The sequence below is a fragment of the Doryrhamphus excisus genome, linkage group LG20 (assembly GCF_037039965.1).
Source record: "Doryrhamphus excisus strain RoL-2023G ecotype Guam linkage group LG20, RoL_Dexc_Guam_v1.1, whole genome shotgun sequence".
NCBI lineage: Eukaryota > Metazoa > Chordata > Actinopteri > Syngnathiformes > Syngnathidae > Doryrhamphus > Doryrhamphus excisus.
This window is the reverse complement of record NC_136376.1, coordinates 8,180,977-8,236,394: the sequence shown is the minus strand read 5'-3', so window position 1 is coordinate 8,236,394 and position 55,418 is coordinate 8,180,977. Positions and strand designations below refer to the sequence as shown.

Sequence of the window (55,418 nt, the reverse complement as noted above, 5' to 3'; positions counted from 1 at the left end):
AAAAAAAACCTCTAACAGCATTTTTATCATTTGATATGAATGCTGTGATCATGCAAGAGCAGGTACATTGATGATGTAATGTAATACTTACAGAATATTGCAGTATTTTGATGATTTAAAATATCGGTACATTGATTTCACATCGAGTATTTAGCTTATGTTACTTTAATCAATAACAGCTCCAGCATTTTGTTCAGTCTTCATATCAAAATTGAATGATGTTGACACAAACAGCTAGCGAGGTTTTGTGTTAGTTCACCAGATAAATATAGTTTTTCATGCTAGGTACTACAATAACAATATTGCTGTACTTTGGTTAATACAGAAGTCTGTTATTATAAATTGACCATTGTTGGCAGTTTTTGAGGCAAATTTATGTCAAAATCGGTATTTTCCATTACTTCCCATTGTTAGCTAGCTCATATTAACTCGTTTTGTTGTGCTAGAATGCACCGAAAAGGGAATTGAATATGTGTTTGTGTGTATATAGATTGTGAATGATGGGCAAAATTCCCCAAAAAGTGCAATTCCCATTTAACATCCTTAAAGCACCTTCATGTGACTTTCAAAATCCTATTTTTTGGATTAATAAGGAAGAAAAAAAAACATGCAAAATTTTGTTATTCAAATCAGAAATTTCAAATCTGTTTTTACAGCAGATTATTAAAATCTGTCAACTCCTAACAAACAGCAAGTTGTTGATGAGAATCACAAGTCAGCTTCTAATTGGAGGTTGACAAGTGATGGACTCAACATGCGGCCCAGACTGAAAACGTAAATCACTACACGCCGTCGCAGCATAACACCAAGCATATCATCTGTTTATACATACTAGCATAATAGAACGTTCAAGAGCATTCACTTGTTACAAGCAAAACACATCAAAACACAGAAAAACTGTCAGAAAGCAGGAGTGTGATATGCAAATGAGGAGGTTAAAGGTGACTGACCTGACAAGTAGCAAATGTGTGCAGTCTCGGACGTCTAAGTGAAGGAGTGTGTCTGCTAAAATCTCTCCACAGTCAATCCTGCCTTCTTCCCTCCTTCTACCATATATCTCCTCCCTGCCTCCCTCTCTCACTCCTCCCCCCCCCCCTCCTGCTGTTTTTGGAGGTCTCTTAAGCAAAGAGGTGTGAGAAGAAACTACTGACGAGACAATGCAGTAAGAGTGTGTACTTTCTATGAATACAACGCTCCATCTGAGGAGTGTTTGGGTCTTTGTGGATAAGTGTAATTGTAGGTGAGGGCTGATGATATAACCGGCATCCTTGTTGAGTACCCGTGAGTCAGTGAATTTCAACTCGAAAACTGAAAACTCGCAAGCTGAGCGAGTGAATCGTTCGTCTGCAATGGTAGTGGTAGAAAATGAATGAATGAATGAATTATTGTTGACATTAAAATACAATTATTATCAAATTGAGTGGCATTTATGCCTCAAAGTTCATTGTTAGGCTCCAGCACCAACCACAACCCTCGTGATAGTGGTGGAAGTGGTAGAAAATGAATGAATGAATTATTGTTGACATTAAAACACAATTATTATCAAATTGAGTGGCATTCATGTCCTAAAGTTCATTGGGTTTTTTTAACGTCCAATTTACTCTTAGTGGTACAAAATGCTAAGACAACTGGGATAGGCTCCAGCACCAACCACAACCCTTGTGATAGTGGTAGAAAATGAATGAATGAATGAATTATTGTTGACATTAAAACACAATTATTATCAAATTAAGTGGCATTTATGTCCTAAAGTTCATTGGGTTTTTTTAACGTCCAATTTACTCTTAGTGGTACAAAATGCTAAGACAACTGGGATAGGCTCCAGCACCAACCACGACCCTCGTGATAGTGGTGGAAGTGGTAGAAAATGAATGAATTAATTATTGTTGACATTAAAACACAATTATTATCAAATTGAGTGGCATTCATGTCCTAAAGTTCATTGGGTTTTTTTAACGTCCAATTTACTCTTAGTGGTACAAAATGCTAAGACAACTGGGATAGGCTCCAGCACCAACCACAACCCTTGTGATAGTGGTAGAAAATGAATGAATGAATGAATTATTGTTGACATTAAAACACAATTATTATCAAATTAAGTGGCATTTATGTCCTAAAGTTCATTGGGTTTTTTTAACGTCCAATTTACTCTTAGTGGTACAAAATGCTAAGACAACTGGGATAGGCTCCAGCACCAACCACGACCCTCGTGATAGTGGTGGAAGTGGTAGAAAATGAATGAATTAATTATTGTTGACATTAAAACACAATTATTATCAAATTGAGTGGCATTCATGTCCTAAAGTTCATTGGGTTTTTTTAACGTCCAATTTACTCTTAGTGGTACAAAATGCTAAGACAACTGGGATAGGCTCCAGCACCAACCACGACCCTTGTGATAGTGGTAGAAAATGAATGAATGAATTATTGTTGACATTAAAACACAATTATTATCAAATTGAGTGGCATTTATGCCCCAAAGTTCATTGTTTTTTTTTAACATCCAATTTACTCTTAGTAGTACAAAATGCTAAGACAACTGGGATAGGCTCCAGCACCAACCACAACCCTCGTGATAGTGGTGGAAGTGGTAGAAAATGAATGAATGAATTATTGTTGACATTAAAACACAATTATTAACAATTATTAACAAATAGACAACTGGGATAGGCTCCAGCACCCCCGCGACCCCCATAGTAGTAAAAAAAACATATTTTTTATCTTTGGTTCATGTTACTGGATGACTTCCAAGTTGAAAACAAATTTTCTGTACAGATACGGTCACCTCGTGGCGTTCTATGGTTATCATTACACTTATAAAAATCACCCCCGAAAAAAGTAAACACTATTTTTCAAGACGTAAATATTCCCGTAACATTCAATTGCGTAAGCACATATTGCACGCCTGCTCTCTGATTGGCCGCCCATACCTTTTACACAACCGTGTTGCACAAGAGCAAAAAGGGGGTGAACTCAAGTGTAAGCCAACAGGAAGTTCCTCGCTTCCAGAATAGATTGAAACTTCCAGAGTTCCAAGCGTCTTAAAGAAGCTCCCTATACCACAGGGTAGATATTTCCTTGTTGAAGGCACCACAAACCACCAAGTTTAAAATAAACCCCCCCGGCCTCAGATGTCGCCACGGTAAACGTGACTGATGAGAGAAGGACATACCTCCCCGACCCAAGAGTATGTTACTATTGTCAAACGTATCATCATGGTATAGGAAGCAGCGAGACTGGACTCATCAAAAAAAAAAAAAAACATGGAAAGTTGTTACTGTTTAATGGTTTTCCGAGAAGGGGTCACTCCAGTGCCCCAGACCCGAACACGTTTTCATACATGTTTGTTTGTTTTTTGGTATAAAATTAGCTGCATGGTGAAGTTTTAGCCATGGGGCGTTGTGTTGATGAGCTATTTCAGGTTTCAAGTAAACCTCGGCAGCAACCTTAAATCTTTTTAAGGCGGCACGGTTTACTCATAGATATGCAGCTCTACGATCATGTGGATTTCTTCTTATTTTCCCATAATTCCTTAAAGGTGTTGTAGGGGCACACCACTCTCAGAATGGTCCACCATTTTCTTCCATGCTTGTTGGTTGTGTGCTATTTGCTGAGACTCGGTCTATTCGGCGATGTTCCTTCCGCTTCCTTTTTTCTTCCTTGGCTTCCTCTTTCCTTACAGTATGGGTTTCATGAATCCATCAAATATTGTTATGTGCCTGTACCATTTAAATGTTTGTTTCTATCATCACATTCTCCTATGTGATAATATCCCATAACTTCTATTTGTTGTAAATTCTCTTTTTGGGGGGAAATTTGCAGATTTATTATATTAAATTCATTACTTTATTCCTCAAATCTCAGATTTTTTTTTTTTACGTGGCCCTAAAACTCAGTTGTAAACAGGTGACTGACTATAGGGGTGTTATTTCATGTCTAGAGATCTCATATCTTCTATTTGTTGTAAATTCTCTTTTGGGGGGTGAAATTTGCAAATCAATTATCTTAAATTCATTACTTTATTCTCGAAATCTGTGATTTATTTTTTTAATGTGGCCCTAAAACTCAGTCGTAAACAGGTAACTGACTATAGGGTTGTTATTTCATGTCTAGAGATCCCATATCTTCCATTTGTTGTAAATTGTCTTTTTGGGGTGAAATTTGCAAATTTATTATCTTAAATTCATGACTTTATTCTGGAAATCTCTGATTTATTTTTTTTTATGTGGCCCGAATACTCCGTCATAAACAAGTGACTTACTATAGGGGTGTTATTTCATGTCTGGAGGGCTCTAATAATGCTAAAAAATTGTATTTAGAAGGACGTAAACATGCTTTTATGCAAGTTGGACTGATTATTATTGAGTCCAACTTAGATGAAATTCACTTGCCATGGTCTTGAGTCTTGAACCAATTAACCGCAATATTTTAATAATAATGAAATATAATAAATAATAATTGAACGAGAAATTACTGTGCACCTATTATACATCACATGACACTTATTAATTACAGCATCACCTCCAAAATGCCACCAGAAGCAAACACCTTCCTCTTCATTATACAGTGGCTAACTTCTTTTTACACTTACATGACTGTTAATAATAATAATTCTTACTTTAAAATGTGCCTGTATAGTAAATAAATGTTTCACGATGCTCTCAAACACACAAAATTCAAATATAGAATCAAAGCATTCACATACAGCTCCTTTTTGTGCTCACATGTAAAAGACTGTAATTGGTGTGTGTGTGTATGTGCACGTGACTGTGTGCCAGGCTGGTGGTCCCACCCTGTACAGGAAAAGCAGACCCCCTATTAGCGAGACCAAATCAGAGGGATCTCCGAAAAGAGGAACGAAAATAAAGCACAAAAAAAAGGAAAAGGAGAGTTTGAAAATAGTAGTGCTTTGTGTATGCGTCTTCTGTTGTATGGCTGCATTGACATCTAAGAGATGAGGCAGGTGTTTTGACCCCCTACAGGAGGGGTCTCAAACTCAATTTACTTGGGGGGCCACTGGAGCTAGGGTCTGGGTGAGACTGGGCTGCATCAGGTTTTCAAAAAAAAAAAAAAAAAAAAAACGCATTTATTAAAAACGGAAAAATTCATAAACTTCGCTTTGGTTCCAATTTTCTACAAGAAAAATTCTGATAAAACATTCCGCTGTTCTCAAATATCTTAATTTTTTATTTTTCTACACAAAATAAGATGAAAAATAAATAAACAAATCAAGAATAAAGAAAATCAATCAATCAGTAATAAATAAATAAATATAATAATAATAATAAAACGGCAAATAATAAAAACTTAATAAACCACATATAGTTGGTGGGTAGACAAATTATTTTTTCAGATTAAAATGAACAAAGCATTATTAGAGCCCGGTAGACATGACAAAACACGACTATCGTCACATTTATACTCTTTTTATTTACAACATATTGCGCAACTGCAGGGTCTTGAGACACATGCTAACTCGCAAACTAGAGAGCTAGCGACCTAAACGGTAGCCTTCAAGTTATTTCCTTTAAACTTAAATAGCCAAAAACTTACCACTTCCACACGGATAGGGAGGATAACTATTAACAGTTATTTAACCTTTAACATGAACATTAATCAAACGTAATAAATTTTTTCTGGGTACATGATACCATACAGCATCCATATCAAACATTAAACTTTCATATCAAGGCGGGGGCCTCAAACTAGTGTCCTGCGGGCCACATTTGGCCCGCGGGCCGCGTGTTTGAGACCCCTGCCCTACGGAAATATTCCATTTACAAATAAGGAACCCTACTTCGTGGAAATACACTTTTCACAGTCAGGTCTGGAAGTAATTAACCATAATTAACAAAGGATTACTGTATATTGCACAAAACAGCAACAGAAGCAACGTTGTAATAGAAATAAGCACCAAACAAGTTTTACACACACGCTTCACACCAAGACGGCCACCCCACAGAGTCTGGCCTCTGTTTGAGGTTTCTTCCCTCGAGGGAGTTTTTTCCTCGCCTCCGTCGCCAAGTGGTTCTCTTTCATGTATGAGTTAGCATAGTCCTAGACCTGGTCCTTGTGTAAAGTTCAGTGAAGGACAACTTCTGATGTGAAATGGCAATAAAATTGACTCCGATTTGCCCAACAGCTTGAGTGGCACAACCTGCATTTGAAAGGACATGCAGAGGTAGATAAAGCCGCTTTTTACTGTATGCCACTTAGATGCAGCTATTGCCATCTTGTGGCGTGAATCTAAAACACATACAGGAGGTTGCACTTTATGTGATGAGACTCCCCTCTCAGGCACAATTGGTAATGTCCATACATTTATACCTTACAGCAGGGGTCTCAAACACGTGGCCCGCAGGCCAGATGTGGCCTGCAGCACACTAGTTTGAGGCCCCCGCCTTGATATATAAGTTTAATGTTAGTGCGGCCCGCGCAAGTTTGATATGGATGCTGTATGGTATCATGTACCCAGAAAAAATTATTACGTTTGATTAATGTTCATGTTAAAGGTTAAATAACTGTTAATAGTTATCCTCCCTATCCGTGTGGAAGTGGTAAGTTTTTGGCTATTTAAGTTTCAAGGAAATAACATGAAGACTACCGTTTCGGTCGCTAGCTCTCTAGTTTGCGAGTTAGCATGTGTCTCAAGACCCTGCAGTTGCGCAATATGTTGTAAATAAAAAGAGTATAAATGTGACGATAGTCGTGTTTTGTCATGTCTACAGGGCTCTAATAATGCTTTGCTAATTTTAATCTAAAAAAAATAATTTGTCTACCCACCAACTATATGTGGTTTCTTAAGTTTTTATTATTTGCAGTTTTATTATTATTATTGTATTTATTTATTTATTTATTACTGATTGATTTTCTTTATTCTTGATTTGTTTATTTATTTTTCATCTTATTTTGTGTAGAAAAATAAAAAGTAAGATATTTGAGAACAGTGGAATGTTTTATCAGAGCTTTTCTTGTAGAAAATGGGAATTTTTGGGGGGCATTTTTCTGTTTTTAATAAATGCGTTTTGTTTTTTTTTGTTGTTTTTTGAAAACTTGATGCGGCCCTGCCTCGCCCCTGCCTTACAGTATACAGCAGTTAACTTAGTTTTACATTTGAACGACAATTAAAAATTGCTTGTAGAGTTAATAAAGTTTTATATTGGCAAAAGATGATAATGATGTTGATATTTACAAATGTATAATTGTCTCTGTATCTGTCATTTTTAGGCTATAGAACTACAACGTTTTCCCATCAGAGCGACTGAGAGTACCAGGAACCACTGATCTCAGAGAGGAGAAAATACATTCATTTGTCTGGGTGAGTTTAAGAACACGTGTAATACTGCCACCTTGTGGAAGGATGTGGAAGGACAGTTCATATACCGAAGAAGACGTAAAGGTAGTTGGAAAACAAACATTTATTAAATACAAAAACACTCTTTATTGCAGTGCAGTGATGAAAATACAAAATATTTGATACATAGACAACTATATGCAATGCTCTGGTTACTAATGTGCTGCATTGGAATTCTATGTTTGTTTTATTTTAAAAGCCTTCTCCTGAAATAACACTTGGGACACAAACAAAGTAAAAACACAGCAAAACAATCTGACAATAAAGCCAGGAAATGTCAAAATTTTGAAAAGTGTGCAGCTGGTATTAAAAGTATTTGAGTCCCTCAAGTGCAGCCTCATAGGTTAATGTCCAATTCCTTTTTGTTCTTTTATTGTAGCCACACAAAGCAGAAGTGCCACATACCTTGTTAGCTTAATCATGCTTGCAAATGTTAAAAAGTGATTTGCACTCAACATATTAGTTCTAAAGATGCTACCTAACGTGACAGCACACGGAATAACAAAAACAAGGAGATGAATGGGTATAAATAGAAAAATAAATACTGTCACTATTACTTAAGGATGTAGTGTTGACGTAAGCCATTTGAGTTATGTTCCCCTTGCATGGCGCCCATTTTAACAGCACTAGCGTTGATGCTACTCAATTAACAAGGCTGTTTTTAGTGCACCGGATTCTTTGGTTCCATGAAATACTGACATATCACAAACATCGTTTTTCAACATTTCTTTGAGGGCAGCGCCAAAAAAAAAAAAAAGCATCCCCGCATCCGACATTACAGCAGCAACGTTCCTGTTAAGTGTGCATGCTTTCTTTTGCATAGACGCTACAATGCTATTGAAAAAGCACCAATCTAAAGTTATGATAAGGATGTCATCCCCACTGAACAATGCTGGGTGGGGTCCTTAAAAGGAAAAAAAAGGCTACAAGTCAAGAGATGAGGCACTGAAAGGTCCACTGAGAGTTTGTGTAAGATGATGACAGGCTGAAAGGCTTGTGGATCAGTAAGAATATAAAGTACTACTCAACTTGTCGGTCCTGTTGTTCCACTTCAATACAAAGGACTGTTAAGGCCACACTGAAAAGAAAAAATATCAACGTATTGGAATTATTATAGAATTTTGATGTAATTATTCATTCAGTTTCTACCGCTTATCCTAGCATGCATGTTTTTGGAATGTGGGAGGAAAACCGGAGTCCCTGGAGAAAAACCACACATGCACGGGGAGAACATGCAAACTCTACACAGAGATGGCCGAGGGTGGAATCGAACTCGGGTCTCAAAGGAATAATTTACAAGAATCAAGTCAGATATGACAAGAAAAAAGTAGCTATTATAAGGGGAAACACGTTGAAACATTACAAGGGAAAAAAAGGTGTCATTGTGTATATATATAGTCGTAATATTACCAGAATAAAATGGCTATTTTATTATTATTAAGATGGAGTATTACTATAAAACAGCTGACAAAAACTAAGTTGTATAATATTCAAAGATTTTTTTTTAGAATTAAATTCAAAAATACAACTGACAATAAATCAGCAAATTCCATCTTTGGAAAATCATTCATGTAAATGAAGTATTGAGAGAAAACTTTTTTTAAAAGTAATTTAAAAATGATTTTCAGAGAATGAAGTCACAGTAGTGCAGGAAAAAATGAATCATTGTATGAGAATCTTGATCCTATCATAAGATTATCATTATGACATCTTAGTACTTTGTTTTTTGTAACATTGCAACTTAATTCAAGTAACGTTTTAAATAACAAGAATATATTTATTAATTTTATTATATAATTAATATATTAATTATACAATAATATTTATTATTGTATTAATTATTATTATTTATTATATAATTAATAAATTAATAATAAAATTACTATTTTTATTCTTCAGTGTGGTCCTAATACTCCTTTGTATTTAATCAACTAATACAATCATACAAAAAGGTGTCTTTCCTGCTGGTTGACATGGAGGCTAAATTAGATTAGCCGTGCGCCCTGTGAGGTTAGGTTTGGTGTCCCTTAAAGGGGACCCATTATGCTCATTTTCCGGCCCTTTGTATTGAGTTTCGGACTCCTGAAGAGCAGCTACACACAATAACCCGCACAGAAAGCTTTCTAGATCTTCCAAAATCTGCACCTATTCCAGCTGGCTGTTTTAATTTATTCCACCCACGGTCCGCCCACTCCGCTGTGATTGGTCACACCCCCTGCTAACATGGTGAAATCTTCACAGAGCAGCAGAGCAGGAGAAGGCACATCTACAGCTTGTATTCAGGAATGCCCATATAAGGAAGTTTGGCTCACTGTGACATCACAGGGAGCCGGTGTTACAAAAAACTCTCACAGCCGTCCCAAACTTGTTTCAGGTCTCACATCCAAATGGGCAAACCATATTATCAGAAAGTTTGGCATCGTTTAACACGATAATACGACATTCCAACAACATTTATAGGTCAGAAACATGGAAAAAAGCATAATAGGTCCCCTTTAAGACAGAGGTGGGTCACTATGTGTCATCACTGGCTGCACACGTGAATATTTTCATTCCCTGGTGAAAATCCTCACATTCCTAGTTGATTGTGACACACGTTGGACTCCTCCTGCGTTTGAGCGCTGACACTGACCTTTTCCGTTATTCTGGTCCACTATTTTCCAGAGTAAGTTATTTGTAGTCGACAAAAACTGGTCAACTCAGTACTGGCCGGGTGCTTTCAACGGTGCGTCCTGATGCGTCCTGCCACTGCTTCCTGTCCTTGCCTTTCTGATCCGGAATGTGTTTGTAGCGACACTGGTCTCCGAAATGGCAGCCGGTGGTTCTCCAGAAGTAACACTCGTCTCCGTTGACGGGGCCTCGCCGCCGAGGTCTTTGCAAAGAGGAGATTGATGAAAAATAATAATAATAATAATAAAAACAACACAATGGGTGCGCTGATGCAGTGAAGCAGATCTTACTCGGCAGTAGCAGTAGCAGCACCTGTGTGCTGTGGGACAGAGAGGCAGGTCCTGAGTGGACTAGGAAGGACTCTCTGAGGGCGACGCTCCGGATAGCGTACCACTAAACGTGTGTTCTTGATCATATAACCCTGGGGGAGGTCAGCTGTAAGTTTGCGGCATTAAATGACACAGAATAAGCAGTCGAGTACTCACATTTAGTTTCTCCCTGGCACTGGCCGCCATGTTTACATTCTTGAAATTGACAAAGGCGCAAAAGCGCTCATGTAGCACACGGATACTCTCGATCTCACCGTACCTGCAAAAAAAAAAAAACAATCATCAATCGTCAAGCTCCATTCTCAAATATCGATATCGACTTGGTGCTATTCTCGCTACCTCGAGAGATGCAAACATTCTTGACGTTGTACAATTCAGAATTTAACCAATTCCGGGGTAAAAAAAAACCTTTTACAGTGGAACCTTGGTTACTGTCATTAATTCACTCCAGAAGTTCTGACTCTAACCAAAACGGTTGCTAACCAAATCATAAGAAACAATGTAAATTCAATTAATCCGTTCCACAAAGCCACAAATGTTCTTATAGTTTGACACAATTTGAAATATACATACAGTAGTAATACTTGAGTGAGTTAATATTAAATTAATCATTAATATAATGGTTGCAGTTTCACCCTGGAACAGATCATTTCATTTACATTATTCCTTATAACGAAAATTGAAGGTTCACCATTCCCTGCACATTTAAAACAATTATTTTAAATGCAGTAAAAGTATTGCTCATGTTTATGATCCGGAGTTGCCGTGGCAACAGCAAAGCAACGCCCCTCTTCTCCTACAAATCAGTAAGCAATTCAGACTGTTTTGTGGAATGAATGTGAAATGACGACACAGTGTTGCTTTAAGAGTAGAAACAGGAACATATGTAATATTTTACCAGACTCGTACATTTTAAAAAGGTCCCTTAAGTGTTTTTCAGTCAGCTCCGTCGTCACATTTCCCACCCAGAGTGATGGACCAGGGCTTCTGAATGGAAATACAAAGAGTTAATGATACTTTGTGAAATAAGCACAGTTACTATATGATTTGTTGTGTGTGCTTCTGGAACACATTATCAAGTGAGAAAGATGAGTGGCAATCGAACATGCACATGCACAACGATCAGTGCGACAGGAAACCACAATGAAAACCTCAACCGCAGTGTTGTCAACTAGGCTTAAGGATGTCTGTTCATCATAGCGCTATGATACAATTATAAGTCATCATAAATAATGACCTTCTTATGACACTTAAGGTGTGTAAACCAAGTCTAATACAATTTGTTATTGTCACATGACAGAACAAATGACATTACCCAGGTAGCGCAACTGACTGATCTTGGCCGGCTGCAAAAACAAGGAAAAAAAGAATGTCCATTAATGGATTAGAAGTATAAAACACTCCTATAATGACATTAACTAAAATCCAAATGTAAGGCACTCAGAAAAAAGCATTAAAAGAAACATTATGATGTAGTTCTCTACACTAGTCACTAGGTGTCAGTAATGTTACTGTAACGGCTAATTGATGTTGTAATGTTGATGCTCTAACTTCTGTTGTTTGTTGCTCACAGTTGATGTTATTGGTGGATAAGGAGTGTGTGACCTGAACTGTGTTCTGTGTTGGAAGTGAGTACTCCCTATTGGTGTTAAGGTTGGCAATAAAACCTTAAAAGACAGCTGGGATAGGCTCCAGCATACACGCAACCCTATTGAGGATAAGCGGCATAGAACATTATTATTAATTATTATGTCTATTATGTCTACTCAGCTGCACGGCAGGCGAGTGGTTAGCGCGCAGACCTCACAGCGAGGAGACTACGGTTCAATTCCACCCCACCTCAATTCTCCCCGTGCATGCGTGGGTTTTTGTCCGGGAACTCCGGTTTCCTCCCACATTCCAAAAACATGCTAGGTTAATTGGCGACTCCAAATTGTCCATAGGTATGAATGTGAGTGTGAATGGTTGTTTGTCGTGTGCCCTCTGATTGGCTGGCGACCAGTCCAGGTCTCGCCCGAAGACAGCTGGGATACGCTCCAGCACCCCCGCGACCCTCATGAGGTAGAAATGAATGAAAATGAATGAATGAATATTGTGTAATGTAAGTGTAAAGGTGACTGTTGTGTCTGGAATATAATGCGGAATGACTTGACTCTGGGTAAAATATGCATTAAAACCATGAAAGGCGTCCATCTTGGCTGTTTCAAATGTGCGATCTAACCTCTGGCAGCATCTGCAAAATATGCCAAAACTTCTGGCACTGTCGGGAATTTCTCCAGCAATGTGGCACTGTCCATTTCATCAAAACCAAGGTCCTGAAGCACAAAGGTAGAAGACAATTGTTTATGGTGTAAAAATAATCAATTTACATGTGCATTTACCATTAATTGCCGCAATTTGCAGTGAAAGAGATCATTGACGGCCTCTTCACAGTCTTTGTCCAGTTTCAGCACCTGCTCCATAGCTTTCTGCGCGTCGCTGTACCGCTATATGATACAGGTCATCAATTATTTATTCATAAGTACTGCCTGATCCTACTGTCTATGTCAAGTAGTGCATGTACGCACCTTCATGCCCATGAGCGCACTTCCCTTGCGGAAGTGTCCTTTGGGCCAATCTGGAGCCAGCTGGATGGAGCGCTCGGCATCTGCTAGGGCCTGAGTGTAGTGCTCCAAGCAGTAATAGCAATATGAACGATTCCCAAAGAATCTGAAGATGAATAATGATGATGAGGATAATGATGAAAACAGCTGTTTCTGAGCATGCTTGGCAATAGATGAGTGATCACACCTGTAATCATTTGGATCACATTTGATGGCTTCTGTAAACATGCCGGCTGCTTGTAAGTACTGCCCTTCTTGGACCAGTTTTATCCCTTTTTCTGAAGGAAAGAAAAGCAGCCGGTTACTCATTTAGATTTTGCATTGGGAATTTAATTGTATTGCAATGTTCTTCACCTGCAAGTGACGTGCTTTTCTTCGTTGTGACGTGTGTTCCGTTTGTCTGGAATAGAATCACAATCAGTTCAATTCCACTGTTTTCAAAGTGTCCATCTATGTCAATGCAAGTACACTCAGGTCCACTCGGACAATCTGTTGAGCTCAGTTTTTAAATGAATGTTTTTATTATGAAGGAAGGAATTCAGTGGACAGTGGAATTCATGGTTCCATTTATCACAGCAAGTCTTCCAGGTCCTGAAGCGGCAAAACAGCCCTAGACCATCACACTACCACCACCATATTTTACTGTTGGTGTGATGTTCTTTTTCGGAAATGAAGCTTTAGTTTTACACTAGATGTAATGGGACACACAAAATCCAGAAAGTTAGGCCACAGAGTATTTTCCCAAAGGTCGTTGGGATCATCAATATGTTTTCTGGCAAAATGGAGACAAGCTTTAATGTTTCATTTTTTTCAGCGTTGGATTTTGTCTTGGAAGTCTGCCATGCAGGCCGTTTTTGCCTTTCTTTCTTATGGTGGTGTTGGCCACTCCTGGGAAGGTTCACCACTGTTCTATGTTTTCGCCATTTGTGGTTAATGGCTCTCACTGTGGTTTGCTGGAGCCCTGGAGTGTTAGAAATGGCTTTATAACCTTTACCAACGATGGATTTAATTTCCTTAAGGTTTTTTTTTTTATGTATTTTGTGTGCAGTTGTGTTGTCGTTGACTAATATTTAAATTTGTTTGATAGTCCAAAATATTGAATAATAAGTGTGACAAACGTGCAAAAAAAAAAAAAAATCAGGAAGAGAGTAAACACATTTTCACACCGCTGTAGACAAAGATGAAAATACTTGGTCTTAATTACAGTTATTAACTAAAAAATGTTTTTTATTATTATTATTGAGGTTGTAGTTTGCAATGGTGTAGTAATGCACTGCTTCAAACTGAAGGCTGTTTATAATTTTTGCACTTATGTGGCAAAAATAAGCTACCTAAAACAGAATTTTTACTGTAATGTCTGGTGATTAACATTAAAAAGTCAAGGAACATCTGCCTTATTCCTAAAATAAAAGCTAAATAAGTCCCAAAATACAGTCCACATACATGTGTGGTTAAAGATCACTGAAGTCACTGAAGTATACACATACAGGAATGTACTGAGAACCATTTTCTGCACCGAACAGCAGTCCAAAAGTCCATGACTCGGTATGTAAGGCATGTATTCAACAGTACAAATACACATACATTATCCATGTTAATCTTTGAACTATATTAACCTTGCCTAAACGTCCAAGCACCCTGTCTTTAGTACCGTTTTTGCAGGAATCTAACACAAGAGTCCGTTGATGTTTTGCAAACTACAAACAATGGTATGCTTGTCTTCATTTTCAGTCATTCAAGGAGACTCCCACTTCTTTCAATTTCACTTTAAGACGGTACCAAAAAAGGGAGTGGGACATACCTTTGTAACTGCTGCTCAACTAGTCTAAGGAGTTATTATTGTGTAATGGTACTGACATAACACTACTGTATTAACACTAAGGAAACAATGGGTAGCCTATAAAGCAATATAATGTGTCATTTGAAATTCAAATTCCTGCACTGACAAGAGTGGTATTTTAGAAAGAATGGAGAGGGCTGCCAACAGTCCTGACCTAAACCCAAGCTTTAGTTCATGCTTGAATGACCAGTACAACAAAATGGGCTGAATCAAGACAACTCTTAGTTGAAGAGTGGAATGCCATCCCACAGCAGTGTGCAGCCAGCTTAACGAGGTAGTGGCAGGCTGTTTCTACGCTGTCTCATTTCCTCCGTCCTGTACTGATTCTTCCATTCACACGATCCCTGCCCAGCTCTTATCAAATGCACTTCTGACAACTTGAGGTAGTTTTTATGGCTTAAAATTGTTCTGATATGCATTAGTGAAGAGTTGAATTCCTCTCGGGGCTGCACGGTGGTCAAGTTGTTAGCAGCCAGGGCACACAGCTAAGAGATCGGAGTTCGATTCCACCCTCGGCCATCTTAAACTCCGACCATCTCTGAGTTTGCATGTTCTCCCCGTACTCCGGTTTCCTTCTACATTCCAAAAATATGCTAGGTAATTGTCCATAGGTATGAATGTGAGTGTGAATGGTTGTTTGTCTATATGAGCCCTGTGATTGGCTGGTGACCAGTTCAGGGTGTACCCCGCCTCTCGCCTGAAGACAGCTGGGATAGGCTCCAGCAGCCCCCGTGACCCTCATGAGGATTCATTCATTCATTCATTTTCTACTGCTTTTCCTCACGAGGGTTGCGGGGGAGCTGGAGCCTATCCCAGCTGTCTCTGGACTGGTCGCCAGCCAATCACAGAGCACATATAGACAAACAGCCATTCACACTCACATTCATACCTATGGACAATTTGGAGTCGCCAATTAACCTAGCATGTTTGTTTTTGGAATGTGGGAGGAAACCGGAGTACCAGGAGAAAACCCACGCATGCACGGGGACAACATGCAAACTCCACACAGAGATGGCCGAGGGTGGAATTGAACCCTGGTCCCCTAGCTGTGAGGTCTGCGCGCTAACCACTCGACCGCCGTGCCGCCCCCCTCATGAGGATAAGCGGTAGAAAATGAATGAATGAATGATTAATATTCAAACAGTAATTTGTGTCCCTTTAGCCTATTTAGTATGTGAACCAATCATAATAAATCTACTTATCTCCCTTTTGCTTGATTCACTTTTGAGAGAAAAGGCACTAAAATGGTGACTTTAGAGTAGTAGTGCCTTGATCCAATATTTATATCTGATGCTTTTTGTACCTCTTTCCTGGCCTCGTTCTCTTTGTTCTCTTTGGACTTGCGGCATGATCCTTTGGGCTTGATGTGGCTGGCCGCGTTGGCAACGAAGGCACTACTCACATCCCACTCAGGCTCCTGTAGGCCACAACAAACCAGACGTTGTAGAATGACTGTAATGGCTTACGACAATATAAAACAGGTGAACAAGGAGGCCCCTACGTCTTCCGCTATTGTGGTCTTGTGATGCTCTCTGGAGGGCTCAGAGGTAGCAAGCTTGTATGAGGCAGCTGACTTTGCATATTCCTTCTCCTCCTCCGTTTGCACCTGCGTCTCCCCGACTGCATTAACTTCCGCTTCCGATTCACTCTCATCCAAGTCGGACTCGGCTCCTCCATCTTCACCATCCTAGTGAATGCGGGGGACCGTGTTATTATCCATCTAGCACAGAAAGTGCGACTAATCATTACCTGTTCTGCACTCTCGTTTTGCTTCACTTGCTCCTGCTTCTTTCTTTTTCGACGGCGCTGAAAAAAAGATTAAGGGATGACACGACAGGAAAACAATTTCCGTCCTTCGACTCAAATGTCTAAATTTTTCTTCCAGTTTATAATCAGCAGCTTTTATGTATTCACCTTCCTCTTTGCTTTACGTCGCCCTGTTCTGTGTCTGGCCTTCTCATCCTCACTGAGATCTTCCTCACCATTTAATGCATCCTGCACACACACATAGACACACACATAGACACACACACACACAGTCAAAGTGACACTTTGAACCTCTGACCGTATAGTTTTGACAGTGTCCTGTCAGAGTGACATTGTTTGTTTACCTGTAACAAAGCACTGTCATCACTTGGGTCATGGAGGGCAGCACCACAATTCATCTGTTCTTCCTGCTGCTGCAGAGGTGGACCTATATTGGGAAAGAAATCATATTTGGTTTATACACAATTCTTAAGCTGCATGTATTGCTACTGCTAGCAACTGGCTGCCCGGGTCGCCACTTGTTCTTTTATTGTAATATTTTACATCAGGGGTTTCAAACTCAATTTACTTGGGGGCCACTGGAGCTAGGGTCTGGGCAAGGCTGGGCCGCATCAGGTTTTCCAAAAAAAAAAAAAAAAAAAAACGCATTTATTAAAAACAGAAAAATATACAAACTTTTTCAGTGCTTTGGTTCCGATTTTCTACAATAAAAGCTCTGATAAAACATTGCACTGTTCTCAAATATCTTAATTTTTATTTTTCTGCACAAAATAAGAAAATCAATCAGTAATAAATAAATATAATAATAATATAAAGGGCAATAAAAACGGCAAATAATAAAAATGTAAGAAATCACATATAGTTGGTGGGTAGACAAATTCAGATTAAAATGAACAAAGCATTATTAGAGCCCTGTAGACATGACAAAACACGACTATAGTCACATTTACGCTCTTTTTATTTACAACATATTGCGCAACTACAGGTCTTGAGACACATGCTAACTCGCAAACTAGAGAGCTAGCGACCTAAACGGTAGCCTTCAAGTTATTTCCTTTAAACTTAAATAGCCAAAAACTTACCACTTCCACACGGATAGGGAGGATAACTATTAACAGTTATTTAACCTTAAACATGAACATTAATCAAAGGTAATCATTTTTTCTGGGTACATGATACCATATAGCATCCAAATTAAACTTTCATATCAAGGCGGGGGCCTAAACTAGCGTTCTGCGGGCCACATTTGGCCGTGTTTGAGACCCTTGTTTTACATAGTACACTGCTAAATGATTGTTTTATTATATCACAGTGGTTAGCTTACTTTTTTACTACCAAACATTTGATAGTGAGGCTGTGGGCAACCTCCTGCCACAAGATCTGCCATCTGCATTTCAAGTTTCACGACTGGTGAGTATCCATAACAGCTTTATCAACCTCTGCATGCTCTTTAAAACGTTGGCTTGAAACTGTTAGCCATTAACCAACCAGGGTAGCAATGCTGGCTGGGCAGTTTGCTCCTTTCCACTGATACATTATTGGTTCTGTTGCTACTGTGTTGTGCAATACGCCTGTTAATATATGACCCTGTGGTCAAACAGAGCTACATTTTTCTTTGTCCATTCTCAATCAGTATTGTAAGGTTTCTCAGGATATAAAAATTAAAATTTAAAATTTAATTGCGATTAACTAAACGGCCTGGCTATATTTATGCTACATTTCTAAAACTCAATGGTGAGCAGTTCCGACCAACAAGGTCTTCTCTTTTGACCAATCAGATTTCAGCATCTAAGTGTTGCCATGTCACTGTAATCTGCCCAGAGCCTTCAGAATGAGGAGTGCTGGCCCATGTCACTTAAACACTATGAGCAGTGTTGTTTTTTTCCACCACTCAGATTTCAGAGCCACAAACAGTCAAAGTTAGAAGTCGACCAACCCCGCCTTGAGCAGATTATGTTTGATCTCGAAATCTCTCTAACTGTACTACAAGTCATGGGTCAGGATAATGATGACATATTTTCACATATATTCATATTTTATGAAATTTGGCATATGTCACTGATGGGCGTGATTAGATCAGACTGCATGATTGTGCGACACGTCAAGGAAAGGCCAATACAATATTTCCTCAATCATGTTAATTACTTTGACCTTTGATAGGCACATGGGTCATAGAATTAGGAAAGCGGGGGCAAAAATATTGCATGTAGTCTTTGAAGACAGGTTTACATTGATCATTCGCAGTCTTCCAAATCACTGTGGAACTGATTTTGGTCCAGTGGAGGCACACATATGATAAGAATAAATGCAATAAAAACACAAAAGGTGTCAGATTTCCATTCATTCAGGCAAGATAAAATACAAGAGTCGGGCCAAAAGAAGGTGACCCACTATAATATTTTGTTGGGCGGCCTTTAGCATTCCCTATGGCATCATTTCCCCAACATATATCTCCATCCAGAGTTGCAGACCACTACTCAATCTTTCCCCACTGTCCCTGCACTTTTTAATAATCACTTGGACAGTTCTTAAAACAATGACTCTCTTTTCCACAGCCACGGGCTGTGTATTTTGATATGGTGGTTTAACAAATGAGACGGTCCTCAATGCATCAGTTGGGTTGCCAGATAAAACATAATCTCCCATGCAGTAATTAGCCAATAGAGGCTTTGTCCATTTGCTTAGTTAAATCCAGGTGCTGAGCCTTTTTTCATGGCAATTTTACAGTAAACATTAGTGTGACTCACAGGAGTGACTCATGAGACAATCTTAGGGCTTAGTGCAGCACACCCATATCTCTATGTGCATTGGTTTCTTTTGTATCTGTTATTGATTTATGACAGATTTGACAATTCCTTTTGCTTTATAATATAATATTTTTATGTCACTTTGTGTAGGTGTGAACTAAAAAGAGATCTGCGCCGATTCTGAAGTTTTGGAAGGTTCTGGCACTTTTCCCAACCACAGATCTTAACTGTAATGACAGATTTATTTGCTGGCACAAATGATTTGAATATCATCTTCTCTGAGGAACTAAGTCATCGAGAAAAACGAGTTAAGTTTGATGATAATTGCTCGAAAGTCCAAACTTTAGCAATAGTCAAACAAAAAGGACTTTATGAATACGGTTAGGATTTTGGGTTTCCTGTTTGTGGTTGCAAATGCAAACAATTTCGATTTTGGTGGACAGCACCAACAAAAAGGCCTCTATTTCTCCTCTTCCAGGAGTGTTTGGCTGCGAGTAAAGCTCGTTCCACAAGAATGCACAACACGACAGTACCATCAGGGACTGTAATTTCTAACAAAGAACCCAACCTTGAGAACATTTTATGATTCGACGTTAAAAATACATCCTAACTTTTTAATAGCAACCATGTATGTCACACAGCCTGGGGATTTTCAGGCGCAATAAAGAGTTTTTACAGCCACGTATATCATGTAAATCACTCCACAACGGATAGCTTGTATTTTTTCACAGCCAACACTGTATGGTGACACATGTACCTTAATGTTGAAAACTAAATTCCCTGTACACATGCACTATCTCTAATTCGATAGTTGGCCAAACAATGTGTGCCTTTAAAACACAAAGAGGCGATTGTGGTAGAGGAAGAGAATGCTACATCCTAATAGCTGTCAGATGGATGACATAACTTACGTATCGCCGATTATGTTTTAATATTTGTTTAAACGACATCTGCTTTGGTTCTTGCTGTAATGGCACTCCTCAGCGGGATAGAAACAAAATGCCATTGTGATGATGTGCTTTGGCCAACTATTTAAAAAGACGCTATGCAGTGAGTTAATTGTAACTGTATTCAAAAATATGGCTGTATGATGTGCTTAGACATCCTGAAAATCAGCTTCTTCGAGAGAATTCTGACACTTATTTTCTTGCGTCCCTATGCAGTGGAACCTTGGTTAGTGTCTAATCGAAGGTTAGTGTCTTTAAAATAGAAAGTCTGACTCCAACCAAAGCAAATTTTCCCATCGGGGAAAATCATGCAAATCCAATGAATCCACTCCAGAAAGTCAAAACTGTCAACACAAAACCAAAACACGTTTTTATAGTTTTACGATTGTAGCTTTACACGCACAAAACAATTTGAAATGCATATAAATACAAAAATCCCTTGTTTACTGCAGTTAATTGGTCACAGACCTGACCATGATAAGTGAATTCAGTTGGATCCCTTCTTTATAAATTGAATATTTTCATAGTTAGAGCATAGAAACCCTGTTTACGGCCCTCTAAGTATGTGTTTTAACATTATTAGAGCCCTCTGGACATTAACTAGCACCCCTATAGTCACCTTTACACCTGTATTACTGACTATAATAGCTATAATCACAGAAAAACAGCCATTTAAGACATCAATAAAAATTGTGCTTGTGCGTGTTGCAATAAATGCGTCCAGGACGTGCGAACAGGAAGTTATGTTGGGTTGCGTTTTAGCTGGATTACAGCCGCAGCATTAGCCTGTGTTATTATTATGGTTATTACTGGTCATTATTAATGTGCCTGTTGCAAGATAATTCAAGCCTTCAGTAAATGCCTGATCGAGTCTGGTGCTTGTGTGTTATATATATATATATATATTATTTTATTTTTTTTTGATTTAGACAAAATCAAAGCCATGTCTACCTTTTTAAATTTCAAAGCTTCATGCAAGATGCACATTTTAAAACATTGAATCAAAAACTAGCAGCTAAAAGAAAGTGTGCCATTCTTTTTTTACGTAAATATAGAAAAAGGCAAATATTATCTTTTTATAACAAAACCTTAAGCAATGCTCAAATTCTCAGCTAATAACAAAAGAACAGAATATGAAGGAGTGTCTGGTTTAAGAGGACATTTTAAAATGTCAGCAACTCAAAAATACTTGAAATAAAACAGTTGTATTTTTTTAAGTAAACATTTTCCGAATGCATGAGCATGAATACCAACGTGTCGACTGCAGCTGTCTGTCCAACTTCCTTGTACATGTGTGGTAGAACTCGAAAATGCACATCGCAACAAATATCATGACATCTCTACTAGTAACAAAAATAAATTAAAATAGCGACAGCTCCAAGGGGTTTACTAGGTGATGAAAGCCAGTTGTGTCATCCCTAGCAAACTATTTTGCAGTTTTCAAACGCTGCAGTGATAGGAACAAGACCCAGGGCCCCGGGCATTTCAGCAATATTGTGTTGAAGCTTTTCCCCTCATCGCTGTATATTTGCACGTACAGCACAGTAAGGGTAATATCGCCTCATTGGAATTTTTTTCCCCATCGGTTATTGGAATTATAATTCCACATATGGACAATTATTGTGCACCCAACACGTCAAGACACACACCGTACTGTATGCTAAACTGTAAACAATCTTCTGTTTACAGTTGTACGACAGTTAAATGTTATAAAAGGTGCTGGCCCCTTTGAAGAAAGATGCCTGTCTTAAAAAACAAAACAAATGGGCAGTTGACCAGCAGTTTACTTCTTTTTACACTTGTATGGAACTTAATAACATAAAAACATAAATCAATACATGTTTACTGTTAACGGTGGTTAATGACTTCTTACACTTGTTTATATATAGTTTTGTCTGTTTACATTAACTATGGTTAACTTTTTTGGCACTTGTATGACAATTAAGAAAGTTTGTGTAAACACAGTATCCTGAAATGGTTGAAGCTTCCTGTCATCATCACTTCCTGTCAGATTGTCACATTTGTCCTGGTTTTAGTCACAGACTTGTACAGTTATGTGCTATTTAAATGCAAAGGAAGCAAGAAAATAAACACATTTGTCAGATTTCTATAGGACAATATGGCATATTTACATGAACTACTTAGCTTGAGGGCTTTGGAAACTATTTGAAGGCATTTTTGTCATTCTTTTTATCACCCTCTCCCACTACATAAAGCCATTCTAAATAAATTTGTCATAGTTTTTTATCGAAAAGCCTTCATGCCTTACATATAGGTGCACTAGCTGACTTTTATGGAGTGGAGGTGGCTGAAGGGAAGGGTGTAGCTGCCAGATTCATTGTCCCACCATCTTCCAGCAATAAAAACACTGCACGTATGGAGACCCCTTTACTTAAAAGTATATATATTAACTAGTTTATGGTCACGTGATTTCCCTAGGATGTGTACGAGGGTGTTGGCTAACTTTAGGTCGACTTTTTTTAAAGTTGTGTAAAGCGAGACGGTACTTACCACTCGAGAGCCCCAAGAGTCGACATATGTCTCTGGTGAATTTCATGAGCGCAACCATCCAGCATTATCGTCCCCCCCTCCCCCGAGTGGTCCAAACAAATCAAATGTAGCCAGTCAACGGACGGCGTGGATAGTACATCGGGAATATTAAGTGTGTGAGTGTGCTTGTGTCGAGTCTGAGGGAATCTGCGGCGGATGAGTCCACTTCCTGACGTGAGCAGCGTCTTAAAGGGACAGTACACCTTTCCCACTCCTGATGGATCCAAAGCACATAGTTCTCATTCCACGCCACATTCCATTTTGATAAGATCATATTTTTTTTGTAATGCACTTTATCTCTTAACATAACCCACACAGCACTGCAACTCTTTTCTTATATTTAATGTTCCTTCGTGGCATCAATCTGAATGAATAACCCTGCTTTTTCCATTAATATGTTTATAATGCATACATTGATTGGCTGATTGAATAAACCTAAAGTCCAAGGTATTAACCATTACATCAAATAAGTTCTGTTGCTTCTTTCTAAACAGCACCAGTCTCTGCTTTTACATTTAAACAATTAATGTTTACATTTATTGGAAAAGAAGTGCAGCAGCTTGCAATAAAAGCCATGTTATACAGTAATGTACTGTATGTCAACTTCTTTTACTGAGGGCTTCACGCACAAAATTGAAAGGATGCATTGGATTACTTTTATAGATTTTTTTTATTATTATTTTGCAAGAAGATTGATAGAAAAAAACATGGCTGCTATTAAGCAAATTGTCTTTGCAGAGGCATGGGTGTAACTTTCCAAATAATTGGACATAAGTCATTGATCATTTGTCTACTGATAATAAAACTGAGAATGTTTTTTTTTCGTCACACTTTAATGTTTCAGATAATCATATAAATTTAAATATTAGCCAATGACAACAAAACTAAAAAAAATGCATTTTTTTATATGATGAATGTTATTAAGGTAGAAAAAAATCCTAACCTACATGGTCCTGTGTGAAGAAGTGATTGCCCCCCTGTTAAAACATAATTGCGATTATTTGAGATCTATTAGTCTGGAAAGTGTTATTAAGCCATTTCTAAAGCTTTGGGACTCCAGCAAACAACAGTGAGAGCCATTATTCAGAAAGGGTGAAAACATGAAACGGCGGTGAACGGCTCGCCAACCAATTACCCAAAGAACGCAGGGACAACTCATCCAAGAGGTCACAAAAGACCCCACAACAACATCCAAAGAAGTAAGCCTCACTTGCCCCAGTTGTTGTCAGCATAAGAAAGACACTTCTAAAAAGTATAACAACATCGGTGCTAAAATTATATGACGGAGCACCAAATGCAGGAAAATTCTATATTGTCAAAATGTACATGGCAATTTAAAAACATTATATTTCAGAATCAGAATACATGTATTACCACTAACACAGTATCTAGACATTATGTGTGCTATTGCAACCCAACTATAGGACTTAAAATACTTTTTTTTTCTCCTAGAAAATATTTGGCATGCATATAAAAAATAAAATTAGTAAACATTCTTCTCTCATGGTAAACATTGAACAGATTTGTATTATATGTAATAATAATTTACATACAGTATGTATACCATTTGATCAGATCGGAGTGTAAAGAGTGTTTTTACTAAGCAGTATAATTCATACAATGATTTCTTATTGATGTTTCAGGTCAGCCATGGCAGTGAGAGCAGCGTTCCAACCAGGAGCCCCCATCACACCTCCACCTAGTATGAGCATCAAACAGGTTAGTTCATATTTCTTTTCAACAACACTGGAATGGGATGATTAATAACAAACCTGGATGACTGCCACTGCCACACAGATACAGCCCCTTAATTGGCGTTCGGTAGTCTGAGAGTGAGGGCAAAGGTCGTGCTAGATACAGCTGGTCCAGTGACATTGATCCATGGAAGATATTCTGTAAAACACATTAATAAGTATAGTTATGGAAATTCATGTACAGTACAAGTGAAGTCATTAACATGACTCAATGTAACTTGCCCCTCCGGTGAGCCCAAAAATTCTCTCCAGGTCAGGTGGAGTCAGGATGTCCCTTCCCACCACTGATTGTTTAAATCCAGGGGCGTATTGCTCCACCCAGTCGAATACTAGAGACACACATAAAAACATAAACAACTGATACAAGTTCAAATATGACACAATGAGGTCAAACATATATTATGTCTATATAACATTTTATTATGTTATATTAAGCGTTCCAACAACACTGATTTAATTACAGAGGTATCTCATTTTGATGCTGGTTGACTTCCAAGTTGTTCTCTACAAGTTCTTATAATGAAACCTGGGGATGCACGGTGGTCGAGTGGTTAGCGCGCAGACCTCACAGCCAGGAGACCCGGGTTCAATTCCACCCTCAGGCATCTCTGTGGGGAGTTTGCATGTTCTCCCCGTGAGTTTTCTTTTGTTTCCTCCCACATTCCAAAAACATGCTAGGTTAATTGTCCATAGGTATGAATGTGAGTGTGACTGGTTGTTTGTCTATATGTGCCCTGTGATTGGCTGGCCACCAGTCCAGGGTGTACCCTGCCTCTCGCCCGAAAACAGCTGGGATAGGCTCCAACACCCCCTGCGACCCCCGTGAGGATAAGTGGTAGAAAATGAATGAATGAATAATGAAACCCGTATTAATAGTACAGGTACATATGTAACATTTTTCCACTGTAAACACACTTGAATGTTTATGTTTGTTTCATCAAACAAATTTAAATATTAGTAACTGACAACACAACTGGACGCAAAAAAAAATCCGAACTTACATGGCCTTGTGTGAAAAAGTGATTGCCCACTGTTCAAATATGACCTAACTGGGATTAATTGAGATCCATCCGCCTGGAAATGATTATAAAGCCATTTCTAAAGCTTTGGGAGTCCCAGCAAACCACAGTGACAACATATAATGTAAACATAGAAGAATGGTGAACCTTCCTAGGAGCGTCCGACCAACCAAAATTTCCCCAAAAGCACTGCGACAACTCATCCAAGAGGTCACAAAAGACCCCACAACAACAGCCAAAGAACTGCAGGCCTCATTTGCCTCAGTTAAGGTCAGGGTTCATGACGCCACCATAAGAAGGACACAGGACAAAAAAACGACTTTCAAGATGAATTCCACCTCTGAACAAAAACAACAAGGCTCATTTTTGATCATTTTTGACGATCCCTGAGACCTTTGGGAAAATACTTTGTGCTATGACCAGACAAAAGTTCAACTTTGTGAAAAGTCCGATTACATGTGGTATAAAAGTAACACTGCATCATGCCAACAGTAAAATATGGTGGTGGTAGTGTGATGGTCTGACACTCTTTTGTTGCTTCAGGCCCTCTAAGACTTACTGTGATGAATGGCACCATGAATTCTGCTGTGTACCAAAAAATCCTAAAGGAGAATGTCAAGCTGAAACGAAAGTAGGTTCTGCAGGAGAACAATGACCCAGGAAGTCCACCTCTGAAGAAAAACAAAACGAAGACTCTGGAGTAGCCTAGTCAAAGTCCTGAATTGAACCATATTAAGATGCTGTGGCACTTCATGCTGGAAAACCCTCTAATGTGTCTAAATTATACAAATTCTGCAAAGATGAATGGGACAAAAATCCTACACAGCTCTGTAAGAGACTCATTGCAAGTTATCACAAACGTTTGATTGCAGTTGTTGCTGCTAAAAGTGGCCAAACCAGTTATTAGGTTTAGTGGGCAATCACTTTTTCCACACCTTTTTTCCTCCCTTAATAATAAAAAAAAAACATTTAAAAACTGCATTTTGTATTCGGTTGTGTTGTCATTAATCAATATTTTTATTAGTTTGACAAACATGAAAAAATAAGAAATCAGGAAGGGGGGAAAAACTTTGCTTGTCCTTGAACACACCACAGTTATATGCTATGAGACACTTGTGAAAGTAATACATAACTTTCTCCGACACTGCCACACTGCTTACACTCACACACACATCCATACCGCTTCCACTCTAAACATCCCAGGGAAAACACTAACATTGGGGTACGATATATTGGTATTTCTCACCAGTATCTGCAAAGGCTTCTCTGTCCTGCTCAGTCCAATCTCTACCCTCAATGTAGAATGGAGTGAACTGTATGAACATTGACACCACATGACAGCCAGAGGGCGCCAGTGTGGGGTCCAGCACAGACGGTATGGTCATCTCAATCATGGGCCTGAGAAATAAAACACAGTATGTGACAATCAGGAGTGAAATTCGCATGTGTTGTTGCAATACAAAATTAATAAAAACAATATGCCTTGTTGAGGGGCGTCCATTCATGGCTTCTCTGTAGGCCGTCTCCAGTACGGCCACACTTTCACAATTTAAGTGAATAGAGCACTGATGGTGGGGTCCTGGTTTATTGTCGGGGGTCGGGGCCGCCAGGAAGTTTGGCAGCTTGTTCACTGCCACTGTTAAATCCACAAACAGAGTGTGTATTAATAATAATAATAATAATAATAATAAGTGTTTTTACACAAAATATACAACTAGGTCTACACGGCGGACGAGTGGTTAGCGCGGAGACCGCACAGCTAGGAGATCCGGGTTCAATTCCACTCCTGGCCATGTCTGTGTGGAGTTTGCATGTTCTCCCCGTGCATGCGTGGGTTTTCTCCGGGGACTCCGGTTTCCTCCCACATTCCGAAAACATGTCTATTATAGAAAACATGTCTACGTCTATAGACATGTCGCTGTCTATTAGTTTATTTAGCCATGTTTATGCTTGCACTAAAAAAAAAACACTAAAAAAACACTAAACTCATCACACAGTAACTTAACACTCCAAAGGTGTACCTAAAAATATACAAAGAAGTACCAATATGAGTTTTGAAGTTTCCCATTCTTCCTCCCACATTCCAAAAACATGCTAGGTTAATTGGTGACTCCAAATTGTCCATAGGTATGAATGTGAGTGTGAATGGTTGTTTGTCTATATGTGCCCTGTGATTGGCTGGCGACCAGTCCAGGGTGTACCCCGCCTCTCGCCTGAAGACAGCTGGGATAGGCTCCAGCAACCCCCACGACCCTTGTGAGGATAAGCGGTAGAAAATGAATGAATAAATGAAGAATTTTACACAAAATATACAACCATGGGTTGCATTGTGGTCGTGTGGTTAGCGCGGAGACCTCACAACTGGGATACCGGAGTTCAATTCCACCCTTGGCAATCTTTGTGTGGAGTTTGCATGTTCTCCCCGTGCATGCGTGGGTTTTCTCCGGGTACTCCGGTTTCCTCCCACATTCCAAAAACATGCTAGGTTAATTGGCGACTCCAAATTGTCCATAGGTATGAATGTGAGTGTGAATGGTTGTTTGTCTATATGTGCCCTGTGATTGGCTGGCGGCCAGTCCAGGGTGTACCCCACCTTTCGCCCAAAGACAGCTGGGATAGGCTCCAGCACCCCCCACAACCCTCGTAAGGAATGAATATACAATCTTTCCCAAAAATGAGGTCCAAAGTGGACAGCTGTGACTATGCTAATGATTGATACCAACATTGACTTTGATGCATAATTATTATTTTTTTTACCCTTTGGTCCCAAAACACTTCCTCTCATAAATGTAACGTAAATATTTAACTTTTCTTTATTACATCCAATTCTTTCAACAATGTCTTGAAGGTTATGTCAACAAAAATTCAAATCACGACAACATTGTCCTTAAAGTACACATAGTATTATACTATTACACACCCTCTAGCTATTGACATTATGCACAGCCTGCAGCAATGCTTTGCATTGGACAAATTATATGGTTCTACTGCCCGTTTCGACTAATGTTACCGAATGTGAGTCGGATTCTTGTTGCATGAAAGAATGGTTTATACAGGATGACTTATGATGTTTTTTCGACCTTAGTGAGACAAATGTTTACCGTTGATCTTGGTGACAGGTGAGGTGTAGTCTATCTGATCGACAGCTTTCAAGAATGCTGGCGAAAGGGCACTCTAGATAAAAAAAATAACAGGAAGTTAAGAAAGATAAGAAAATCTCATGCAATGGTCAACAATGCAGTTTTATTTTACTACCTTTGGCGTGAGTTTTTTAAACGTAACATACGGTGTCGCGTTTGAAAGAACGATTCTACTGTGAGTCTCTGTGCCATCCTTTAACACCACTCCCTTCGTAACGCCGCTTGAGTCAACCAGGACCTGTTCTACTTCCTGCAAGGATCACAATAGAAAAAATGTATAATTACAACCTGGCATAAATGACGCATGTCTTTCTATATAATCAGACAGCAATTACCTTTTCAGTGAAAATATCAACACCAAAGGATCGAGCGGAGTTCGCTAATGCCTTGGACACGCCTCCCATGCCTCCTTCCACGTACCCCCAGGCTCCTTTCTCCTTCTCTAGCTCTCCCATCACATGATGTAGGAGAACATAGCTGCAAAGGTTAAAATGATACTATTTATCACATGGCGCTTACACTGTTTTATAGTCAAATCCTTGCTGGTGCAGCAGGATGCATTGTGGGCTGAAGGCTAGGTATTAATAAAATGCTACAGGGTGTTTCGCAGAACAAAAGATGCCTCTGTGGTTGAACTGGGGAATTTCTCGAATTAGGTGAAAGAGAAACAAAAGTGAAACAGAAGCATGGTAATGCAATGTCATGCTGACTGAAGTAAGTACAGCGAAACATGAAACTGTTCCGGAGGGATTAATGCAACACAGAGATGGCTGAGGGTGGAATTGAACTCCGGTATTCTAGTTGTGAGGCCTGCACGCTAACCACTCGACCGCTGTGCAGCGCTAGGTTGTATATTTTGTGTAAAATTCTTCATTCATTCATTCATTTTCGACCGCCTTTTCCTCATGAGGGTCGCAAAGGTGCTGGAGCCTATCCCAGCTGTCTTTGGGCAAGAGGCAGGGTACACCCTGGACTGGTCGCCAGCCAATCACAGGGCACATAGAGACAAACAACCATTCACACTCACATTCATACCTATGGACAAGTTGGAGTCGCCAATTAACCTAGCATGTTTTTGGAATGTGGGAGGAAGAATGGGAAACTTCAAAACTCATATTGGTACTTCTTTGTATATTTTTAGGTACACCATTGGAGTGTTAAGTTACTGTGTGATGAGTTTAGTGTTTTTTGCAAGCATAAACATGGCTAAATAAACTAATAGACAGCGACATGTCTATAGACGTAGACATGTTTTCTATAATAGACATGTTTTCGGAATGTGGGAGGAAACCAGAGTACCCGGAGAAAACCCACGCATGCACAAGGACAACATGCAAACACACAGAGCTTGAGGGTGGGATTGAACCCTGGTCTCCTAGCTCTGAGGTCTGCGCGCTATCCACTAGACCGCCGTGCCGCCCGCTATTAATAATAATAAAATAAAATTATTAAAACATTTTCGTCATCATCATCATCTCACCCGCTGCCAGGGTTGCTGGGACTGGTCATGGCTCCAATAACAGCATCAGTCGCCAGCGTTGCAATCAATGGCTCCGACTCAAACCACCGATTCAGAATCTAATATAAAACAACAGGAACAATGTCAGGAGACATCGAGAGACAACATAAAATGTGACGTAAATTTATAGCAAACCTTCATGATTGGTGCCGTTATGATCTCATAAAAGTCTGGAATGTTCCTGCCTAATTTCATCCCTTTAAAAAGACACACTATGATCACGACTGTACATGTTTACACTTTTTATTTTCCGATGCTAGGTACAAACCGCATTTGACTACAGGTTTCAGCGTTTTCGCCGCAGACAGCCTCTTCCTCATCGAACCACTTGTGACTCCTGGAATGTCGACAGGAGGGGCATCCAGTAGAGGGTGGATAGCGGCGGCTAGCTTCTCAAGATGCAAAGTAAAATCTAAAAAAGCCTGGGTGCAAGTTGAGTTATGTTTATAGCATAGATATGGATGTGTCTCCGTGGTTATTCATCACCTTTGCATCTTTCTGGGAAAATTTGCTGATCTCTTTCTGGTTCTTAGTAAGATCTGAGCCCAGGGTCAGTGACCTTGGCCTACCACCCCTTAATCCCTCCTCCAACATGGGAGTGAAAGCATGGGGGTCCCTCAGGTACACCTTCAGTCCATGTTTCTGAGAACAAATGGCACACATAGCATGCAGGTTGTTGTTTAAAAGACAAACATATGACAGGAAGCCATGACCTTGTAGCCATGTTCACCTTCAGCTCCAAGTCTGCGTAAATGTGCGGTCGCAACAAACTGAGCAAATAGGAGCACCTGGAGAAGCGGAAACCTGCACACAGACACACACAAGAGTGGTATTACACTTTCACACAATATTCACTGACATTGGTGTAGTTGTTGCGTAATCTTGCCTACTATTTAACTGACATGCATTGTCAATTCAAACTTCAAATTTTATCGTTTCAGCGTTCTATCTTCATAGCCTTTCATCCCCTTCACCCCAATAGTGTTCTAGGTGCCCTGAAAGTTTAGTTTTTTTTTTAAATAGCTTCCATATTGGGAAAATCTGACATGCGGACAAGCAAACATTACTTCAAGGTCACCGCTCCATCAATGTCACATGACCACAAGTGACCAGTTGTGTACTGTTGCCGAAAAGCCAACATAATCCATTCATTTTCTATACCGCTTATTCTCATTAGGGGTGTGCTGGACCCTATCCAGTCCAGGGGTACACCCTGGACTGGTCGCCAGCCAATCACAGGGCACATATAGACAAACAACCATTCACACTCACATTCATACCTATGGACAATTTGGAGTCGCCAATTAACCTAGCATGTTTTTGGAATGTGGGAGGAAACCAGAGTACCCGGAGAAAACGCACGCATGCACGGGGAGAACATGCAAACTCCACACAGAGATACCCAAGTGGAGAATCGAACCCAGGTCTTCCCGATCTTCTGACTGTGTGGCTCTTGTGCACCCTCTCCGGTACCCCTTTCAGGAGACTATACTCCAGTAGTAACTCCACTTCTTTATCAGTCTAATACAGGGGTCTCAAACTCAATTTACTTGGGGGCCACTGGAGCTCGGGTCTGGGTGAGACTGGGCTGCATCAGGTTTTCAAAAAAAAAAAAAAACGCATTTATTAAAAACAAAAGAAATGTAAAAAAATTTGCTTTGGTTCAAATTTTCTACAAGAAAAGCTCTGATAAAACATTCCTGTTCTCAAATATCTTAATTTTTATTTTTCTACACAAAATAAGATGAAAAATAAATAAAAAAAACAAGAATAAAGAAAATCAATCAATCAGCAATAAATAAATAAATAATAATAATAAAACGGCAAATAATAAAAACTTAAGAAACCACATATAGTTTTGTGGCTAGACAAATTATTTTTTCAGATTAAAATGAACAAAGCATTATTAGAGCCCTGTAGACATGACAAAACACGACTATAGTCACATTTATACTCTTTTTATTTACAACATATTGCGCAACTGCAGGGTCTTGAGACACATGCTAACTCGCAAACTAGAGAGCTAGCGACCTAAACGGTAGCTTTCAAGTTATTTCCTTTAAACTTAAATAGCCAAAGACTTACCACTTCCACACGGATAGGGAGGATAACTATTAACAGTTATTTAACCTTTAACATGAACATTAATCAAACGTAATAATTTTTTCTGGGTACATGATACCATACAGCATCCATATCAAACTTGAGCGGGCCGCACTAACATTAAACTTTCATATCAAGGCGGGGGCCTCAAACTAGTGTCCTGCGGGCCACATATGGCCCGCGGGCTGCGTGTTTGAGACCACTGGTCTAATAATAATAATAATAACAAAGGATTAGATTTATAGATGTCTTTTCAAGGCACTCAAAGCTCTTCACAATGAAGTGAAGCCATTATTCATTTATTCCTCAGTAACACATCGGTATTGGTATTCTACATCCGTAGGCACAGCTGCCAGCTATTTAGACATTGACTGTGTTGAGTGATTTTCTGTGGAATTTACTTCCAATAGTATACCTTCCTTGAGAAGCTATAATAACATTTTTCCATCACTTATTCTTGTCTCTTACCAGGGAAGATCTCCTCGGTAACCGCAGCACCTCCCAACACATGTCTGCGCTCAAACACTGCTGTCTTCAAGCCTCCTCTCTGAAGGTAGGCAGCCTTAACACACAAACACAATGCCTTTAACAATACATTTAACCTCGAGTCAGGAATAGATAAATAGTATGAACTCACTGCCACCAGTCCATTGTGTCCTGCAGTGATAGAAATATATATATTAGTAATATTAGTAATCAAAACAAAAAGTGTCTTTAATGAGAAAGGAAGTTGCAGAAGTCTTCCTGTTCAAGTCCAAAGTTAAGGTTCAGCTGTAATCCACAGTTACACATTAACAATGCCCCATAAATATATGATGCAAGTTTCCATACACTATATAGGAAATGTATATATTTTTTTAGGTTTCAGATCTCCCCCTCTTGAGTTCTATCTCTGGGGGCACTTGAAGGCTGTGGTGTAACCGGTTTTGAAACAGTAGTAATCCTATAGAGTACTTTATATAAATAAAAACAGTTGCCCAATATGAATGGGTTTTTCCTATGCATGGCCACTTATGGCACACCCTGTAAAGTAAACACATTCACTTACTTAAGTGTACCACTATACATGCTGGTCCCCGTACAGTTAAATATAAGTGGATTCAACTTTGCACTGAATGTTGCAAATGTCGACGGGTGGTAAAGTTTATTTTTTTTGGGGGGGGGGCACTTTTGGAAATGAAAGAGGAATCGTCAGGCCTCACCTCCACCGATGATAACTGCATCATACTGGCGTTGTTGTGAAGCCGTGTGCTTCCCTCTGCATTCCACCACCTTCCACACGGCATTCCCGACTCTACGTGTACGATCCGTCCACATTGCAGCAGCCATTGCAAGACCCACTCCCACCTTCAAGCCCTACCCCTTTTTGTCCACTATAAGAAAGGAACTAAAACTTACTAAACCAAAAATTAATAAATTTCACATTAATCAGTCATTGTAGTACTACGTAGAATAATAAATACGTGGCGAATATTATTTTAGAATATTTAAAGATCCCGTGTATTTTTTTTTATGTTTTGCATATGTTGTTATGATCCCTTTTGACCGCATGATGGCGGTGTTGTTCCGGGCAGTTCTACAACAGGCCACGTCACCAGTAGTTGAAAAAAATACATACTTAGTATATCTATAGATCACTATAGGGGCGTCACTAGGTTCTGAGGACGGGGGGGGGGGGTGCACAGAATATGAATGAATGTATTAGACACTAGGAAATCCAAAAAAACAAATAACAAACAAGAACCGGAATATAACTTTCCCACTTTTGGACAGATTTAGTAGAGATACTCAATTGTTTTAATCATAAATCAATACATTTAATCATAGTGGAATCAGCTCAACTCAGTAACCCACAGTGTGCATCCATAATGTGAGAGACACACAACTGATGCTGTGCCCCCAAAGGCTGAAGAGACTGCAGGGCACACTTGACACTACAACCAGAACCATGATATTAGCTACTAGCTAGCTAATTAGCATATGCAGTGTTCCTTTATGGCTGGAATCTACCTCTTGGCCGCAAAACAATGGAGGTAAAAGACATGAGACGAGATCACCTAATTTGAATATTTATTTTAAGTCATATTCTTGCCCTATTATATAAAATTTGTCAGAGATTTTTTGTAAAAAATATATTTAAAAATCAATAAAAAATTCAATAAAAAATATAAAATTATTTAGGGGGGATTAAGAACATTTTAGAGGGGCTGAAGACCACCTAAAATAGGCCACAGTCACAGTCATTGTGTCCGTGGGCAAGACACTTCACCTAGGGCCACCCTGGCCTCCAGTGTTGCCCACACTGAGTGTATGAGTGTGAATGAATACATACATGCATGCTAGTGTTGCTTATGTTTATGTCCGACTCCTTAGTTATGCTGTTGTCTGTGATCAATTGAACAAATGCAGAGTCATTGTGTTAAGTACACAATAGTGCTTAAAAAGGGCTTAGGTCCTAACACACTTATTGTTGGACCTCTGAGTAGTATAGTATATATCAGTGTTTTTCAACCGTTTTTTACATCGGAAAAATCTCACCACTAACCAAAAATGTTACAAAATGTCTCGTGTCTCGTGGGCCGCATTTGGCCCGCGGGCCGCAAGTTTGAGACCCCTGGGTTAAAGGAATATTCCATCCCTGTTCAATTCTTTCCATTTGAGCAAATAAACCAAATGCAATTGGAATATTTGGGTCCATGTATACTATTGACATCATGGCTATTGATATAATATTTGCAAATGATGATTAATAAATGTTAATTATAAAAAGTGATATTGGATAATTCCTCATGGCACACCTGACGGTTTCTCAAGGTACACTAGTGTGCCGCGGCACAGTGGTTGAAAATCATTGGTATATATTATCTGTTCTGGTATGCTTTTGGTACTCTGCTATTGTGTACTCTTGTACTTTTTCTGCTGTAAACCTGGATTGTGGGAGAAATAAAGGCCTATTTTAAAGGGAATACTTAAAAAAATGATCTTATTTACACTTAACAGCCCTCCATGATTGTTAATTTGAGGTTGTCTTGCAGTAAGGGGCTACCTGAGAGTTTTAAGATGAGCACTCCAGACAGTATTGACCTTTATTGCCATTGCTCATCATCATCATCACTCCGGAGAAACATCATGACAGGGATGCGAGGAAGGAATAGTTTTACCTGATACAAAAACAACAGCACATAATCTTGTTATCGTCTTATCTTTTCTTGGATAATGAGGAAAATCTGGATTGCTTTTCGCTTACACGGTGTAAAATAATTCTTCTGGTTATATAGACCGTGCACTCTCGTGGAGTCAAATGAGGTGTTGAGGGTGATCTAGGATTTCCCTCTCGAACCACCATCCTTCTCCCCTGGTGGATTAGAGCAGCATTAGTCTCGGGCAAGAGGGGTGAGCCTGCCAGGCCGCACGCTTCAGTTTTCCTTTAAGGAATGTCTGCGGACAACAGTCAATCAGCTATAACAAGATCACAAGCAGGAGATTTTCTTCTTGTAAGCAGAAATTAACACTTCATTTCCCTTTGTCGGCAGAAATTCAACACTCGGGCCTGGGAAGGCTCTCTCAGGCATTAAGGGAGACAATTTGATTATGCTATTGTTACAGCCTCCACACCAAAACACAATAGCCTCATTTTATGGAAAAATAACAGCAACCAGAGAAGAATTTGGCCTGCATGCCAACAAATACAAATAAATATTTGTAATGATATTATTATAAACCATTATGCAATATATATATAGTTGAGTGGTTATATTTAAGGTAACTGTGGGACAGTTTGGTACAAAGTTGAATACAACATTCATAATGATAATTATATTGAGTCACTTATACTCAATGTATTTATATTTTCAGATATTGTAATGATTAACTTGTTGCTTAACAGAAATCTTCTGTTGATGAATAAGACCTTAAAATCGTCAGCTTTGATTTTATGTACTGAATTGCTGCAGATGAAATCATGAGAGGGGCATTTTTTGTGTATTTTGTAAAATTGCAAAGTATAAAAATTCATTCATTCATTCATTTTCTACCGCTTATCCTCACGAGGGTCACGGCGGTGCTGGAGCCTATCCCATCTGTCTTCAAGCGAGAGGCGGGGTACACCCTGGACTGGTCGCCAGCCAATCACAGGGCACATATAGACAAACAACCATTCACACTCACATATGGACAATTTGTCACCAATTAACCTAGCATGTTTTTGAAAACCCACGCATGCACGAGGAGAACATGCAAACTCCACACAGAGATGGCCGAGGGTGGAATTGAACCCTGGTCTCCTCGCTGTGAGGTCTGCGCACTAACCACTCGCACGCTGTGCAGCCCAATGTAAAAAATTATATAAAAAAAAATATTTTATATATATATATATATATTATATATATTTAAAACAAGTATCATTGTCCTTTGTATTTTATATTATTCTTTCATTACAGTTAAATTATAGTGGCTTTTGATCCATAGTGTTATGCAGTGGTTACCAACATTATTGGTTGTTGTCGTCAATATTACAGCCTTTTCTCATTGTGCCTCTTGCTGTAGTTTTACCATTTTTGCTGTTTTTATTTTTAATTAGATTTTGTTTCTGCAATGACAAATGAGCCACGGGCCCCAAATGGCTCCTCACTTTGGACTCCCCTACTTTTGTGGATCTATGTCAGGGTCAGGCTTGTGGCGTCGGCTCTACGAGCAAACTACAACTCTATTTGACTTGTTGGCTCAGTGTCTGGGCAATCAATGGTGGTTGAGGAGAGATGGGCTGGTCAGTGCATTGCAACAATCAGCCTTAACAACCCAGAAGATGTATTTGGAGGTGCACATCAGTGGAATTATATTTGTGTTTTAATGTTGTGGTAGCAAAGGCAGATTTTGAGCCATATTAACCTGCATATAACTTATTACTGTTGTGTAATATCTAATGTCCAATGGACAAGAAATGATATGTTTCTATATTTCCTTGTTAAGCTACATGAGCGGGATGGTATTAGGAATGACAATGTAATTGCTTACTTGTTTTAAAATTTTTATTATTTTTTTGTATATCAGAATTTCAGTGAGTCTGAACTCAAAATACAGCTCAACTCAACTACAAAATTATCCATCTATACATTTTATTTACTGTTTGTACTCATTTGACTTTGGGTTGGGGTGTGGCTGACAAAAATATGAATTTGTAAAAAAAAATTACAAAATTAAAATGTGTACATACAATTAAAAATTACCAAAAATAGCCAAACTTTTCCAAGACCACATTACATTACTTTCGCCTACAGACACACTTTTGATTGACAGCTTCTCATCCAATAGCGTGAGGAGGACGTGCCTCGCGTGACCAATAAGCTTCGTCTTTCTGCCTGTGGCGTGTTTCCGTGTGTTTCCGGCCTTCCTCGGCCTCCCCCCTTGTCTAGCGTGGCTGCCTGTGGCTGCAAAGGCAAGTCGGCGTGGGTGTGCATGGTGTAGCGATAGTTGTAGCTACCAAACCCACCCAAGGGAATGCAAAACTTTGCATCCGAACTCTACCTTTTACGACGTTTTTGCGCGCCCCCCTTCCTCACGTCGCCTGGTTTCGTATGGAAGCGGATGGATTTGTGAGGAGGCGTCGGATGACAGCGGAGACTGCAGGCAATGATCCCGGGGTTGCTGGCGCATCTGCTGGGGCAGAAGTCCGATGGCTGGGAGGTCGGTTCTTGGGAGTTTCGGAAAGTATTGTGGGCAGCCTGACACCTCGGATTGGAAACGAGACGGAAATACAGACTGTTGAGTTCATCCGGAACACACAGGAGCAGCGTGATGACTCTGAACCGGACTATGAGGGCTTGCCACAGGGTGCCTCCACCAGCACCCACATGTTGGCTGGAGCTGTGGCTGGGATCATGGAGCACTGTCTCATGTTCCCCATCGATTGTGTTAAGGTAGCCTATAGCCTAGTATTGTTTTTGAACGCCGTGTTTCCGTGTAAGTCTGTTAGCATAGCTTCTTAGCCTTCCTGCTAATCTAAACACGCGTCACAAGGTCAGTTAGCTTCTCCTGGGTAACCTGCTAGCATGCCCGTGTTTACTAGGTGACCAACGTTAGCTTGTTGTTAGTTGTAACCTTTTTAAGTAAGTCGCTTGCGGTATTTCGGTGTCTTATTCTCGGTTAAAGTCAAGCGCCAATAATGTTGTGTAACCAGTGTTTACACACGTTTGTGCGGAGTTAAGAAGTTAATGAATAGTCGAGTCAGTAGTTGGCCTTCTTGCTAGTGTGTCAGCCACGCCTGACACTGACCCATGGTCTATTACATTACACATTAAATTAACTTTATATAGAGTTTTGTCGTGTAATCACATGGGAGCACTGTGGTAATTCTTCCCACGCGGCTTGCATAATTGGTTTTATAGAATAGGAAAAAAAACTGACATGACCCGCTGATCATAAGGTTAGCCGTCGGTTGCTTGTGATCATTGCATTGCACAGATGACACCAATGAAGTTTAGTGCATACAGCTGTCGATGTCACACTGAAGAGCAGCCCACACTTCATCCACGTCCTGACCACCTGTAGTCTGTCTTAGCCCTGCAGGGTCCTGAGCAAACATCCTCGGCATAGAGTTTTATTTGAGGGGTTAATGGAGCTTGTCATCATCCTGGGCAAACTGGCTGCACTGTGAGTCAGCAAGATTCCACCAAGCAGACTATTCAAGAGAATAGGACAGTTTTTATACTAACTGATCTCCTCAACTTGTAGCTACTTTACCAATTCAGGCATATAGTGTTTCAGTGTGCACACAAACTAAAAATGAGTAATTCCATTGTATTCTTGTGTCTAATCAAGGAGCATCCTCAAAGTCTTGCAGCTGTTTAAGTGTGTGTACTTGGCAAACTTGTTATCTGCACAATTAGCTGTAATCTGTCCTCAAGTATCACATAAGGTGTCATGAGGACATGTTTACTTTTTGCCCAAACACACAGAGCGGAGGGGGGTGTAATTTTGTCCATTCAGCTGGAATATTGGTATTTTAGGGATGATGTTGATGCTAGTTTTGTTGTACTCTGTTGTGTGTGTGTTGGTTTTTTTTTTCTGGGCATGATTTAGGGTCATATGCAAAATAGGCATGAAATGTGACCTCGTAGCTTGCAATGAAATACTTCCGTCCATTCAATAATGCATGTCCAGCATCAACACACCCTTATTTCAGCCCTTACTTGGTCTGATTGCTGTGTCATTGTTGACTTTTCCCCTTTACTTTTTTTTTTCCTATCCCAGACAAGAATGCAGAGCCTCCAGCCTGACCCGGCCGCCCGCTACAGGAACGTGATGGATGCCCTCCGGCGAATCGTAACAACGGAGGGAGTTTGGCGGCCAATGAGAGGGCTGAATGTGACCGCTATCGGGGCGGGTCCCGCCCATGCCCTGTATTTTGCCAGCTATGAGAAACTCAAAAAGACTCTGAGTGATGTGATCCACCCCGGGGCTAACAGTCATTTGGCTAATGGTACCATAAAACCTCCCGTTTACACAAACCACGCACATGTATTAACTAAAACACTTGAAGATATAGGACTCAATACACCCAGTCTTACCTATGTGCTTTAGTCTCATAGCAACACCAGTGTAGATTAATTATTTTCTTTAAGTCAGTGATTAATCCCCTAAAACCATAGTGTCCTTACCAGCTGTGTCCTTATGCAATGTTTTTCCTACTCTCTTCCCTCTTTACAGTGTATTGGGAGGCTGGGTAAGTTGTCTTTCTCCCATACAAAGTACTTATACCTTCCCATTTTTGACACTTTAGTCCACTAGGTGTCTCCCTTGGCTGTGGTTTGGCCTCCTTTACCCAATCAGGACCAACCTTCAAAATAATCATTTTATAGTTTGTGGATCTTAAATGGCAAATGCATCTTACTGATATATTTTTTCCAATTTCTACTTCTGTTTTGATTGTCTTAGCTCACTTTAATTTGTAAGTGGTGCTTATTTGCAGGAACAGCCGGATGTGTGGCCACGCTGCTTCATGATGCAGCCATGAACCCATCAGAAGGTATAGTCTATGTTTTATACATCAGTGGTGTTTTAAGATGATCAGAATTTAGTGTCTATATTAGACGGTGGTGGGCATAACTAATTATGAATTGAACTTTCAAGTGTGTATCTGTTCTGATTACATGTAATTAAAAAAATAGATCTGATAACTGTTAGAGAGATTACTGTTATGGTGCTGTATGTGGATTAGCATGAGTAAATCAAGCATTTCTTCTCTGTGACATGCTGCAAACAGCCTGTCGGAACGTCGCCTTAGCTCACTTGCAAACAAACATGGTGTCGGTCATGTGGGACTTCCTCACTCTTTTGCCAACATCACGCGATGAGAAAAAACATCGACCATTTACCATAGCATCACTAAGATACCCACAGCCTGGGGCTTGTTCCTATCACCACAGCGTTTGAAAAGTGAAACAAATGTTTGCCGTAGACGACCCGGGGGCGAAAGCAATCTGTGATTTCATCATGGAAATGATGGCACTGTTTGACCAGCTCTTTACCATCGTTGGCTAGTCAACCCCTTGGAGCCATAGTCTGTACTTCTGGGTGTATGTTTTCTTAATAATAATGATGTCATGATATTTGCCAAAGACAAATCTACAGGTTTGTGTGAGATATATTGCAGTAAAATGGTTGCTGAAATGTCAGGATACTGCATGTTTTTAGAATACTAACTCATCATTTCATTTTTCTGCCCCTCAAACTCCGGACATCTTGGAATTCATCATGCATCCTCCCAGTCGTGAAGCAGCGCATGCAGATGTATAATTCGCCTTACCGCGGCGTGTTGGACTGTGTACACGCCGTGTGGAAGAAAGAGGGCGCCGCTGCGTTCTATCGCAGCTACACCACCCAGCTCACCATGAACGTGCCCTTCCAAGCGCTCCACTTCATGACGTACGAGTACCTGCAGGAGCTGCTCAACCCACACAGACACTACAACCCCTCGTCCCACATGCTATCCGGAGCCCTGGCCGGGGCCCTCGCCGCCGCCGCTACCACACCCCTGGATGTCTGCAAGACCCTGCTCAACACCCAGGAGTCGCTGGCCCTCAGTTCCCTATCGGCCAACCAAGGAGCCCACAGACATATCACAGGCCTGGCCCACGCCTTCCGGACGGTTTACAGGCTGGGCGGCCTGCGGGGCTTCTTCAAGGGAGTGCAGGCGAGGGTAATCTACCAGATGCCCTCCACAGCCATCAGCTGGTCCGTGTACGAGTTCTTCAAGTATGGACTCACCAAGCACCAGCATGACAAGAGGAGAGCGCAGCAGATGGAGGCGGAGACGTAGACCTGCTGGTTACGCTGTGAGGATTATACGCACATGAAGTCACACTAAGATTTCTCTCGACTGTCCCATCCCACCCAAGCATAGCAGAGAAGAACATGCTTTCATTTTGTTTTGTGTCCCCGATATTTGAGCGGTATAATTAGAATTTGCCAGCAGAGGGCAGTAGCGTGATGTTCAAATTTTTTTTACCCCCTCTGAAATCTACCATTGATTTTTTAATTTCAGTTATAGTCACATTTGTAGGGAATTCATTATAATCCTGCAAACACATAAATAAAACAATCTGTGTGAATTGAACATTGCAGATTGTTCACCAGAAATCAAGTTGATGTTTATTTCCCCCACGATCGAATTCGACAGATCTGATTATTTCATAGCGTGTATTTAATTTATTTTGCCCTTTTTTCTAAATAGCACAAAAAATTGAGTCATTGTTTTCCTACAAACTGTTTTCCTTTTGTTCCCATTGACGTGTTGAAACAACCCCAGTACTTCTCAGCTATTCACCATTATTGCCTTGTATGCAGCTCCAACTGAAGCTATCTAGTTTATCACACTGCTACCACTGAGTTTTAATGTCTGCTTGGATGGCCGAGCTTGTATGGAATGAATTATGTCCCCCCAAAAGTCTAAGTCAGCTCAATAAGCTATCTCAGAAACGTCAATGTTGAACCCCATGCTGACTAAATGGAAGCTGTTCTTACTGATTGTCTGATTCCGACTCTAAATTGCACTCATCAAATGAATAATAAACTATGAGCAGTGGACAGTGCTCATAAATCACTGAAAAACCTTTTGTTTGTTCTGGAATGCTTTGGCATACGTAGTAAAGCAAGCAAATATTAATTGTACCAATTACAGAAACCGGCAATTATGGTTGTTTAGAACCAGACCTTGCTGGTCTGTTAGTTCAGGTTAGAAACAGGTACAATTGTTTAGTCTTCATTGCAGGTGCAGCTTTCAACTTTGACCTCAAAGACTGAAAAAAAACACAGAATCAGGCACAAAGCACTTGACAAGAAGGCTGTGGAATTCTGTAAATGATGCATGAGAAAATATGTGTCAAACTTAAGGAAACAAAGTGACTCTTCCTCAAGCAAAAACCATGATTAAGGAACTTGAAGAATAAATATGACCATGTCCAAAAGTTGTGAAAATGACACAAATATTAATTTTCACTGTCTGCTGCCTCAGTTTTTATGATGGCAATTTACATATAGTCCACAAAATCATGAAGAGTAATACAATGAAAATTAATAATTATTATTAATTAATATTTCCACTGCATTTCATCCCTGACACAAACGGACCAGTTGACATAATTTTAGTCATTCTCTGGTTAACCTTGGTGGGAGTGTTGACGAGGACACAGGCTTGATCCTGATTGAGTGAGAGGAAAAAACTGGAACCTTTAAAAAGTAGGGTAGTGCTTGAAATCTTTGTTTTTCCTCTGTTAACCATGGTTACCTGCAAAGGAAACACTTGTTGTCATAATTGCTTAGCATGGAAAGGGCTTTGCAGGCTGCTAATTGGCACCTAATCCAATCATTTATCAGATCAAGCATCTGGACTGTCAAGAAGGGCGCCACTTCTCTTCAGGAACATTATTTTGGAATTTGGTGACATTGTTTAATATTCCCGTATTGCCTTCAGAACGTATGATGCAATGACAGACTATGTGTTAATCTTTCCATACATATAGTATACACATACTGTACATGTACTGTATCTTTGATGGAAAATACCTTTATACATCATATGGTAGTGTGGATGAAGGGCTGACATGCACCCTCCCCCCCTGTGTACTGTAATAAGCCTTTGTTTTGGAAACTCAAGCTTCCACTCAAAGCCCCTTAGAGTAAGCACCTGTGGAAGTGTTCATATTTTCACACACACTCACACACGCCAAGGTTATTTTGGAATGTGAACGGATGAGGCCTGTTCATTCCAGTTGTCCTACTTTGCACATTGATTGCTCTTTAGCTTAATGACTGGACCTTCAATATGATAGAAATTACCAATTCAGAGAATACTTTGAAGAAAAGATATAATGACATGATAGTTTTAATCTTCACTGATTCACCATAAAAAGCTACAGAGTTATTAAGGATGAATTTACCCACTTTCACTCCCAGCCACTTTCAAGGTCATTAAATCTTCATTGACACTTCAGACGCAACTTAAGACCACTGCTTCTGTGCACGTGCAGCTCATGTGCAAGTGCACGATCAGTGTGTGTGTGTGTGTTAAAGCAACACAGGTGCAGTCAGGGACACTGAAGAAGAGGAAACAGACCTCCTGCCCTTTAGAACTTGATCTTGAAAGGAAAGCTTCTGTGTCTTCTGTGTCAAATTAGCTCAGCCGCTGTGCCTTGCAGCCTTTGTCAACACTCTGATGACACCTAACTGTCTGCTTCTTCTGAATGTCTGTGTGCTTGCTTGATACATTTAAGTGTAACAGCAAGACACACAAACATTGAGTCGACACTATCAGGGGGCATTTTTCCACAAATTTCAAATTTCTTTAGAGAAGCGTAGGAGACCGCAGAGGAATGGTGGGCTTGTCTTGTGATGGATGTGCATCCCCAGGAGGTGATGTCTTATAGTGCTCCACTGTAAAATGTTTACATTCCCTACTTCCACTGATGCTATCTGTGAATAGTTTTTGGAACAAGTTTGAAAATAGTGAAAATATATGAACATGAGGTTGGGTCGGAGTGAAGCAGTTTGGAGCCCTTGTTGGTCCCATACTGCCCTCCTCCTGCTGAGGACCAATAGAAACACAGCTACCAAAATGATGCAATTGTAACTTCAAATCCAAATGTTAGACAGAAGTATATTATAGAGTACTGTATCAATATGATAAAACACAATTAGTGCACAATTAATGTATAACAGTATATATGTATTTCTTCCAGCCAAGATTACAAATCACAAGTACTTATTATGAGTTGGTGCATGACCTATGACAGTTTGGGCTTGTGTAACTGTGTGCTAAAAGTTTTTTGCTCTAAAAAAAACTGTTTTATATTCTTTCATTTAGCAATTGAATTGTATGCAAATGTGTTTTCCAAGATTTCTGTATATTATTTAATTTATTGAAATATGCTGTAGGTACTGTGACTAAGAAAACAATGTCACTGCATGCAATCATTGATTGGGGTACAATTCAATCTAAACCATAATTTTCGACTCTTAAGATGCCCTGTAAAATAACATCTATTTTAAGATTTAGTCTTTGCATTTATACAAATCAAAGTAAAACTACTCAACTATATAATCACTCAATCAGGAAGTAGCACAGTGTACGTCTGGAATAAATGAACGTAAACTAGGCGGAACTAATCCCTGCAAAGTACCCGGAACCTAAACATGGACGTACCCACAAGTCACGGAGGGAGCTACGGAAGTAAGTAGAATGCTAGCTTGTTCGACAAATTGACGATTAAAAACTATTCATACGTTTTATTCTGTGACTTCTTCTCAGGGTCCCATGGCGACTTTTGTGTAACACCCGAGTGGCATTCGGCCAACCTCCAAAGAGAAGCGGTTTATCCGCTTTTATCGGTAAGTGCAGTCGTTCTTTATGCTAGCGTTAGCTTTAGCATGGTGCTAAAACCGCGCTCAGTTGTTAACTCTTGAACGCCTGTGTTCCAGAGGCTACTGCTGCTACAACTATTAATTACTTAATAAATACCACTGCCAGTGGCTTCATATTAGAGCAGTTTTGTCAAATATACCGAGGTAAAGGAAAATGCTTTCATCGATAACAGTCGTAAAGTCCACTAGGGTTTTAAAATTGAATCAGAGGGGAGACTGGATCGATCTAAATGTCGATTACTACCGATACTAACATATCGCTCTCGGATTAATACTGTACTATTGTGTCAAGTTTGAAAATTGTTTTTCAATTGCTTTTTTACATTTATTTTTTACAAATACTTCTGTGTTGTCTTGTCCATATGTTGTTGCAAAAAGCCAAGATTATTTTGCACTAAGTACTTTATTTAACTGAAATTTATGGGCTAATTACAATGTATTTGGTTCTTGAGTGTAATCCACTTCCATTTTGTATACTAAAATGACAATTTGACCGTCAAATGTTATAACCCCTATGTGAAAAATAGCTCTTTATCATGTAGGCCACTTTGGACATTTCAAATTGAGCGTGTCCTTAAAGTCTATTTTGGTGAGCCACTTGAAAATCTTCAAATGTCATTGTGGGTTATACAGATGGACTCATGCTAGAGACTTCATCAGAACGTTCCCCGAAGGATCAAACCGGTCACGCTCCAAGAAGTGAGACTAACAGCAGTCCCCTGGAACATTTGTCGTCCGATTCCCGGGGGTCCTGTTCTTCACCACCGCTCAAAAGCACTGCATGGACTTCCCTTAGTTGGATGCATGCCACCATTATCAACAAACTGTCCCACCTTTGCTTGATGGATGATTTCTTTGTGAGGATCCACGCCTTTTGACTTTATGTCAGACATTTAGGGGCATACTATATAACTCTCACGTATAGCTCGGGGTAGCCGAAACAGCTCTTTGTATGATGCAGTGTAAACAGCAGTAATATATCACATTGATGTTTGCATGTACAGTATACACAACATTTCACCCCTGCATTTAACCCATTCATGCACACACTGCAGTAAAATAACAGCATTATTAGTTTTTTTTAAAGGCAGCTCTTGTGCATCTAGTGCAAAGTGTGAATTATAAGTATATTTCATTATGAACCATTTGGGCACATACTGTGTCAAATGCGTTAACTTCAGCGTAAAGGTTGCCAGTATTGATCTTAAAGGTTGCGGTTGAAACGAGTGAACAGCGCCCCCGTGAGGTGCCCAGGAGAAACTCCCTATCCGTGTCCCATTTTAGCCTTTATAACGCAGTTTTCGCCCTCCTCCACCATATATCATTCACAATAAGCCTGTTTTTTCCTGCGCAGTGAATATCTATTGGCTTTTCAAGCAATCTTCAATGAAATTAATCGCAGAAGACCTAGAAAGAGTTTTTATTATCATATCAGAACGTATCCTTTTTATATTAACTTACCTGTATAGTGAATGCATATTGGGACTGTAAATGTTTTCAGCAAATCTCCCTATGTCCCAAATTAATGTCAATAAGGATTAAATACATGTCAAAATATCTACCATTGTGGAAAAAGCTCTTTATAATATGCTGTTTGCAACCACAAAAATATGCTGTTAAATTTATCCATCAAAGTGGTCTTTTTAGAGAAACTAGTGATACAGTTTTTGTATTGGATTGATACAGGAAAGCCATATTTACAGACAGAATTGTGCAAACAAGAATAGAAAACGTAAAGTTAAAAAAAATACTATAAAAGTTATATTAACGTTGCTGAACTTCACAAGCATTCCAATACATCTTATTCAAAACTTAAGTGTTCCTCACTTGGTTGTTTTTTTTCTTCTTCTAGTGACTTAACTCCTTGAGTGGTTGCCATGAGAGACTTTTGTGTTGGGACTCTCTCTCTCTCGGATGAGCCTGCTATCTTTGGAGGCATGCAAAGATAGTGATCACTGCACTCTCCTGTTGTCCGGCCTGCGTCCTCAGGCAGCGCCGTCCTGTCGCCAGCTCTATTTACACTAAAGCACCGTGCACCACTTTGCATGGGCATGGCAGCCTCGTCCCCATCGCGCAGAGAGAGAGGAAGTAAGTGTCCATCATGGAGACCATTTAGACAAACGCTCTGTTTATGTTGTCACTCACCTCCGTTGGAGGGAGGGTGCACGGCAAGGTGTTTATTAGAGACCACTAATGGTCCGTCATTAACAGCCTGCGTGTGCGTAAATGAATGACTTATTATAGTAGCAATACGTTTCATCGCGTAACATTCTCATGTTCTATGCGTCTTGTGAGGATGCTGCAGGACGGTCTGGTTAATGTCCATCTCTGGATCCTGACCGGAACTACATTCTCAAAGAGTTTCTGGTTCTTGTCTCACAAAATACCCCTATCTTTCTCACAGAAAGCTACTATTTAAAGCTTTAAAAAATATCTTATTTGTAAACCCCATTTCTATAGGCCACCCTTTTCACATTGCAGTCATTTTGGACCTAATAAATCAGCATATTGTAAGTATTAGTATTTCCACTCTATTTAGGTTTTAAAAGACAGGATTCTGCAACTTTACATTGTTTTTTTTCTAGTTATTGTTTTTCACCTTAAGTGAGTGTATTTGAACTTAACAGTTAATTTGGTCGTGCACACTTTGACTTACAAATACAATATAAGGATCATTTAATTAATTTTCATTTCATTAATGTGTTTTTGGAGTGGAGTCTATATTTGTGACATTGCTAAAACAGCACATTTGTGCACAATACTTTGTATATAGTTTATAAGGGGTCATACATTACCATAAATGCAGTATAAAACTGTTTCCAATTCCAATTAGCAAAAAGAGGAGGAAATATATTTTACTTGTGTATTATTATACAAATTTAAATAATTGTATTATATATAATACAATTATTATACAATTATTATATATAATATATATAGGTTAAATGATTTCATGAAGTTACTTAAATAACTTTAAACTTATGACAATAATTTTCTTTGGTAAAATACATGACCAAAGTAATAATTGTGTTGGATTCAAGTGTTAAAAAGGGTTTAATAGGACACACTCAACACATTTGAAACAAAATGTGCACATTGATGCCATTGTGTTCACTGGATTATTTAATTTCCTGTGCATTACTCTCAATGTCACATAGTGTAGTATAGTGAAACAGCCATTAATACAACTGTTCCATTAGTTTTACTCATGTGTCACACGTGCATGCTGTGAAAAACAATATTTTTCCCGCATATTCAGCGTCAATTGAGTCAATCATTCTGTGCATTCTCTATAAATTGACGTGTTTTTTTTTATTTTAAGCATCTTCAATGTGTGCACAGCATTCAAAGCCAAATAAACAGCATGTTTATAAGGATTTCGACGCTGGCTCAGTGGATAAAATGTTTTTTTTTTTCTACTTGAAATTTTGCACCACTCATAATTACTAACTGCATTTTTTTCCACTGTTGAAAACTACTGTACAAACAAGCTGTGCGTCAGAAGGTGTATTACCAGGCCCTGATGCCCTGCAGAGTCCCTTGGCATGGAGGAGCCACTGTCCCCTGTGCAGACTGGCTCTGCGTCTGCGCACCCAGAGGTCCCAAAGTCATGTTCATGAAGGCGTTGGCTGCAGTGTTGGTGGGTTGCAGAGCAGGTAAACTGGTACAAGAGTAAGTGTTGGTGTACACAGAGTTGTTGTAGCTGTAGGCCGGGTAGCCGTTGTACGTGTACGGGCTCGGTGCTACCGAGTAAGAAGTGTTATATGTTGGGGATCCAGTCAAACAAGGCCTGCCGTCCCGCACCAGCACCGGCACAGCTACCCTCCTAGGCGGCGGCGGCGGGGGAGGGTGGTGGTGGTGATGGTGGTGGTGACCAGCCATCTCCAGAGACTTGTCCTGCCGCTGCCTCTTGCATTTGTATCTCCGGTTCTGGAACCAGATCTTCACCTGCGTCGGGGTGAGTTTGAGCGAGCCGGCCAGATGTTCTCTCTCCGGGGCTGACAGGTAGCGCTGCCGCTTGAAGCGACGCTCCAGCTCGAACACCTGAGTCTGGGAGAAGAGGACCCGGGGCTTCCTTCTGGTCCTCTGCTGTTTGCTGGCCGGCTTCTCCCCTTCCTCGTCCCGCAAAGAAGTACAGACCTCTGCGTGAGCACAAACGGAAATGTAAAGTTTGAATTTCACAGTTAATACTAAATATTACAATTTAAATTTTGATTATTTGTGATGTGCTCAAATGTTTTCAAACATTTTTCCCGATATACTGTTATAGTTTATTTATTTTTTAAATAAAAAATCAAATTGACAATTTCACTAATATCATAGGCCCAGATAATTATGTAAATAGATATACAATCTGGTGAATTTCTCCCACATTAAGGGTTGTTATCCTATCTTAATCAGTCAACTTGTGTATTCAGTTACGTTTATAATAATAATCATAATAATCATTATTATTATTATTATATCAATTTCACCGACTGGTCACTGCATTCAGTTATTTAATGAAAGGACTCCTGCCTTTACAAATCGGTAATAATGGGCAGTTCTGATGGACACCATCAAAGGGGTATTAATGTAACAATATTTATACAGTTATTGTGCATGGTAAACGTTTAATGCAGTGATATCAAATTTTCCTAATCATAATTGCACTGTTCACCTAAAAGGGTTAAGTTTGGGGAGGACTTTATATGATAACTTTAATAACAGCGTTTCTTGTATGCCATTGCATCAGTTTATCAAATGTTGGAACCGGTTACAGTGTGTATTTACGTGCATGTAATGTCATCATATTTTAGTGTTGGTATATGATAAGAGCGTTTTGCACTTCTTTTGCACAAGGTGTGGCGTGATCAAATATTTTAGGCAATTTCAATAATTCTGGAGGCCACGTTTCCAACAAAAAGACATCATGGAGTTAATCATAACACCTTTATGTCATGTTGCATGGTCATTCGTGTCATATATGTTACACTCACTCGTTTCATGGTCCTCCTGCTCGGTCTCCACTTGCAGAGCTGCATGCATCTCCACCGGGTTGCCGGCGAACATCTCCACCGGCAGTCCCGACTCAGCCAGCCGCTCCGGTGCAGCGAGCGCCCCGAAGTAAGACATCCTCTCGTCGCTTTCCGACAATCCAGAACTGATCGGACTCGGACTGTCTCTCCTGGCCAGCATACAGGAAGGCGGCGAGTGTGCTCGGAAAGGTCCGGACTGAGGGAGACCCATGCAGGAGATGAACTGGAGCTCCTGAGATTGTCGCTGCAACTCCAACTTGAGGATGTCCTTGACTGAAAAAGGCGTGGTGGAAGACGTTATGGCCGGACTGGGGAGCATGATGTCCACCGGTGAGTAACTTTCAAAGAGCCAAATCTGCAGTAAAAAAAAAAACAAAAATCGTATTTCTTTCATGCAGACCGTGGAAAGAGCTGTGGAGACATTCCTCTTCTCTGGCTTGCACGGCTGTGACTATAGAGGATGAGGTGGGAAAGAGAGGAAGGGGTCGATCCTGTTTGGTTGGCTTAAATTTAGTCAGAGAAAGATGCTGTCATCATCTCCAGGCCCCTCCCTTAAGGGACTTATTGAGATCCAGTATCTCTGCATGTGTTGGACTAATCATTATGCAATCATTGAGTTAACACACCTTATCGGAAATGATAGAATACAATATGAATGAATGAAAAATAATGCCTTTTTATGTTCATTTATAGCATAAATTTACCCCCCTTCTCTCTCTATCCTCCCACGCAGTTGAGCTGCTCCCATCACCACTGCAGTGGTTTTAAGATTAGCCATATCTATTGTTTCCTGTCTCGGCTCTAATGGATAAGATAACATACTTAGACGGCGTGAAATACTCTTTAAATAGGGAGTTAGTATATCTGTTTTGTTTTTTTTGCAATAAATCTATTATTGTATCTTCAGTAATATGGAAAGCAGGGGTACTCAAATACAAAAGTAATTTTTTCCGTGCAAAACTAAACGTCATTCAAAATAACCACCAAAATACATACTAAGAAATGTCAAACAAAACATTATTTTTGGAGAGGGTGCTTTTCCTTTTAAACATAGACTCGAATGACCAGTTGAATCGAGGATCGAGGGAATTCCTAAATTAATACCAGAATAAATAAAATAAAACAAAATGTTGCCAACCCTTTTAGTCAAACGTGTTTTTCGTATTTTTTATTGGGCTGAGCATATTGTAGAAATATAATTAAACCAAACAGTAAATATAGGGAAATGATAGCAAAAAAAGCCAAAATGCTGTTGTGATAATAAAAAAAATATTTTAAATAATTTGTACACCATTTAAAAAATATATCAAAGTGCTCCCCCCTGCATCTTTTCATATTTCACTAGGTGGCCCTCGGCGGAAAAGGTCTGGATGCCCCTAATTTAAGATGAGAAATTGGTCTACTCTATAGTAGACTAAAATAAATATATTATACTCTGATTTCAGATACTTTTACTACTTTTTGTAGTGGAGAATCTATTTAATTTTAATGTTTTTAATCAAAATAGTATAATATTTTACCAGTAATATCACTTGCAGCCAACATAAGGGAACTTCTGCAGCAATGATGTCAACATTATCAATAACACTGATCTTAATTAGCCCCAACTGCAGCACTTTAATAAACATATGCATAGTACGGACGTGTCAAACGGCGAGTATTTGCTGAAAGGGGACACCTCCGTGTCTTCCTCTACCTGTCTGCAGTGTCCAAGTGCAGGCGCCAGGCTGCAAGGGCCCAATGGCCCTAAACCGTGCGGAAAGAAAAGGAAAGCATGCCGGCTTAATCTCATCCGCTCGCCATCAACAAGATGCTGTTTAGATTAGGACCTCGCTCAGGCTTCTTCCTCTCCTCCTTTTAAGTTGCTTTTTTTAAACGGCCCATTAAAAGTCGAGATAGGATTATCATAGCAAAGTAAACAACAACAATATCACATTTTAAAAATGTCATTTGAATGATCACTTTGTTATACGATACTTCCAATAAGACGCACCTTTTTTTTTTTTTTTTAAAAAGGTTGTTGTTCAGGCTGCAGAGGAATGTGGTTGTCAAAACACGCCCACGTATACGTGGGGTTTCCTAAATATTTATTTGATCATGTTTACGGCGTGATTAAAGCAATCAACCACATATTTAAATTATATTTGATTTGTATAGCTTGATCTTGTAAGTGATTCTTCTTGATGTTGCAACTCAAAAGTGGGTAGCAAAATAAAAATAGTTCCATAAACCCATGTCAGTGAACGCACCTGCGTGTGTGCTATTCGCTTGCTAGCCACCATGAGGTGCTTGTCATGTTTATGGGTCACTTATTGATCATGCTTGAGCCTGAGGGTGGGGAAACATGGGGAAATTGCGCCCACAATGAAGACTATCAGGTACAGTATGACGGTACCGATTTGATCTGTGTGGAGTTTGCATGTTCTCCCCGTGTGTGTGTGAGGTTTTTTTTCCGGGTACTCCGGTTTCCACCCACATTCCAAAAATGCTAGGTTAATTGGCAACTTGGAAGTATGAATGTGAGTGTGAATGTTTGTTTGTTTATATGTGCCCTGTGATTGGCTGGCGACCAGTCGAGGGTGTACCCCAGTGAGGATAAGCGGCATAGAAAACAGACGGATTGATGCAGTCTACTAACTCTTCTGAATGGATGCTGCCGGCCCCTCCTCCACCCAGAGACAGAGACCGTATGACTGACCAAAGGGCTAACCCCGTTCATGCCGTTGTTCTATGGAACAAACGCGCCAAGGTGCTGAACCCAGTGCAAAGAGTGAAAGCTCTTCCTGCCTGTTTGGATTGCACATGCAAATATTATATTAAGGCCACTGCTTGTCCTTAAAGGGTGATTGTGGGTCAGCCAAACTTGTTGAGAACCACTGATCTAAATCATCATTTCAGCTCTGAAGGGTCAGCTAATTATAGAAAACCTTTACTTCAATAGCCAATAAAGTTCCCTATATCAACCCACATGCAACGCCATTCCAAAATGGCTGCCTGTTAATTGCACGCTGCCATCTCGAAGCGCTGGTGTCCTCGCATCGCGTGCCAATACCGCCCTGTGGCTGCCCCCCTCCCACAAGTGTCCAGCTTGTTTACGGAGCGGAAGAAGTCTGTTTCCTGCCTGTAACAAAACCCAGACACCCCCAGTCAGAGTGTGAAGGAGCCGCTCGGTACCCGCCAATACATCATCTTCATTGGAGAATCGTAGCCAGATAAGCCACCCCTTTTACTTGAGGGTCAGGCCCACATTGAGGTCAGCATGGCTGGAGCTGCAAGTTATGAACAAAATAAAATGACCCCTCCATTTATTTAGCATTGACACTTTCCACACTTTCAGCAGTGAAATTTCAATCATCCCCTTAAATTCACTTTGGCTTGCCAGGCGTTGCTGAACAGGTTTGGACTAGTTCCCTTGTCTTCATATGTTGGACGGACAAACCTGTTGAAGCAGTGTTTCTGTGCAACAATGGCAGGTGTACGCTCAGTTTCAGTACATTCTCCAGCAAGGTGGTTTGATGACTCCGTAAAGACCTTAATTACGTTTTTGCCTGTGGCTTGTTATGTAAAATTAAGAGGCGTTCATTGTCTTCCCATGCACTCTTGTAAACAGTCTAATATAAGCAATCATCAGCACCCTGTGTTTGCAAAGTACAGATGTGCAACTTTTTAGCGTTTCACAATGTTAAATGTGTAATGTGAGTAATTTGTACATTCTTACACTAGTGAAATAAGTCCAAGCATGTCGGAAAGTTAGGGAAAAATGCACTCAGTGGAAACTCTGACCTCAAACCAAATCAGGTTGTCACCATTTTCACATGATAAATCATAGTAACTGAATTGATAATTGAAGTACCCACCATGGGCAGCCATGATCACCACATCTCTAGTTCTTAAAACCACCCATTAAAAGCTATTTTTATGCTATTTGACTTGAATGTAAATTTAGTTAGTTGCTTTGGAATAAGCCGTGTGATTGGCTGGCGACCAGTCCAGTGTACCCCGCCTCTCGCCCGAAGACAGCTGGGATAGGCTCCAGCAACCCCCACGACCCTTGTGAGGATAAGCGGTCGAAAATGAATGAATGAATGAATGAATGCTTTGGAATCATTCGATACACTGGATTTATTATCATCTCCTATACCGTTTATCAATGCCTATAAAGTTAGTGGCACAAACCGTAACTTTCTCTGCACTTGGGAGTGTGACCAACCACAGCAGAGTGGGCGTGTCTGGAGGCGGGTCGTGGGTGGAATACATTAAAACAGACCGTTTTTCGAGGGAAGCACGCAATCCAAAGAAATACAGCTGAATAGGTGCAGATTCTAGAAGAACTAGAAAGCTTTCTGTGCCGGTTATTGTGTGTAGCTGCTCTATAGGAGTCCACAACTCAATGAGCAAAATGACAAATATATTGGGACGCAAATCTGGCACTTCAGTTGGTCAATGAACTGCCAGATTTGTTGACAAATCATGTGATTTCAAGCTTTGTGCGCCGTTCGACTGTACTTCCCTTTTCTTGTATCCCATGGTTATCATTAACAATGGCAAAGCACCAAACTCTTGTTGTCATTAACAGGTTGAGTTCTCGGTCCCGGAAGCCGTGTCTTATCAGCAGCGCATGTGATGGTGTCAGTAGCCATGAGCGAGACCGCGCTATTGTACCGCTGCCTGGGGCCGAGTGACGGATGACAGCGCCTTCTCTCTGGAGGAAATGGGGAGGCCAGAGCGTGAGTCTGGGACCTGGTTTTGTGAGCTGAACCTTTGCCTTAACCTACTTACCTCTTTTCTGAGCTCTTTTATTGTGTGAGACGGACACCCAAATGATCTGTTGTTGTCTTTTTTTTCTTGACAGACGGCAACTGCCCCTGTTGTTGCCATCCAGGAAGGTTCAGCCAAACTTGGAGGCCATGAGAGGAGGAAGTGACCAGTCTGGATCCCCTGCCCTTTGCTCTCCCTCGGGTCCCATAAATAAGCCCGCTGCAATTCCCTCCCAGACGGCCTTGCCCTAGCAGGTGTGTGTTTGTATATATGAGTGTTAACAGGGAGATTTAAAGGCTGTGCTGCGTGTGATCTACAGTGTTGGGAATGTCGTTCTTGGAGGAAACGTGCAACCTAAATATGTTTATCCTCCGTTTGCCACACC

At 40.0% G+C, this 55,418-nt stretch overlaps 4 protein-coding genes and 2 long non-coding RNA genes across 10 annotated transcripts; 3 read left to right on the top strand and 3 right to left on the bottom strand.

Annotated features, from left to right (window-relative positions):
- Nucleotides 1-7,400: 7,400 nt before the first annotated feature.
- Nucleotides 7,401-22,951, bottom strand: LOC131108250 (uncharacterized). 4 transcript variants are annotated; one of them, XR_009120435.2, is made up of 17 exons: nt 22,769-22,951; nt 16,908-16,990; nt 16,711-16,791; nt 16,546-16,602; nt 16,298-16,483; nt 16,100-16,213; nt 13,311-13,356; nt 13,144-13,234; nt 12,921-13,062; nt 12,735-12,839; nt 12,575-12,668; nt 11,669-11,699; nt 11,263-11,340; nt 10,510-10,612; nt 10,315-10,445; nt 9,987-10,226; nt 7,401-8,432 (listed from the first exon to the last, which is right to left on the bottom strand). XR_009120435.2 is itself a non-coding variant. In XM_078799349.1 (16 exons), the coding sequence occupies exons 1-16, from the start codon at nt 22,824-22,826 to the stop codon at nt 10,054-10,056; spliced, it is 1,551 nt and encodes a 516-aa protein (XP_078655475.1). In that variant the 5' UTR covers nt 22,827-22,951; the 3' UTR covers nt 7,401-10,053. The 4 variants fall into 4 exon arrangements, 2 of the variants coding, with proteins under 2 accessions (XP_078655475.1, XP_057915127.2); XR_013630446.1 differs by having other exon boundaries at nt 10,337-10,445; XM_078799349.1 differs by having other exon boundaries at nt 7,401-10,226; nt 10,337-10,445.
- Nucleotides 22,952-23,353: 402 nt separating this feature from the next.
- On the bottom strand, nt 23,354-33,673 carry pyroxd2 (pyridine nucleotide-disulphide oxidoreductase domain 2). Its single transcript, XM_058058593.2, has 16 exons — nt 33,545-33,673; nt 32,980-32,999; nt 32,811-32,904; nt 30,970-31,043; nt 30,726-30,881; nt 30,508-30,661; nt 30,375-30,436; nt 30,201-30,298; nt 29,056-29,197; nt 28,836-28,970; nt 28,682-28,754; nt 27,063-27,216; nt 26,827-26,978; nt 24,784-24,890; nt 24,580-24,700; nt 23,354-24,506 (listed from the first exon to the last, which is right to left on the bottom strand). The coding sequence occupies exons 1-16, from the start codon at nt 33,669-33,671 to the stop codon at nt 24,436-24,438; spliced, it is 1,740 nt and encodes a 579-aa protein (XP_057914576.2). The 5' UTR covers nt 33,672-33,673; the 3' UTR covers nt 23,354-24,435.
- Nucleotides 33,674-37,722: 4,049 nt separating this feature from the next.
- slc25a28 (solute carrier family 25 member 28) lies at nt 37,723-42,449 on the top strand. Its single transcript, XM_058058948.2, has 4 exons — nt 37,723-38,257; nt 39,591-39,819; nt 40,309-40,365; nt 41,108-42,449. Exons 1-4 carry the CDS (start codon nt 37,916-37,918, stop codon nt 41,656-41,658), a joined length of 1,179 nt encoding a protein of 392 aa, XP_057914931.2. The 5' UTR covers nt 37,723-37,915; the 3' UTR covers nt 41,659-42,449.
- Nucleotides 42,450-44,953: 2,504 nt separating this feature from the next.
- Nucleotides 44,954-46,382, top strand: LOC144894482 (uncharacterized). Its single transcript, XR_013625097.1, has 3 exons — nt 44,954-45,066; nt 45,145-45,224; nt 45,891-46,382. It is a non-coding gene; the product is annotated as an uncharacterized LOC144894482 (long non-coding RNA).
- Nucleotides 46,383-47,110: 728 nt separating this feature from the next.
- On the top strand, nt 47,111-54,994 carry LOC144902155 (uncharacterized). 2 transcript variants are annotated; one of them, XR_013630460.1, is made up of 6 exons: nt 47,111-47,345; nt 48,749-49,403; nt 50,274-50,363; nt 50,433-50,605; nt 50,674-50,740; nt 54,852-54,994. It is a non-coding gene; the product is annotated as an uncharacterized LOC144902155 (long non-coding RNA). The 2 variants fall into 2 exon arrangements; XR_013630461.1 differs by lacking the exon at nt 50,674-50,740.
- Nucleotides 48,363-50,706, bottom strand: nkx2.3 (NK2 homeobox 3). The gene is made up of 2 exons (XM_058058949.2): nt 50,237-50,706; nt 48,363-49,399 (listed from the first exon to the last, which is right to left on the bottom strand). The coding sequence occupies exons 1-2, from the start codon at nt 50,667-50,669 to the stop codon at nt 48,768-48,770; spliced, it is 1,065 nt and encodes a 354-aa protein (XP_057914932.2). The 5' UTR covers nt 50,670-50,706; the 3' UTR covers nt 48,363-48,767.
- Nucleotides 54,995-55,418: the final 424 nt, after the last annotated feature.

Bases quoted from the DNA above. Each gene is read 5' to 3' on its own strand.
- LOC131108250 (XM_058059144.2), bottom strand. From the start codon at position 22,826: ATGGTTGCGCTCATGAAATTCACCAGAGACATATGTCGACTCTTGGGG. The intron at 16,484-16,545 runs GTAATGATTAGT...CGCATTCACTAG, and splicing joins AAAACGAGAGTGCAGAACAG to GATGGTGAAGATGGAGGAGC. The intron at 10,227-10,314 runs GTAAGATCTGCT...CTCTTTGCAAAG, and splicing joins GCTGCTACTGCTACTGCCGA to ACCTCGGCGGCGAGGCCCCG.
- slc25a28 (XM_058058948.2), top strand. From the start codon at position 37,916: ATGGAAGCGGATGGATTTGTGAGGAGGCGTCGGATGACAGCGGAGACT. The intron at 39,820-40,308 runs GTACCATAAAAC...GCTTATTTGCAG, and splicing joins TAACAGTCATTTGGCTAATG to GAACAGCCGGATGTGTGGCC. The intron at 40,366-41,107 runs GTATAGTCTATG...GCATCCTCCCAG, and splicing joins AGCCATGAACCCATCAGAAG to TCGTGAAGCAGCGCATGCAG.
- pyroxd2 (XM_058058593.2), bottom strand. From the start codon at position 33,671: ATGGCTGCTGCAATGTGGACGGATCGTACACGTAGAGTCGGGAATGCC. The intron at 26,979-27,062 runs GCATATTGTTTT...TTTATTTCTCAG, and splicing joins AATGGACGCCCCTCAACAAG to GCCCATGATTGAGATGACCA. The intron at 24,507-24,579 runs GTTTGTTATTAA...TGCTCATACTAG, and splicing joins TGGCAGTGGCAGTCATCCAG to GTGGAGGTGTGATGGGGGCT.
- nkx2.3 (XM_058058949.2), bottom strand. From the start codon at position 50,669: ATGAAAGAAATACGATTTTTGTTTTTTTTTTTACTGCAGATTTGGCTC. The intron at 49,400-50,236 runs GTGAGTGTAACA...GTGCTCACGCAG, and splicing joins GCAGGAGGACCATGAAACGA to AGGTCTGTACTTCTTTGCGG.